This window comes from Aulonocara sp. 'chitande type north' Nkhata Bay, linkage group LG3, assembly GCF_057382095.1.
Source record: "Aulonocara sp. 'chitande type north' Nkhata Bay isolate Kocher_YH1m ecotype deep benthic linkage group LG3, A_spYH_male_GT1.1, whole genome shotgun sequence".
Classification (NCBI taxonomy): Eukaryota; Metazoa; Chordata; class Actinopteri; order Cichliformes; family Cichlidae; genus Aulonocara; species Aulonocara sp. 'chitande type north' Nkhata Bay.
This window is the reverse complement of record NC_141346.1, coordinates 3,097,252-3,169,340: the sequence shown is the minus strand read 5'-3', so window position 1 is coordinate 3,169,340 and position 72,089 is coordinate 3,097,252. Positions and strand designations below refer to the sequence as shown.

Sequence of the window (72,089 nt, the reverse complement as noted above, 5' to 3'; positions counted from 1 at the left end):
CCCTAACATCACATCAGGTGGGAGCAAATGAGCTTTTCGCTCTGTGTTATGATGCAAACTATTGTCACAACAAATAGCAAAAAAAGATGATGGGGGGTGGGCATGAACACATAAGGAACACATCTGAGACTTGTTCTTAATGCTCAAAATACTCAGGGTGCCACATTTGCACATCAGGTCATCTTTCATATCAAGCTCATAGCTCCTTTGCACCCCTTTGTGGTGTAACACAATGTGCACTGTTACAAGAATGTTTTTCTTTCTATTGTTTTCTATAATTTTAAGTTAACCAGGACAGAGTTCTTTTAAAGAAAGATTTACTTATATTCTCAAAAGTTAAGCATGACAGGCTTCTGTTTAAGAAAGAGACCTGTTTTACTGTGTTAATGTTGTCATGTTGAGCTAAAAATAAATGGCTAAATGATCATTTGTTTCCCATGTGTTCATATCACAAAGAATAGAATATGCATCTACTTAAATCAACTTCAAGTCAAATGGCTAAAAAAAACAATTTCACACACAAAAAAAGCTACAAAATTCACCACACTGGGAAGGGTGAACTGGGTTGCCCGGCCCTGGCCATGAGGTGTCCCTTATTTATTTTTCAGGGAGTTGGCAACCCTAAACTGAACTCTCAAACACACAAACAAACCCATTAAACACCTGTAACTCTATCAATGTCGTACTGTTAAAGAAGACTTTACTGTCTAAGGGATTAACAACTTCATTTTAAAAATCGTGCGGGCAGCTATTCAAATTAGTCACACCGTGGGATGTAAGGAGCTCTCTGATTCTCCAAAAGTTGATTCTGTTCATCTGGACGTAGCGTTTTTCTGGGAGAAACATTTCATCATCATCAGGTGACGTCTTCAGTCTCAGCTGACTGCAGGTTCCCCCAATCTTATAAACAGTAAATTTGCATAATGACTGAAACCAGCCCACTGCAGGAACAATGGGCTGGGAGGTCAGTTCCTTAATCATAATTATGCAAATTCTCATGACCATTGATCAACAACCACTGATCAAAGACCACTGATCAATGGCCATGAGTCCCATTCACAGAGAGTTGGGGAATGGCTGCAATCACAGCATTGTAAGATGGCGAAAGATGTACTCTTAGGTCCCCTCCTCGATTCAGAGATGGTCTAATTGTTATTTACTAACTAATCTTAAATGACTGTTCAGCACAGAAATGAAGCCCAACAATCATGTTTTACAGTCCCGCGGTCTCAGCCTCAGATACTCAGCTAATCAAAGTGATGTCATGACAAAAATGAATGACCAACAAAACATTTTTCTTCTTCATTTCTGTCACACAAAGCTGTATGTAACATTTCTCGCGGTTAGTATCATGGTTGCTAGGCAACCTGAACAGCGCGACGAAGGCTAGACCGTCCCATTTCACAAGCCTCCCACTTCCGCACTTATCCTACTTATAGTACGTGTACATAGTACACGTAGTGCGCGTACTTCAAGCGTGCAGACCCTGAATTGGGACACAGCCACAGTATCCAGGAGGCTCCTTCCAGCTCACCTGTCCCCTGACACCAAAAACAAGTACACACAGCCAGCTGTCAATAACTCTGCCAACTTCCTGTTTCCTCCTGCAGAGCCCGCCCATCAAGGAATCTACAGCTGTGTTTATCAAGTCCATGTTTCATCTCATAAGTTGTCCTCTGAGAGCCACCTGCTGTCTGTCTGAGGTAAGAAGAAGCAGTAGATGATGAGATCATGGGAATATTGAACAGTGTTGTAGAGCAACAACAACAACAACAACAACTAGCAACTCTTCTCTGCAGCCTGATATCACAACAAAGCATGCAAAATACACCCGAGTCCATCATGTCAATATCACGCTTTGCTTCTCCAAACTGTGAATTGACAAGCATGCAGAAGATGCACTAGACGATATATTCAATGCCAAGAAGTCAGCAGTGTCCAAAGAACGTATGAAGCACATTCCAATGTCCTTCTATGCCAGAAATTGTTAAGCTAGGCAGTTAATATATATTTACATGTAAATGTGTTCATGCCTTTCCAGCGATTATTTTCTCTGTTATAATTATTCTTTCTTTGAAATGAAATACCTCCATCTGCTGTTACTGCAACCTACTGCAGAGCATCAGCTTGCACCACACAACTTTTGAACCCTTTGGCTCCTGCTCGCAGAGCTGCTTCTTATGTGAAAATCAGTCGACACCTTTGTAGCTGAGAATGAAGCGTTCAGCCTGTTTGGACCTTCATAGAGAAGTGATGCAGTCAGTCTGATCTGTGCGCTGTCATGTCTCTGCAGCCTCACCACAGACGGGAAGACGCTCAGCTGGTGGAGTGTAACCTCGGCATTGGTGCAGTGAAGAGGGAGGAGTTTAGGGAGGAGATTACTCGATATTTAGAGTATTTGTCATGTTCCCCCTCCACTGTGTGGATTCCTGCCTGGCTTAAACTTCGACTGCTCTGCTCATTAAACTCTGTAACACTAAACCCACCTCTGACTACGAGTCTTCCTATAAACCAACAGACAGAGGAACAGGTCTGAGGTGAAACTAACACTGATTCACTGTCAGAACAAAGTTTGTTTAAGTTGAAGACATATTTCTCTTATTAAAGTTCTGGTTTGGTCTTTATTGAATGTTGATGTTCAGTTAACATGATATTTCCCTTTGTCCAAACACCTGCACTAAGATCAGTTTTCTCTGAGTCAATGGATGCATTCCAACACTCCATGTTTCAAACTACCTGCTAAGTTTTTACCTGTTGATTTACAAAAGCACTCTAAACATTATGAGACACTTGAACTGATGAGAGTGTGGTTAAAGTCCTCTGTAATCACTTGGTGAGGTTGCCGTGCTTCAGCCTTCAGGATTCTTATAAATTAATGTTTACTGGAGGCAAACTGGATAGATGGAGGGAATTTTACTGCAGTCACAGAAATCCTAAACAGGAAGGACAAAGTGGAGATTACTCCAAGATGTGACAGTTATGGAGTGTATGCACTTATAAACTCAATCGATATTTAGTACTTAAGTACTGAGTAGGTGTATTTTTTTATTTCTCATCTCTCTGTCCATAATCCCTTTGTAAAAGAGAGTCTGACTTAGAAAACAGACTGAGGCCTGAAGTTGTTCGATTGTTGAGGGTTTTTTTGCAGAATATCAGGTGAAAACTGTCTGACTTCATGCTCCTGTAGGCCTAAATCCAGCCAGACACTAGTGTTGTTGTTGCTTTAGATTGTAAGGTAAAGACCCTACAATAAGAATGAAACCCCCAAAAGTCACATGACACCCTGTTACCAAGCACTTTGACATCAGTGGGAAGGAAAACCCTTTTAAAAGGAAGGAACATTTGGTAGAACCAGGGGCGGCCATGGGGGGAAAAAACATGCTGTGGAAGAGATGAAAAGCAAGTATGATTCCATGCAGAGAGGTCTATTAACACATAGTGACTGAAGAAGAAACACCCAGTGCATCATGGGAATCCCCCAGCAGCCTACGTCTATTGCAGCATAAGTAAGGGAGGATTCAGGGTCACCTGGTCCAGCCCTAACTATATGCTTTAGCAAAAAGGAAAGTTTGAAGCCTAATCTTGAAAGTAGAGATAGTGATTTTTAGGAATTCAGCAACAGACTGTTGCAGGCTTTGACTGATTACTGTGTGGACTCTCCACATTAATGTCAACCGTCCGATGCACAATAAAAACAGTCAAATAACTAAAGCAGTTCAGCTTTCAGAATATTAAAATACATTTTACAGTAGTGCCATCTTTCTTTCCATTTACTTATATTTTCTTAAACACTCACTCATCCATGTGACGTCGTCACACTGAAGTTATATCTATATATACTCATTATATCTGAGTTCAGCTTTCCAGTAGATCCAGCTGCTCAGTGAGTCTTACTCCTTTACACACTCTGGGTTATGTTTTTTATTTTTAAATCCCTGTAGAACTGGAACCACGTAAGGTAGCGCAATAATTTTTTTTTTCCATATGAAACATAAGAAACCGGAGGAGTTGTACTTACATCTTATGCCATCAGCTTGTCCTAGGTCACAGTTTCCTTCCACATATAGCTTTGCAAAAATTGCATAAAAAGCGCTTGCAGCAACAAAAACAGAATATTCCATATCTATATACACGCACACACACATATGCATAAGTATATGCATGTTTGGTATACATATTTAGTAATGTGCATACAATCTTATATTTGTACATATTTTAATTCTTGCAGTTCTTATATTCCTGTTTCTTATGTTTCTTGTATTTTGCACACCTCTGTTGCTTGTGAAGCTTGCACACAAGAATTTCCCTCACATGTGCTGTACCATGTACCAGTGTGCCGTGACAATAATATTGATTGATTTGATTTTGATTTGAACACAAGACAAAGACACAAGGAGAACCTCATGAACAAGGAAGTAAACGATGAAATGACTGAGATCAAAAGAATGTCATGCAGATGTCACACAAACAACAACACTAGACACTCAGAAAGAAACAAATCACCTGACGTTATGAAACAGCTCAAAATGGACCAAAGTTAGACATCCAAAAATAGCTTTTTATCAACTGCAGAACACCACTATGTATTATACACATTCACGCCCCTAACAAACCAGCCTCTCTGAAACTGTTTTAAGACCTATGTTATTAATGGTTGACAGCATGTCAAAATGCTTCTAACTGCTGATATTTTTTGCCTTTTTGGTGGCTCCATAATGTGCTTATAATGTTCCTGCAAGTGGGTGATCATCCCCAGATTCACCTCAGATCCAGTTCATGCAAAAAATAAATCCCTGTGTCTTTTCAACAGTTTGAATCACACAATGAGGCAGTGATGTCATTTCAGAGAAACAAGGACTCGTTTATCTTTGGTGACGTGATATTCTGAAGAATGATATGGGCCTTAACACAGGCTTCGTTTGGACACGCCCCCTGTGCTCAACACAGGAGATAAATTTCATCATTTCATGAACTGAAGCTATTTCCATGTATACTGTGAAAGATGTAGTGTGTACCTGTAAAACCAGGTAGCTTTGGTATGCATGTGTTGGATGCACCTTTGCTGTGACTGGCTTGATGCGAACTGTAGAAACGCATCATGTTGACTTTAATGTTGACTGGTTCAACCTTTAGGTGGCGCTGTTTCTATTTGTTCCTGTGAAAGCTGTAACAGTGACAGACTTGGTTAAATGAAGGTGTATAAGTCATGTAGATTCTTGCATTTACACAGTGGTTTATTTGGGATAAGATAATAAGAATAAGATACTGTACACCATAGAAAAGAGTGAAATACAAAACAACAGAATAAAATATGGTATGACATCTTCAATGAATGTGGAGAAACAGAAGTTACCTTGGAATACATATAATGACTTGTGAAAGGGAAACAGTGAATATAGACTTACACAGAAGGTCGAGCCTTTATCTTACAGTGTGACTGAAGTGCATCTACATTTTATTGCCTCTCTCTCTCTCCCTCTCTCATTTTCTCACCTTTCCAGCTTGTTGTCGTTGTAGCAGCTGCTCTCTCACTCGTCTGCCTCCCTCCTGCTTCTTGGTGTGTCTGTGTGTACATGTTTACTTATGTCTGTGGGGACCAAAAATTGGAATTTTACTATATTTCTGGGGATCAACTCCAGGGTTCCTGTGTTGTTGACCCAGTGTTTTCAGTTTGTTCATGTTCTGTGTGCTTCCTTCTAATGACTATTTAGTGTGGACTCTCTGACATTACCACACATTGCACAGAAAAAATGAGAGAAGACTCCCTGGCTCCCAGACAAGCTGTTCACTCCAAAGCGCCGACTCCTAGAGCATTTTCATTCTCGCCCAGTTATAGGCTGACTCATGATCAGCCCATACCAGGAAAAAAACAAACACGCAGACAATTGTCTGCCCAGCCCAGGCAGTAAAACAAGTGGTACTGGCCCATTTTTTTAGAAGTGTTGCTGTAAACAAATTCAACATAGCAAACAGACTGGCCACTTGACCTGGTAAACGCTCTATATGTGAAGCATATTTAAGACTTAAAAGAATTTTCTAAAAGGATCCCAGCACAGCTAAATACCAAAGCAACATAGTCACCTGTAAGCTCATCCATCTGTTATGTTATTCTGTCATACCACATTAACAACATTATTAATCAATGGTTTAGTCACAGCTTTTATTTCCCCTAAGAAATGTCTGTGTGTGTGCGTATGTGGGTGTGTGTGTCAAATGGCTGTTCTTGAGTAGTATGTCACGCAAAGTTATTAAGGGCTAGGTTTATTGCAATGGGTGTTACTGACTGACGCGCAGAAGAAATAGTTCTTTATGGAAAAAAAACACAAAGAAAGAACAATACAGTATCCACATCTGAACCAAAGAGTAAAACAGTGAAATGTGGATTATTAAATATTAGGTCTCTCTCCTCCAAGTCTCTGTTAGTACATGACTTAATAATTGATCAACAAATCGATTTACTCTGCCTTACAGAAACCTGGTTGCAGCAGGATGATTATGTCAGTTTAAATGAATCAACACCCCCGAGTCATTCTAACTACCAGAAATCTCGAAGCACAGGCCGAGGGGGAGGTGTGGCAGCAATTTCTCACACCAGCCTATTAATTAATGAAAGACCAAGACAGACTTTTAATTCATTTGATAACATTTGCATTTACAATAATCGATTACAATAATACAATAATCGAGAGCAGACTTTATCACAGTAGACTCTGGATACTGTAGCTCCTGTGAAAACTAAGGTCTCTAATCAGAAGTACCTGACTCCGTATTATAATTCTCAAACTTCCAGGCCTAAAGCAGATGACTCGTAATTTGGAGAGGAAATGGCGTGTCACAAATCTAGAGGATCATCATTTAGCCTGGAGAAATAGTTTGCTGCTTTATAAGAAAGCCCTCCGCAAAGCCAGAACATCTTACTATTCATCACTGATTGAAGAAAATAAGAACAACCCCAGGTTTCTCTTCAGCACTGTAGCCAGGCTGACAAAAAGTCAGAGCTCTTTTGAGCCAACCATCCCTTTAACGTTAACTAGTAATGACTTCATGAACTTCTTCACAAATAAAATTTTTATCATTAGAGAAAAAATTACCAATAATCATCCCACAGATGTAATATTATCTACAGCTACTCTTAGTACCATTGATGTTAAGTTAGACTCTTTTTCTCCAATTGATCTTTCTGAGTTAACTTCAATAATTACTTCCTCCAAACCATCAACGTGTCTTTTAGACCCCATTCCTACAAACTCAGGTACCAGTGTGGTTAAGATGATTTCTCAACATTGATTTTGAATTAATAAAGAAATCTTATTGAAGTTCTAAGAGATGTGTCTAATGAACAAGTGACTGGTTTGGTTGGTTGTGGAGAAAACAACAAAACTTATTTTTATTGTTAAACATCAATTTAGAGTAAACTTTTGTTTTAGATAAATAAATGTTGAAATATCTTTTGAATTAGTGAAATGTCAGAATAAAGAGAGGGAGCTGTCTAGTTTAATCACTTTCATCAAATGTAGGAGTACATATACACTAAGTTTATTGTTAATTAATAAGAAACTGCAGACGATTCCATTCTGAGCTGAAGAAGCTTCTGATTGGTTAGTAGAGTCCATGTGAGTAAACTGGTGGCACAGCTGTGGATGCATATAAGGAAAAACACAGAACCTGTTTCTGTGACATCAAGAGATGTCAACCAAAACACCAGGAAAAGAACTGTGGAGCTCCATAAGTGTGGCTCAGTTTGAATACAAAATACAAAAGTTAACAAATATGTTTTTATATTTATCAATCTAAAAAAATAAACATTTAGTCTGATTTGATGTTACAATTATAAAAGTGTTTTTATCTGAAGAGTAAATATCTGGTTTCAACTGTATATTTGATGATTGTCAGCACAAAGAGGGAGAGAGAGGAGCAGAGAGGGAGAGAGAAGAGCAGAGAGGGAGAGAGAGGAAGAGAGAGGGAGAGAGAGGAGCAGAGAGGGAGGAGCAGAGAGGGAGAGAGAGGAGCAGAGAGGGAGGAGCAGAGAGGGAGAGAGAGGAGTAGAGAGGGAGAGAGAGGAGCAGAGAGGGAGAGAGAGAGAGGAGCAGAGAGGGAGAGAGAGGAAGAGAGAGGGAGAGAGAGGAGCAGAGAGGGAGGAGCAGAGAGGGAGAGAGAGGAGCAGAGAGGGAGGAGCAGAGAGGGAGAGAGAGGAACAGAGAGGGAGAGAGAAGAGCAGAGAGGGAGAGAGAGGAAGAGAGAGGGAGAGAGAGGAGCAGAGAGGGAGGAGCAGAGAGGGAGAGAGAGGAGCAGAGAGGGAGGAGCAGAGAGGGAGAGAGAGGAGTAGAGAGGGAGAGAGAGGAGCAGAGAGGGAGAGAGAGAGAGGAGCAGAGAGGGAGAGAGAGGAAGAGAGAGGGAGAGAGAGGAGCAGAGAGGGAGGAGCAGAGAGGGAGAGAGAGGAGCAGAGAGGGAGGAGCAGAGAGGGAGAGAGAGGAACAGAGAGGGAGAGAGAGGAAGAGAGAGAGAGGAGCAGAGAGGGAGAGAGAGAGAGGAGCAGAGAGGGAGAGAGAGGAAGAGAGAGGGAGAGAGAGGAGCAGAGAGGGAGAGAGAGGAACAGAGAGGGAGAGAGAGGAACAGAGAGGAACAGAGGGGGAGAGAGAGAGAGGAGCAGAGAGGGAGAGAGAGGAAGAGAGAGGGAGAGAGAGGAGCAGAGAGGGAGAGAGAGGAACACAGAGGGAGAGAGAGGAACACAGAGGGAGAGAGAGGAACAGAGAGGGAGAGAGAGGAGCAGAGAGGGAGAGAGAGGAACACAGAGGGAGAGAGAGGAACACAGAGGGAGAGAGAGGAACAGAGAGGAACACAGAGGGAGAGAGAGGAACAGAGAGGAACAGAGGGGGAGAGAGAGGAACAGAGAGGAACACAGAGGGAGAGAGAGGAACACAGAGGGAGAGAGAGGAACAGAGAGGGAGAGAGAGGAGCAGAGAGGGAGAGAGAGGAACACAGAGGGAGAGAGAGGAACACAGAGGGAGAGAGAGGAACAGAGAGGAACACAGAGGGAGAGAGAGGAACAGAGAGGAACACAGAGGGAGAGAGAGGAACAGAGAGGAACAGAGGGGGAGAGAGAGGAACAGAGAGGGAGAGAGAGGAACACAGAGGGAGAGAGAGGAACACAGAGGGAGAGAGAGGAACACAGAGGGAGAGAGAGGAACACAGAGGGAGAGAGAGGAGCAGAGAGGGAGAGAGAGGAGCAGAGAGGGAGAGAGAGGAGCAGAGAGGGAGAGAGAGGAACACAGAGGGAGAGAGAGGAGCAGAGAGGGAGAGAGAGGAACACAGAGGGAGAGAGAGGAACACAGAGGGAGAGAGAGGAACACAGAGGGAGAGAGAGGAGCAGAGAGGGAGAGAGAGGAACACAGAGGGAGAGAGAGGAACACAGAGGGAGAGAGAGGAACACAGAGGGAGAGAGAGGAGCAGAGAGGGAGAGAGAGGAACACAGAGGGAGAGAGAGGAGCAGAGAGGAACACAGAGGGAGAGAGAGGAACAGAGAGGAACACAGAGGGAGAGAGAGGAACAGAGAGGGAGAGAGAGAGGAACACAGAGGGAGAGAGAGGAACACAGAGGGAGAGAGAGGAACACAGAGGGAGAGAGAGGAACACAGAGGGAGAGAGAGGAGCAGAGAGGAACACAGAGGGAGAGAGAGGAACAGAGAGGAACACAGAGGGAGAGAGAGGAACAGAGAGGAACAGAGGGGGAGAGAGAGGAGCAGAGAGGGAGAAACAGCTTACATTCATGAACACGTGAAGATTTTCCAGCAAGTTTAAAGCAGAGAAACTTAACATACACCCGCCGTTAAATAATAAAGTTTATCCACTACTAATAAATAAACTCTCTGGGTTGCAGGACAACAACTTAACTTAAAAAAAAAGACACCTGTGTGACCAACCAGTGATAACACGACAAATTTAGTGGTTAGAAAAGTCAAATTGTGACGTGTTTTCTGCTGATTGATTAATACAAGTGATTACTGAATGAAAGAAAATTCCATTTTTGTGCTTTTAAACATGATCTTAAGAATTTTAACAGGTACCTGTGTTGTCCTGTCAGCTTAGTGGGTCATGAGTGGATTATATGGTGAGAAAAAACAAAAAAAGGGGGAGAGAAGGCTGATACAGGGCCTGGTCCCGTTGTTTCTCCCCTCTCTGAATAACGCAGCCAACACAACATCATTTTCCTGTTCGTCCGTTTTTGTTTTGTGTTTGTTTTGTTTTTTCTCTTTATGCTTGATTACAGGCTGCTTTGTCAGCCCAGGAAGCCGAGGCGGACCCTGGACTCCTGCTCTCCCCCCTACCATCTTTGCTCTCTCCTTTACCATCTTTGATGTGACCCTGACCAAATGCTAAAGCAGCTGGACCCACAACAACAACTTGAAAACATCAACAGTGCTGCAAGAAAACGATCTCATGCAGCGGAGACGGAGAGAGTTAAATCCAAGGCCCGTTTCACTACACGGGGGAGATTCCCAGACAGCTTCAGCTGACAGAGCTGTGATGAGACGCCCATTAAGCCCAGATGAAAAGTGAGGCCGAGCAAAACAATGCTGACCTTAACCACTCTGCATTAAAACTGTGCAGGACAGTGACGGACCAACAATGACCATCGGGCAGCAAAAAGGGCGTGCCAGAGACAGGAGGAGTAACTGAGGTCAGGAGGCACCTCAGAATGGACAAAACACCAGGAGAAAATAAGCTGAAGGCACAGGTGTCGGGGCTCGGCCAGGAGCTGACCTCTGAGAAGAGCCGAACAGCAGAGCTGCAGAAGGCCGTGGAGCAAAGCAAGGAAAACATCGATGGACTTCAATCTGACTTGTACGGAAAAGACTCTGAGGTTTCTGCCCTCAGTAAGAGCTCAAGGCATCAGAGCAGAAACTGAGCATGGCTCAAGAGGAGCTGGCTGATAATCGAACCCATCAGACTTGGAGTCCCAGACACAGGACTTGGAATCAGGCCGGAGCTTGCTGGAGCTAGAGGTCGCCAAACCTGACCAGAAGCTCCAACAGCAGGAGCAAACCCTGAAGGAGCTACAGAAGCAAAAGGGTCAAGTTAAGGAGGAGCGGAATAAGGAGAAGATGCAGGACACTGGAGAAAAGCACTGCCTCAATTGGGGCCAGAACCAGTATGGACAGAACTTTGAGCAGCAGCACCAACGGATGCAAACAGACTGAAATGGAGGAGGGCAGGACCCAGGGCACGCTTCAGGCTGTGGTTTACCCAGAACACCAGAACAGGAAAGTGATGAACACAAACACCCACACAAACACACTCATCTACATGCACTGACTCAGAGTGAAGAGAAACACACATATGAACATATGCATTCGTTGATTGAGTGAGAAATGACACACACCCACACAAATCGAAATGCTGATTCAATTCACTGAGAAGTGATACACACACACGCTGATGCAATGAAGAATGCTTTACTAACAAATGCTGCACACAAACATCCAAATATGGAGTCGGTTACAGCAACAAGAAGCCATTGATTGTTTATTGGCTAAATGCATTTCATGCCACACAGAGGGCATCTGTGTAGATTTAGGGGACAAGGTCTAAAGTAGTTTGGTTGTGAAAACAATGTCTGTGCGTGATGTCTGTTTATGGCTTAAGGCCTCCACTGAATTGTGTACTGTGCTTCACACAGCCTGATAAGGAGCAGTGGTACAGAGTGAAAATGATGAGTGAATGATGTGAGTTTTATTTCGGAGAGAATATGAAAAGCTTGTGTTGACTTAACTCAGTTGTTTAAGTTTCTGCCAAAGGAAAACCTTTGTGTGCAACCAGTGTCCACTATTGAATCAAGTAAATCCAACATGTCTTTGTCAGTGCAAAAGGAGTTACGGTGCCTGTATGCCCGCACAATATTGTCCCGGGAGGGAGAAAAACTTTCTGGTGAAGTTTTGGTTGATTTTTGGGTTTTGTTTGACACTAGGTGTATTTTATCAGTGAAGTTTGGATTGTTTTCTTTCTCTAAGAGAGAGAAAGATGGTTTTATGCTTGGACATGTTTGCAATGGGCCCCAGTATCTGTTATTATATGAGTGTTTTATTGTTTACGTTTGTTTGTGCTTTTGTTACAGTGCACTGAGATAAGAACATCAGAGAGGTGTGATCCACCAGTGGTGATATTTTGGTATTTTGTGAGCTCCTGATTTAACAAATCAGCTCTTTAATCCAGGCCTGAGAGGTTGAACTTTAAAGCGCTATAAAATATTCTTACTGAAAACAGTCGTAAAGTATTTTTCTCCATGATTATAATGGGCTTGGGAGAAAATTCACTTATATGGGACATTGATCACAGAGAAGTCCTGAGCCTAAAAGGATTGCAGCGAGTCAGTCCAGTCCAAAAACAAGGAGCTGTTTCCTTTAAAATGATGACATCATCTTGCTGGTGAGGGAGCCTCGAATAGGCTGCGCCTGAGACTCCATTATCAACAATATCTGGTATGAATGTGTGTGGATGTATGCATGTGACTGGACTGTGATGGACTGTGTTTTAATTAAAGTATCATATTATATGGTTGGGAATGTTAAATGCTAAAGTGAAGAAAAGGTTTGATTCCACTCAGGACTGAACATGTTATTATTAACCATAGTGGGTCACTGTAAAGAGTCAATTAATTGTATAAAGAAAAAACAAACAAAAAACCCTCCACCGAGGTCTATGAATAACAGGGGAATGATAGACAGCCACACTCAAAATGGAGATATGTAATGATAAACACTGGTCCCCGTCTTTTGGGCGCTTTCTTGAAGTAGTCAGCAATTTAAAAGTAAAATAGAACCGACAGCGGCATGTGCTGAGGGGTGGTGCTGCACAACAACCAGAGCGAAATAAAGAAAATTATTGTGTTTAGCTTTGAGAAATTCAAATTAAAATGTACCATTACACTCAGAGGATCAATATGAAGTTTGATATATGCTAATTTTGTATGAAGTACATGACTGGTGACTGTTCTGTCCTGAGCTTTTGTTTTTACAGCACCCGCTTGACCACACCAGCAGTTTCTCGCAACCGAAGAGGGGTACTTGCAAAGAATAAAGAACGGGGAGGAATATCATCAAAACTGGAAAAGGTAATCCCCAAAGGGGGTGATAACGCCATAACTTTCACTTATGGTCAAATTCTCAAAATTTGACCCCGAACTTGAAAAATTCTTCAAACATTTAGAGACAAAGTGGAGGTTTAGATAAACATAATGTCATAAACCACGTAAGGATGGAGCATTTGAATCGATAAGATGGTGAATTGACACAGCAAAATGTTGATCATATTAAGTATGTTTATTCCAGTGTGCAGAGCAAGGTTATTATTATTAAAGACAACAAATGAAATAACGAAAACTAGAAGTGGAAAAACATTTGCGTTAACGGAAATAAAATCAAAACAAAAAGGAAAACTAACTAAAACTGTACTGAATGTTCACAAAACTACCTAAAATTAACTGGATTTATAGCGAAATGTGTTTAGTTTCATTGATGTGTGCGTGCCCTGCAATAGAAGTCAACGCAGTAAGTTTGTCGAGTCGTCTGTGTTGCTGCTCCGTCCACGCACAGAATCATGTCAGGAAAAGTCGACCAGAAAGCGCCAGAGTCCAATTTGGGATCACTTTAAATATGACTGTTTTTTTTAGATATAGCAAGAGTCTTGTAGTGGAAAGAGACACAATGTCCTCCTGAGACCCAGGGAGGAAGGAAAAAGAAAAAGTATTTTCATTTTTTTTTCTTTTTCTTTTTTCTTTCAGATAAATCAAGTGTTGGGACGGTAAAATAAACACATTACAAAAACAAAATTGTTTTTAACTAATTTTATTTAAATTTTACAACATGTGCACTACAGTGCACAAGGGGAGTTCATTGATCACGAATGTGAAACTAACAACATTCAAGAGCTATTTAAGAAAATTAAATGTTCCACTGAAATTTTTGTAAACAGGATACTAAAACTTATTTATATAACAATATCATAAAGATGTAGATCATGGGTCAACTTAGAAGTCACTGACACTTCACTAGCTGTAAGCCATTGGTTCAGGAACAAGTGATTGCACTGGGCTTTCTATTTCACAAAAATTGGTGAAGCCGAGGAAGTACTGGAGCTTCTTGCCAGACTCCGGAACTGCTTTGACTTTCACTGGGTCCGTCTTCACCTGCTCTCCTGCCAATATATAACCCAGAAAAGAAACAGATGAAACGTGAAATTCACATTTTTCCGCCTTGACATATAGTCTATTCTCCAGCAAACGCTGTAACTCCTCACGTGAACCTGGTGTTCCTTGGGAGTCCTGGAAAAAATAAGAATGGCATCCAGGTATACGAAAACAAAGGGATTCAGAAAATCTCAAAGCACATCGTGACAGCGATCAATCAGGTGAAAAGATAAATACAATTCAGCCCACGCCAACGCTTCCCTGTAAACTACTGTGATGACCGCGACGCCATGCTGCCCCTTTGTCTATAGCGGAGACCTGCTGCTGGTGCTCAGCACGAGATCCCTGCGGTGATCAAAAGGAACTACCGTGGCTGCAGAGCTGGGAAAAAACAAAGACTTAAGAGGAAAAGACTACGTCCTGCTCTCCCGTCAGTAGTGACTGGTAATGTTAGATCGCTGGTTAATAAGATGGAGGAGATTGTGATGTGTGGGGAGCAGGGAAATTATTTTACTGCTATTGTTAAATAATCATCATCATTACTATTGCATTAATAATATAATCTACAGCATTGATATTGCATTCAGATGTTTAAACAGTGTGTGTGTCTTTCAGAAAGACTAAAGTCACAGGCGGACAGGAAACTGCAGGCTTGCAGAGAGTTTGCAGAAGTGAAGTTATTCTGAGGAGCAGGTTAGACGAGGCTATTTTAATTACTAGGTTATTCAAATTGTCTGGTATACTTTTATATTCTTTTATTAAGCTTTTAGTAGAGGTACTTGATTATAACATTTATTCAACGTAGTACATAGATCTTCTGGACCATGGTTGTTTGTACTCTCCTTCCTCAATATTTGAACCTTAACAGACGCTAACAAGGACAGAGAAAGTTTTCCGAGAATGCAGTGTTATGTGTTTCACGGAGACATGGCTGCATAAAAACATCCCGGATCAGGCGGTGGATCTAAATGGATTTACGTGTGTGAGAGCAGTCAGGGATCCAGGCAGCAGCGAGAAGAAGAGTGGAGGAGGACTCGCTCTTTATGTTAGCAACCGCTGGTGTTCCCCCAGTCACGTTAAGGGGAGGATGGCTGTATGTAACAAACACATTGAACTGTTAGCAGTCGGTCTTCGACCATATTATTTACCGCGAGAGTTTTCTCTCGCCATTATCATTATTGTTTACATTGCCCCTGACGCTAATGCGGCACAGGCTTATGACATCATCAGCTTGGCGACAGCGAATCTCCTGAATCGAAGCCCATCTGCGTTTGTGGCTGTAACGGGTGATTTCAACCACGTGAACCTCTCCACTGTTCTACCCACATTCAAGCAGTATGTGGACTGCAAAACAAGAGACAATAAAACATTGGACTTGTTTTATGCCAATGCTATTGAGGCATACACCTCCATCCCTCTCCCTCCTCTGGGCAGGGCAGCTCACAACCTGGTTTACCTCCAGCCCCTTTACAGACCTGCCGTTCAGAGACAACCTGCAGTCACAAAAACAGTTACAACATGGACAAGGGAGTCGGAAGAGACTCTGCAGGGATACTTTGAGGCAACGAACTTGGATGTTCTTTCTGAGTCTCATCAGGACAATATAGACAATCTCACAGGCTGTGTTACAGATTACATCAACTTCTGTGTGGACACTGTTATTCCCAAAAGAAACATTCTTTGCATCCCCAATAATAAACCATGGATAACCAAGAACAAAATAAGAGCTTTCAGAAACAGTGACAGAGGTCAGTTAAAAATGGTGCAGAAGGAGCTGAAAGCCATGATTGCAGAGGGAAAAGAGTCTTACAGGAGGAGGCTGGAAAGCAAACTGCAGGAAAACAACACAACAGGAGGTGTGGAATGGAATGCGGGCCATTACTGGCCTGAAACAAAAGAGAGGTGTTGGGATGGATGGGGACGTCGAAAGTGCTAACAACCTAAATCTACACTTCAATAGGTTTGACTGCCCTGCGTCTCCTGTCTCCACACCCAGCTCTTCTCATCTTCTCCATCGACTCCATTCTCCTCCCCTCTCTCCTGCCCCCTCAGCCTGTCTCACCCTATCCCTCTCAGAAGATAACACCAAAAGGGAATTGGGCAGACTCCACTCCAGTAAAGCTGCTGGCTCGGATGGTGTCAGTCCCAGGGCCCTCAGGTGCTGTGCTTCCCAGCTGCCTGGAGTTCTGCATCGGATCTTCAACATGAGTCTGAAACTGCAGAGGGTTCCATCGCTCTGGAAGACATCCTGCGTGGTTCCTGTCCCTAAAAAGACCCCCAGTGACTACAGGCCAGTGGCTCTGACTTCACATGTCTTGAAGACGCTGGAGAGACTCATCCTGAGACATCTGCATCAGCTGGTGGAGTTGGACCCCCTGCAGTTTGCTTATCAACCCCGTATCGGCGTGGAGGGTGCCATCATCTACCTGCTGGACCAGGCTTATTCTCACCTGGACATTGTTGGGAGCACTGTGAGGGTCATGTTCTTTGACTTCTCTAGTGCTTTTAACACAATCAGACCATCATTGCTGCTGAATAAGCTCATGGAAATGCAGGTGGACGCCCCACTGGTAGGTTGGATCATGGACTATTTAACAAGTCGACCACAGTATGTTTGACTGAAGGGCTGCAACTCGGACAGCATCATGAGCAGCACGGGGGCGCTGCAGGGGACGGTCCTATCACTCCTCCTCTTCACACTCTACACGTTTGACTTCAGGTACAAGTCACAGTCATGCTCTCTGCAGAAATCCTCTGATGACTCTGCCATTGTGGGCTGTATCAGAGATGGACAGGAGGAGGAGTACAGAAGTGTGGTGGACAGCTTTGTTGAGTGGTGTGAGCTTAACCATCTACAACTTAACATCACAAAGACAAAGGAACTGATCATGGACTTCAGGAAGCATGCTCCTCCTCCTACCCCTGTCACCATCAGAGGGGCTGATGTAGAGATCGGTAGAGGACTAAAACTGGACTGGACCCAAGAACACCAAAAAAAGGGCAGAATCGCCTTTTCCTTTTTTTTTTTTTGCCTGTCCCATTTGGTTCTTTAGCCGTCAGAATTGTTGTCTGAAGACCAACAAGGATACCCAATGGATTTACTTTGCCAAATGGATCATCGTGGCCTTGCCGTATTGGTCCATCTGATCGAGCTTTTTGTTATTATTTATTTTATTTTATTTTCAGTTGTTACAGACAGGACAGACATGACTGAGGGATAGGAAAGGGAGAAAGAAAGATGAAGGTAAAGAAAAACAGAAGGGAAGAGGGACAGTGAGAGAGGGCGCTTAAAAAGAGAAAAAAAATCTCCTGGATCACCTGTTGAGAGAAAAAGAAGAGAAAACAAGCAAAAAAAACAGAGCAACATACTAAACACAACACCATCACGTTAATCTAGCTAAGTGTAAACAGCAGTAGTTAGGGCTGGACCAGGTGACCCTGAATCCTCCCTTAGTTATGCTGCAATAGATGTAGGTTGCCGGGGATTCCCATGATGCATTGAGTTTTTCCTTTCCAGTCACCTTTCTCACTCACTATGTGTTAACAGACCTCTCTGCATTGAATCATATCTGTTATTAACCTCTGTCTCTCTTCCACAGCATGTCTTTATCCTGTCTTCCTTCTCTCATCCCAACCAATCACAGCAGATGGCCCCGCCCTCCCTGAGCCTGGTTCTGCCGGAGGTTTCTTCCTGTTAAAAGGGAGTTTTTCCTTCCCACTGTCGCCAAAGTGCTGCTCATAGGGGGTCATATGATTGTTGGGTTTTTCTCTGTATCTATGAAGCGCCTTGAGGCGACTTTTGTTGTGATTTGTGATAAATAAAATTGAATTGAATTGAGCAGTAAATACTTGTTAGATATTTTAGTATTATGGGAGCATGTACTGGGTATTCTTTTGGTGATATTATACAAAGGACCCTGTTTCTGCAATGCCCTTTGTTTGAACCTCATCTCCTCTTGCTGTGTCAACTGAAGATTTTATGGTGTGAAAGTAGATGCTAAGGTTGGAAGGAAAACACCAACAAAGCACTCTTTTTACTTATCACTCCCTTGCAGAGGATGTGTACGTAAAGACCATCCGGTTTGTGTCAGAACTCAGGATGTCGGAGACCTCTGTATAAGATTCATAGGCCTTGAGAGTGCACCTGTAGAACAAAGGATTCTAACTGTTTAGTGTTTAAACGGACCTGTCAAAGGTATGTTGAGAAACGATTGTAGAAGGCCCCTTTCAGAGGGAGGGGGGGAACTTCCTTATATGGTTTTAACTTGATATTTGTTGACACACGAACCTCTCTGTCTATAAATACCCAGCACAAAAGAATAAACCTTTGAGTTGATTTTGGGAAAGCAACCTGAACAGTCTCTGCATCACTTTGTTCTCCTAACTGCTCCCGACGTCGTAACTAACCCGCTGACGGTATATTGCTGAGTGTTACTTACAGTTTTTCTCAGTTGCTTTGGTGCATTTCTCACAACAGAATTAAACTTTGCACAACAGTTAGTTCAACCTCCACAACATGTAGTCGTTTTGGCACAACCTTGTGGCGGTTTCATGTTCATTGCGTCCAAAGGCAAATGCCTTTGGACATGAAGCAGTTGAGTAAGTACAAATATCTAAAGAATGGTCACTTTTGACTTGCTATTCATCACTATCTCCTTTCTTTTATCATGAATGTCACAATTATTTATACTTGTACCGGCTGAATAGTCATTGTCCTCACAACTAATAGTCTTCATTTCATTGCTTGTGTCAGTGCACTCAAAATTGTTGAACATCTTGTCAAACACTTTGTACACCCATTTTGAAAACCCTATTTTTAAGGAGTTTCCATGAAACCCCTGCACACGTTTGTATATCTTGACGAAGCGGGATTCAATCTTGCAAAAGGCGTGAACGAAATCACATTGGAGAAATAGCCACCATTGATGTCCCAGGCCAACGAGGAGGAAATATTACAGTTTTTCTCAGTCGCTTTGGTGCATTTCTCACAACAGAATTAAACATTGCACAACAGTTAGTTCAACCACCACAACATGTAGTCGTTTTGGCACAACCCTGTGGCGGTTTCACGTTCACTGCGTCCAAAGGCAAATGCCTTTGGACATGAAGCAGTTGAGTGAGTACAAATATCTAAAGAATGGTCACGTTTGACTTCCTATTCATCACTATCTCCTTTCTTTCATCATGAATGTCACAATTATTCATACTTGTACCGGCTGAATAGTCATTGTCCTTACAACTAATAGTCTTCATTGCATTGCTTGTGTCAGTGCACTCAAAATTGCTGAACAGCTTGTCAAACGATTCATACACCCATTTTGAAAACCCTATTTTGGAGGAGTTCCCATGAAAATCTCCATAAACTACATGTCTCAGGTGAACCTTATCTCACACTAATGAAAATTGGTGTGTGTCACTCCTACTTGCAACCAATGAAAAGCCTCTCCTACCCAGTCACAGGTGAACCGCGGCACAGCATCCCCCACTCCACAAGTACATATATACTGCAATGTAAACCAACAGACAGGATTGGCATGAGGTGCATACTGAATCTACAAAACAGCAGAACATGGAACGTCAGCCTCGTGGAAGAGGAGTGAGGATCGGTGGAGGACGAGGACAAAACCGGGTGAGAAGAGGCCAACCACATAGACACGTTCCTGACGAAATCAGGGCAACACTTGTGGATCATGTGATAAACCATGGCCTCACAATGGCCGAGGCTGGTCGAAGGGTGCAGCCAAATGTTGGGAGAACTACTGTAAGTTCTATCATCCAGACATTTCGTCGGGAAAACAGGTGAGCACACCGTAATCTAGTTACAGTATGCAGCACAAACTAATTTGCTCTGCACTTTCATAGTCATACAGGAGACTTGCATTAGGACATGACCTTACAGATCCTTACACATAGACGTACTGTAACTGAAGCGCAGACTTGGCCCAGGTGTGGCATAGTGTGCTGTGGTACAATACAGTAATGCTGTAAAGAAAGGAGTTTTGAATGATAGTCCTGTGACAATCACTGTAAGCATGTTTGCGCTTACATGTGTGTGTTTTCCCATCTGCATCTCAAAAAGGACTGCCAGACAACCTAGAGGAGGTGGAAGAGGTCGACTTATGACTCCGCAGCAAGAGGAAAGAATTTGTGCAATGGTGGCTGCAAACAACGCTTTGAGACTGAGAGAAATACAAGAAACTGTCGTAAACGATGACACCATCTTCGGAAATATTCAGTCAATATCAATTTCCACCATAGACAGAGTCCTCAGACGGAATGAAATGTCCATGAAGCAATTGTACAGAGTGCCATTTGAACGGAACAGTGATCGAGTGAAGGAGCTCCGTCACCAGTATGTACAGGTAACACATGTTCGCATATGTACCTCTGTTCACTGTAACAGTTTAGGCCATGTACTCAACCTACATTTATGCATGTTACTGTAATCCTATGTACAATTCCAACTGTACAATCTGTTCTGCCAAATGCACCATTACAGACCTGTCTGATTCTCATCCTTTGTAAAGCATATCCTGGAGTTGGAGGCCAGGGAACACCTGCACACGTTTGTATATCTTGACGAAGCGGGATTCAATCTCGCAAAAGGCAGACGGCGTGGACGGAATCACATTGGTGAAAGAGCCACCATTGATGTCCCAGGCCAACGAGGAGGGAATATTACAATGTGTGCCGCAATCTCAGAGAATGGTGTTCACACCCATATTCCTCGTATTGGTGCATACAATTCACAACACCTGTTGGCTTTTCTGGATGCTCTTCATAGGGACCTGATCCCACAAAATGAAAGGGATGATCCTGGTGACAATCGGACAATGTATGTAGTGGTTTGGGATAATGTAAGCTTCCATCACTCTGCTGTAGTCAGGCAGTGGTTTGCAGCACACGACAGGATGCTTATGGAGTTTCTTCCTCCTTACAGTCCATTCCTGAATCCAATTGAGGAGTTTTTCTCTTCCTGGAGGTGGAAGGTATATGACAGGCATCCACATACCCAAATGACCCTGCTAGCAGCTATGGATGCAGCTTGTGATGACATCACAGCAGAGTCCTGCAGAGGGTGGATTCGACACTCCAGAAGATACTTTCCCCGATGCATCGATAGAGCTGACATACGCTGTGATGTTGATGCAAATATGTGGGCAGACAGACGGGAGCGTCTAGATATCAATGATTGATATGCAGCAGTGTCTGTTTTTCAGTTTGTTTTTTTTGAGTCGTAACTACTGCAGTGAGGTTTACTGTCTAGGTGAGTTTGTTTGCTGTAAAATGTTTGATTTACTGTATTTCCCCAGTTTGCACAATGCTGTGAACAGTTTCAATTAAATATTATCAAGAGTGCATATGGAGTGTCTTGATTGTCCTTTACAATTTATGGTTTTCAACATGCCATGCATGCGGTCCGGACTTGACATGTCATTGGGAAGCACCTACAAAGACATCCGTCACAATGGGAACATGTTCAGACCATGTGATTTTGTGACCAAAGGTGCTGGTCTAATGACTTGTAATTGTGACAGCCCTGACACTTTGTTTGGTATCAGTACTTGCTTTTGATGAATGTATTGTCTGTTTTGCTCAAGGGATTTGTTGTTGATGCATTGACAACTTATTTTGGACACCTGACTTTTCTTTTTGATGGAGTGACTCACTTTTGCAAGTTATCCACCATGTTTGCAGTTTGCACTAATTGTTTTGAGAAGTGCCTTAGTAGTGGTGGAGAGTTCAATTCTGTTGTGAGAAATGCACCAAAGCGACTGAGAAAAACTGTAAGAACAATTTTGAATCTTATAGGGTAAAGACAAAGCTAAGCCCAAGCCTCGGAGAAACCCGGTCCACGGACCAGACCCGGGACGGAGTTTCTTTCAATACTAAATATTGAATGTTGTTGTGTAGCAAGCAGGACCGACAGCACACATTGTGCTTGGAAATCGCAGCCAATAGAGGTGTAGTTTATGTCTATGAACAGTGAACACCCGTGTGCACACCTGTGTGGATCAGCGCGCTTGTATTCAAATGGTTTCCCCATGTAATGGTCTGCTAGAGGATGTAGAGAGCCGTAGCCCCGTCCCCCAGGGCATGAAGCAGACATGGAGGAGATCCAGGCCCCAGACATCCAGAGGCCCTAGAGTGCGAGAGCCCAAGGAGGACCCCCAGAGGGGCATCTATGCCACCCTCCTGGGAAGAGCTGAGGAGAGCCCCAGAAGAGGGGTCACCCAGTAGCCACGGAGCAGAGGCCAGAGGGGGCTGCAGAGGTCGGAGGCCCGAGGGGCCCCTTTGCCCCGGAAGAGGCCTGACCGAGCAACAGAGTCGGCTTTTCCTACTGAGGCAGCTCAGATCCTTTAATGTTTGTAGGAAAATGCTGACAATGTTCTATCACTCTGTGGTAGAGAGTGTTGTGTTCTTTGCAGCTGTGTGCTGGGGCAGTGGGGTGAAGACTCCCAATGCCAACAGGCTGAACAAACTGATTAAAAAGGCTGGTTCTGTCCTGGGTGTCAGACTGGAGAACCTGGAGGAGGTGTCTGAGACGAGAATGCTAAAAAAGCGTCTTTGTATCATGGACAACCCCTCCCACCCCATGCAAGCACCGAGCAGACATAGCAAAAGACTCATTGCCCCGAAACGTAGAACTGACCGCCACAGAAAATCATTTGTGCCGGTGGCAATAAAACTGTACAACTCTTCCTCACTCTGTAGGTGATTTTCTGAGGATTAATAACAAAGCTATTCTGTTCACATTCAGACCGTGCAATATCACCCAACAGTTTCTCGTTGAATCTTTGTTTCATCTCCCCATCATATGCTGCTGTTATCCTTTTATCCATTTGCACAATACTATGTCACTTTTAGAATCACATGCACTGATAGCTAAGCTAAGCTATTTATTTTTTTTAGGATATAGTTATATTCTGTTATATAGTTATATTCAATATTATATTTTGCACTAACCTACTGTATATTACTGTATACTTGTATTATATTGTAAATATTGTATATCTTATTAATCTGCTCCTCTGTCTCTCTTGCTACACTGAGCATGTGTATGACAAAAGAATTTTCCTCGGGATAAATAAAGTTATTCTTATCTTATCTGAAAGAGTGCAGTGGTCAGTGTCTTCAACTTGGTCTTGGTACATGTGACAAAAACGGCACTTACATCACAATTTGATGACATTACAACTAAATAAATATGAACTGTGGCTTTTTGAGCAACTTTCTGGTTTGAGTCAATCATTCTAGAGCAGGGGTGGCCAACTCAAGGCCTTGAGAGCCGGTGTACAGCAGACTAAGAAAACATGTAGGGAGGAAACACAGATGACATGACCCTGAACACAGGAAGACTGAGGACTTAAATACACACGGGGTGTTGAGGGGAAGTGGAGACACATGAGGACACAGCTGACTAGAATGAAGATAATAACGCCACAGTAAACAAATAACATAGAAACAAGACTTTGGAAATAACCATTAAACATGATAAGACACAAAAATGACAACATAAAGTGCAACAGAGACCAAAACACAGGAGTGAAGACAAAAGACACAGTTTTAATGTGAACTGGCACAGCAAGCAAAGATAGTTCTTCCCTTGTTCTTGTTAGTTTTATTCATGACTGACAGATAGATAGATAGATAGATAGATAGATAGATAGATAGATAGATAGATAGATAGATAGATAGATAGATAGATAGATAGATAGATAGGATAAAAATAATATTCACACTCTTGGATGTGAATGAAAAATCATATCTGTTTCCAAAGGAGATCTAAAGGATTAGATTTAATTCATTCTATTATCTAAACCCTGTTAACACACGGTTTCATTTGGAAATCTAGCAAATTATTGTCTGTGAAGGTTCTCAGTCATCTAGGTCATGGTAATCTGTGGAGCTGGGAAAGAAAAGCCATTGGACTTCTTTAAGTTTCTTGAAGACTCCCATTCAAGAAGCAAACTTACCATAGCTTCCTCCCACAGGCACAGTGAAAGCAACCTTGGGTTCATTTATGATTCCAAATTGGCTGTAGGTGTGAGTACAAACATGTCTGTTTCACTGTTTTAGCTTTGCAAAATATTTGCCACCTGCGCTCTGTGGGCACCAGTGTTGGGTAAGTTACTTGAAATTAGTAACTTAGTTACATTACTAGTTACTTCTATCAAAAGTAACTCAGTTACTTCAAGTTACTCGTTACTTTCAGAGTAACTAGTTACTAGGGAAAGTAACTTTGGTTTTACTCAGAATTCTCTTGTTAATGTGTTGCTTCCATAACTTTGCCAGTCTTCTAGCTTGCTTACTTGCCACAAGTGCACTGTGCCACCTACCAATAGAAAGGAAAAAAATAATGTGCACACTTCCATGAGAGAAATCCCACGCCTGGACCATCGTTGACCGCCGCATGATTCTAGCCTGCTTTTTACATCCAACACAAAAACTGCAGTCGTGGTGCTTTCGATTGTACTCAGACTCGGAAATTCTGCCTTCTGAATAGGAAGATGTAGCTAACACCAGACTGCAGATGAGCTGCTTACAGGGCTGGACTGGGACAAAAAAAAAAAAAAATCGTCCCGGGGAATTTGACTAGAGACCGGCCCATCATTATAGGAAAAATCATAAAGCCTTTGAATGAAAACAAACGCTGTTGTGACAGTGATGTTCACTGTTCTGATGGTATATATGCATCAATCTATCAATCGTTTGTTGTAAGATTCAGATAATTATTTTTTAAAAGCGAGACATTTTAAATGAGAATAAGAAAGAAAAGTATTTCTTTGTGCCCCCCTCTCCCTGTTAATGCCCTACCTGCCCCCCTGGCAACACTTTGCTAGACCCGCCCCTGCACAGTTACCAGCTGTCAGCTGCTTAGAAAAGGATCCTGGTGTTATTTGTCTCTCAGAAACAGTTCATAACTTCAACTCATCCATGTCACCTAAAAGGTAAACCTGTTTCTCCATCACAGCTCTGATGATCCAGTAAGGACATCTCCTGGTTTCATCTTCATGTTTCCCTCTCACCACATATCCAAACCGACATCATGACCAGCAGCTTTACAGCTGTGGCTCCAGCAAACATCAGCTGATACTAGAAATTAATATTAAATAAATTCTAACAACAGCTGATCAAGCTTAAACGTGCTGCTGTTGTTTAGCGCGACATCCGCTGGTTTCCTCTTTCTGGCGAAAAGTGAGCGATAAACAAACAAGAGAGTCGATCAGCTGATCATTGATCAGTTTCATGACTGAAGTAGAAACAGGAGAGGGAGGGGAGAGGATGAGAGAAGAAGAGGCAGCTGTGCAGCAAAGACACAGAATAACTCCAGCTTTGTGCCTTTTTCATTGTAGCTGAAGTCTGAGACAAACTGTTCCTTTTCACCTCAATACAAAACCCGTAATATTTTCTCTGAATACGAGATGATTCTGTTTTTTACGGGACGGTTGGCAACTCTAATAATTAACCGTATGAACAAAATAAAGTTCAACATCAGTAACATAGCACCCACCCAGCTTTATAGAAACTCCGTCATGCTAGCTAGCACGCAGTACGAAAAAGTCAGCATAACGAAAATTAACTCCACCTAAACTTGATTTATATCTGACCCAGGTGGACTGCAGGTCATAACGTCTTACCTGAAGTTCAGTTCACCTGACACTCTCGGACCAGCGGCCGCTTCGGGTCTCTCCTCTTGCCTCCCTTTTCCTTCATCCACCTGCTGGCCTCCACCACTTGCTAATGTTATTGAATCTGTGGAAGCTCCGCGATAGCCACCACACGAAGTAACGAATAACGAGCCTATTTAAATCCCAGTAACGAGTAACGCGTTCCTGGTTTTGGCATAATAACTAGTTACCGTGCTCGTTACCACAATAATAACGTAGTTACTGTAACGCGTTACTTAATAAAGCGTTAGTCCCAACACTGGTGGGCACTTACTTCACAGTGCATATTTTCATGATGCCGCCATGGGTCCTTTAACATATCATGTACTTCCTTTGGTAGAACTTTTAACCACACAAACTCTGTGACATTTCTAGGCCATTGCATTTCAGAGGGTTGTTGTTCCTAAGCAAACTAATTGAATCAGTGACTCAGGTTTTACACATTCAGACACAGAACACTAAACATACTACAGGAGATTAAAGCATACAGTGATTTTGCACAGTGACTCAAATGTGATACACAAGGATAACCACTGCAGGCAGAAGTGAAGAAGTGAAATACAGTTATTCTGTACATCTTAAATACAACTCAGAATTGTGCAAATTCAAATAAAAGTGAGCCTTCAGAGATGCAATTTCATGCAGTCTTTCAAAAAAGCTAATCATAGCCAAAAATAAAAAAGCAAGCATGAAAGGAAAGACTGACTAACACTCAGTTTCAGTGAACTGTAAACTAATTGCTTTTGTGGTTTGTGTTCGTGTAATAGGATAAGATGACCTACCACAGCCTACAAGCTGGAAGACTCCTTCTCATTGCGTCCTGCCCCACATATTTTTAAAAAAAATGCCAGTACACACCTTTATGGTGCGACCTTCCCAAGGTAAAGTATTACCAGCTCTGGATACAGTAAAACTGAGATCCTAGTAGCTTCATATTATAGTGTTGTGGTCCAGTCAAGAAATACATTTAAGTCAGTTGTTTTTTTAGGACTAGACTTGCTTACAAAATAAAAATTCCAAATATGTGTTCTGCAGAGAAAGCAACCAAATGCTAAGTGTTGTCATATAGTTTTTTGATTGGTTTACATTATTCATTTTATTGAAAAAGGGATAGAATGTTTTTGTTTGTTTTGTTTTTTCCTGTTTGTTTGTTTGTTTGTTTGTTTGTTTGTTTGTTTGTTTGTTTGTTTGTTTGGGAGGGAGGGGGCTTTCATGTGCTGCCATTAGAAAATGTTATTTTTACCATTTCTAAGTAAACATGATGACAGTATTATGGAAAAAAAGGAATGAGTAAATCTTTTATTATAACTCTGGTTTTGCTTGGCGTTTAAAAACAAGTTTTTTTTAAAAAACAGGTGAATAGTCCACACTTTCCACCCAACTCTGTCGACTCCAGAATCAAGAAAAAGTAAAAAATGACCCCTTTCTTGAGTAACTGCAAAGAGATCAAGGTTGTCATTAAGATTTGGAAATTTGCCAACCAGAACACTAGGTGTGGAAACGCACAAATAAAGCTCATGACACCTGGTGCTCCACCTCGTAATGCTTCCCAGTCAATCTGAGGGTTGTGCTGGCTAAGCGAAGAATAGCTGTACTCACACTCAGCTCCAGTCAACCCAACAGTCAGCGTCATGGACTGGTTTGCACTGTATTTCTCACTCCTGACAGCTCTGATGCCTCTTTACAGTGGTGAGTAACATAATTAATTTTTCATTTTAAATGTGCCACGATTCATGTTTAAATTACACACACAGAAAATAAAACATACACATGGTGAATACAGGAAAAATCCACTGATTAAATAGTAACTGAGGTAGAATACTGCATTAATTGTTTGCTTTTTTTAATACAGAAAAACAGAAACTAGACAAAATTAATTGATTAAGTGTATATCTTAATATATATCTTATATAAATTTATTATTCAATTTGTTATGCATTCAGTTTAATGTGTGTCCCCTGAATGTCTGTCTTAGTTTAATGTGCTGTTGAACAAGCACTTTGTGTTGAAGCTCAAAACGTTCTCACTCCCAAAGCATAACATTTTATCCCAATTGACAAATTGTAAGTATGTTATGCTTCCAGTCACGCAACACGTCCCTAGATTACGAGATTGGAAAAATTGGGAAACATGAGAACTGTTTGGAATCAATCTACACATGGACATTCGTTATCATTGTTTTAGAAAGTCTGCGTTTTTTCCTGTGTCCACACTGCGACGGGACAGCTGCGTTTTGAAATGTATGCTTTTTCGAGAGCATTTTCAAAACGCTGCGTTTTTACTTGAGGAAAGCACCGTCTCAGTGTGGACGGGAGGTCAAAATGGAGAGAAAACGTTGCGTTTTCAAACAAAAATGCATTAGTGTGGACGTAGCCTCAATCTGATAACTATCACAGCACTTGTGTCACATGTTGTTAGGAACAGGACCCTAAACACAGGACTTTCTTGGTGAATGACAATGAATTTAATTTACAGTGTAAGAATAAACAATGTGACGCAAACAGTGTTCCAAACTACAATTTTTTTCCGTGGCAAAATTCCCAACTCCCATGGGTGCTCTCCTCCTGATCCATGGTGTTAGAGTAATACAAACAGCACTGCTCACTCTCTTGGATCCTCATTCCATGGTAACCTAACAAACACTTCAGTTTCTACGAGCTGGGATTGTACTAACAGATACATTCAATGATCCAGCATTGATCGAATGACAATCAGCCACACCTGATTGTCAATCAGGTGTGGCCTCAAACCAAGCGTATAACATTGAAGACAAAGCAGATTCACTGGTGCAGACTGATAACCCCTCTCCTCAATGGAAGCCTCCCAGCAACCAACCAAACTTGTCATGGTGCCATCTCTGAAATTCTTGAAATATGTTTTTATTGTGAATGGCTAACTGTGGCACCAAAGAAGGCTCTTCCCGACCATACCCTTCCTAATCCACCACATATTTGAAGCCATTACCACAGCATAATCCGTTTTATGGAATAAGCCGGTGCACCATCGATGACCGAAGGAGCGGTGGGGTCTTTGTTTTCAGGATTAGACTAATGTGTGAAATAAATCAGATTATTCTGAAAGAATTCAAGTTTTTATTCATTATTTCAGTCACTGAGGATTTTCTAATGACACTAGTTAAGTCCTCTGCTAAGTTCTGTCTCTGCAGAATAAGCCAGCCAGATTATAAAAAAGCTTTATTGTGAAAATTATAATTACACGGAAAAAAAATTCTAACATGCCTACAGTCTAAATGTGTAATGAATCAACAAAGAAGTCAAATGTATAACTTAAGTCAATGTGATTCACTGTAGATACAATTTGTCACTGAAATATATTTGGTACTGATGAGTATTATTTTTCCCTCATAGTCATAACTGAAGGTTTGCACCTCAGTTTCTGTTGTAGTGAGCCAAGGCTAGTTTGTTGACAATTTCTAAAGTAGTGTTAAGATATATATATATATATATATATATATATATATATATATATATATATATATATATATATATATTTTTTTTTTTTTTTTTTTTTTTTTTTTTTTTTTCCTTAATGCTTATTTGCTGATTAGATTGTTTTATGAGACGCCCAGACTTGAGTGTAAAATAGGTGTTTTTGCAGAATATGAGGAGCAGACAGAGAGTGAAACTAAGTTCATACAAAGGGTGACAGGTTGCCCTGGCAACAGACCTCAGAAAGGGGAAGTTATTGCAAGCTGCAGAAGAAGTAAGACACAAAGAAAAGAGAAACTGAGTAGAAGGAGTTGTTTGTATTGAAACTGTGTGTGACATCTGAAGTACTAAAATAACACCTATATGAGACTCATCTTGAGCTTCGAATGTTAGAGATTCTGCAGCTGACTTTGGGCTGTGCAGATGATTGAATAAAAATATAGAAATGTTTTGACCACTCTAAGTCGGGTTTTCTCTGTTCTATCATGGGAATCAAAGAATCGGGTTTAATAGTAGTCTGGAGGAAAAGCTCCCTAGCCTTTCAATTTTTTTCATTGTATGGTGGCTCTTTTTCACTTATTTTCCTGAGGAATACTTTCCTGGAGAATAATGAAGAAATGACAAAAAAAATTACAAGAATGCCTGCCTACACTACACATGCGCTTCTAGAGTTAAAAGAATGAATAACTTTCAATCTCAATAATGCAAACATTTTTGCCTCGTAGACTTTGAGTAACATGTTAATGATGACATTTACCAACTAGCAAGAAATCATTTCTACACAATAATATGCACAAGCTCACATAAGTCTAAGTCTTTCATATGACAATACAATACATGTTTTATATGGAATATTTGTATTCAAGGTGCTCAAAGCTGTTTGGGCCCACCAGTTCTGTGTTGCACTGGTGTAGACAACAGCTGTCGTAGAGGATGTTACTGTGATGAAGCGTGTGAGAAAGCTGGCGACTGCTGTCCTGACTACTTTTCAACCTGTAGACAGTGTAAGTAAAGACAAACACTAGAACTACACACAATTTTAAACATTTATATTATGACTACATATGTTCCCACTGCAATTCCAGGCACAGAAAGCACAAAAAGCCACAGCATTTCATCTACAATGTATACATACAAAAATATATATATATCCAAATATTATAACAGCTTCTTTGTCCACGGTTGCCCCGGCCTCCACCGTTGCCTCCACCGCTTCATCCACCGCTGTCCCGGCATCCACCGTTGCCTCCACCGTTTCATCCACCGCTGTCCCGACATCCAAAGCTGAATCCACAGCTGAATCCACCGCTGAATCCACAGCTGTCCCGGCATCCACCGCTGCCTCCACCGCTGTCCCAGCATCCACCATTGCCTCCACTGCTGCATCCACCGCTGCATCCACCGCTGTATCAGCATCCACCACTGCATCCACCGCTGCATCCACCGCTGTCCCGGCATCCACCATTGCCTCCACTGCTGCATCCACTGCTGTACCGGCATCCACCACTGCATCCACCACTGAATCCACCGCTGCCTCCAACACTGTTCCGGCATCCACCGCCGAATCCACCGCTGTCCCGGCATCCACCGCTGCCTCCACTGCTGTCCCGGCATCCACCATTGCACCCACTGCTGGATCCACTGCTGCATCCACCGTTTCATCCACCGCTGTCCCCGCATCAACCGCTGCATCCACCACTGAATCCACCACTGCATCCAACACTGTCCCGGCATCCACCGCTGAATCCACCGCTGTTCCGGCATCCACCATTGCATCCACTGCTGCATCCACCATTTCATCCACCACTGTCCTGGCATCCACCGCTGCCTCCACCGCTGCATCCATCACTGCATCGACATCCACCGCTGTCCCGGAATCCACCGCTGCCTCCACTGCTGTCCCGGCATCCACCATTGCACCCACTGCTGGATCCACTGCTGCATCCACCGTTTCATCCACCGCTGTCCCCGCATCAACCGCTGCATCCACCACTGAATCCACCACTGCATCCAACACTGTCCCGGCATCCACCGCTGAATCCACCGCTGTTCCGGCATCCACCATTGCATCCACTGCTGCATCCACCATTTCATCCACCACTGTCCTGGCATCCACCGCTGCCTCCACCGCTGCATCCATCACTGCATCGACATCCACCGCTGTCCCGGAATCCACCGCCGAATCCACCACTGCATCCACCGCTGTCCCGTCATCCACCGCTGCATCCACCGCTGATTCAACCACTGAATCCACTGCTGAATCCACCACTGCATCCACCGCTGTCCCGACATCCACCGCTGAATCCACCGCTGAATCCACACCTGATTCCACTGCTGAATCCACTGCTGCATCCACCGCTGCATCCACCACTGTCCCGGCATCCACCGCTGATTCCACTGCTGAATCCACTGCTGCATCCACCGCTACATCCACCGCTGTATCCACCGCTGTCCCGGCATCCACCGCTGAATCCACCGCTGAATCCACACCTGATTCAACCACTGAATCCACTGCTGAATCCACCACTGCATCCACCGCTGTCCCGGCATCCACCGCTGCATCCACCGCTGTCCCAGAATCCACCGTTTCATCCACCACTGTCCCTACATCGACCGCTGCATCGACCGCTGCATCGATCACTGAATCCATCGCTGTCCCACCATCCACCGCTGCATCCACCGCTGTCCCGGCAACAACCATTGCATCCACCGCTGCATCCACCGCTGTCCCGACATCCACCGCTGAATCCACAGCTGTCCCGGCATCCACCGCTGATTCCACTGCTGAATCCACTGCTGCATCCACCGCTACATCCACCGCTGTATCCACCGCTGTCCCGACATCCACCGCTGAATCCACCGCTGAATCCACACCTGATTCAACCACTGAATCCACTGCTGAATCCACCACTGCATCCACCGCTGTCCCGGCATCCACCGCTGCATCCACCGCTGTCCCAGAATCCACCGTTTCATCCACCACTGTCCCTACATCGACCGCTGCATCGACCGCTGCATCGACCACTGAATCCATCGCTGTCCCACCATCCACCGCTGCATCCACCGCTGTCCCGGCAACAACCATTGCATCCACCGCTGCATCCACCGCTGTCCCGACATCCACCGCTGAATCCACAGCTGTCCCGGCATCCACCGCTGCATCCACCGCTGCATCCACCGCTGATTCCACCGCTGAATCCACTGCTGAACCCACTGCTGCATCCACTGCTGCATCGACCGCTGTCCCGGCATCCACCGCTGCATCCACCGCTGATTTCACCGCTGAATCCACTGCTGAATCCACCACTGCATCCACCGCTGTCCCGGCATCCACCGCTGCATCCACCGCTGTCCCAGAATCCACCGTTTCATCCACCACTGTCCCCGCATCGACCACTGCATCGACCACTGAATCCATCGCTGTCCCGCCATCCACCGCTGCATCCACCGCTGTCCCGACATCCACCGCTGAATCCACAGCTGTCCCGGCATCCACCGCTGCATCCACCGCTGCATCCACCGCTGCATCCACCGCTGATTCCACCGCTGAATCCACTGCTGAACCCACTGCTGCATCCACTGCTGCATCGACCGCTGTCCCGGCATCCACCGCTGCATCCACCGCTGTCCCAGAATCCACCGTTTCATCCACCACTGTCCCCGCATCGACCACTGCATCGACCACTGAATCCATCGCTGTCCCGCCATCCACCGCTGCATCCACCGCTGTCCCGGCAACCACCATTGCATCCACCGCTGCATCCACCGCTGTCCCGAAATCCACCGCTGCATCCACCGCTGCATCCACCGCTGCATCCACCGCTGCATCCACCGCTTTCCCGGCATCCACCGCTGCATCCACCGCTGATTCCACCGCTGAATCCACCGCTGTCCCGCCATCCACCGCTGCATCCACCGCTGTCCCGGCAACCACCATTGCATCCACCGCTGCATCCACCGCTGTCCCGAAATCCACCGCTGAATCCACCGCTGAATCCACCGCTGTCCCGGCATCCACCGCTGAATCCACCGCTGCATCCACCGCTGCATCCACCGCTGTCCCGGCATCCACCGCTGCATCCACCGCTGATTCCACCGCTGAATCCACCGCTGCATCCACCGCTGTCCCGCCATCCACCGCTGCATCCACTGCTGATTCCACCGCTGAATCCACTGCTGAATCCACTGCTGCATCCACCGCTGTCCCGACATCCACCGCTGATTCAACCGCTGAATCCACCACTGCATCCACCGCTGTCCCGGCATCCACCGCTGCATCCACCGTTGTCCCAGAATCCACCGTTTCATCCACCACTGTCCCCGCATCGACCGCTGCATCGACCACTGAATCCACCGCCAAATCCACCACTGCATCCACCGCTGTCCCGTCATCCACCGCTGCATCCACCGCGGCATCCACCGCTGCATCAACCGGTGTCCCGGCATCCACCATTGCCTCCACTGCTGCATCCACCTCGGCATCTACAACTGTCCCGGCATCCACCATTGCATCCACTGCTGCATCCACCGTTTCATCCACCACTGTCCCGGCATCCACCATTGCATCCACTGCTGATTCCACTGCTGCATCCACCGTTGCATCCACCACTGCATCCACTGCTGTCCCAGCATCCACCGTTTCATCCACCGCTGTCCCCACATCGACCACTGCATCGACCGCTGATTCCACCGCTGTCCTGGCATCCACCGCTGCATCCACCGCTGAAACCACCGCTGTATCCAACACTGTCCCAGCATCGACCGCTGAATCCACCGCTGTCCCGGCATCCACCGCTGCCTCCACCCCTGTCCCAGCATCCACCATTGCCTCCACCGCTGCATCAACCGCTGCCTCCACCCCTGTCCCAGCATCAACCATTGCCTCCACCACTGCATCCACCGTTTTCTCAGCATCCAACGAAAAGCAACATGCATTATTCAAGCTTCTTTCAATAACCAGTCTCATCTCTTTCATAGTTTCAGGGACTTTTCCAGCATAGCTATAAGAGCTTGTTCTTGTTTGTTTTATTCATTATCAATAGCCACAATAAAAGGCTTGCTTTTTGTTTAAACTACACATTCTCTCTCAGCATCTTCTTTTGGGTGTTTCTAAAATAGACCAGTGTACCCCGCTGTGACAGTATCTTTAATATATATTTAGATAGGTTTTAAGGGTTTTTAATACATTTTCAAGAAATTTCACCTCTCATTTTATGTAAAAAAATCTATAAAAATTAAGATTTTTTTGGGGGGGGAGGGTTGTTTTTTGCATACTAATGTAGCATTTAGAAATGCAATTCCACAGTGCTGTTAGAATTTTCCACATGATAATTACTTTAGCCTACATTATGTAATATAGCATAGATTTGAGCTTTAATACTACTGATAAGAAAAATCCATGTAAATGGTGTTACTGACTTTATTTCTGCCATGATTAATGCATTCTTGCATAAACAAATAAACAAATGTAGCAACTGAACAAACAGAAATCCTTTTTATTTCATATGTGTTTTCATTTTCCAAAATGTATATTCTGCTGTGTTAAACTGAGTTGTGCTAGTTTAGGGGCGACCGTGGCTCAGGGGGTTGGGAATCGCATCTGTAACCGGAAGGTCGCCGGTTCGATCCCTGGGCTCTCTGTCCTGGTCGTTGTGTCCTTGGGCAAGACCCTTTACCCTACTTGCCTACTGGTGTTGGCCAGAGGGGCCGATGGCGCGATATGGCAGCCTCGCTTCTGTCAGTCTGCCCCAGGGCAGCTGTGGCTACAACTGTAGCTGCCTCCACCAGTGAGTGAATGTGAGAGTGAATGAATAGTGGTATTGTAAAGCGCTTTGGGTGTCTTGAAAAGCGCTATATAAATCCAATCCATTATTATTATTAGTTTTTACTGTGTGTTGTACTAAATAACTAAGAAATTATTGTTCCTTCAGTTGATGATATTAGCATGCATTTATATATCATGACATCTTCATGTGTATTCAGCAGAGGCAAATAACTGATCCGCATCACTTTTTCATGCATCCAAAGCAGTGTTTCCCAAATGGTGTGGGAAGGCACACAGATGTGTCTTAAGCCAGACACATCGGGATTTTGTCAGTAAAACCTTATGTTATGCCTGCACAACAAGTCATATTGAAAAAGCTCTAACTGGCAGGGATGAGAATGACATTTGTGAGGTGGTAAAACTGATAACCGTCTTGGGGAAAAAATACATTTATGTGAGAGTTGTCAAGACTGGGGATCTTTGTAGTGAGAACTGAAGCTCACATGGTGCAGAGCAAGGTAAAGACACAGTTGATAAACAAACATGTCTTCTGAGAGAAACTTTGCACGGGATCATAAACATTGCACCATTCATGTTTATTTCGTCAGGGCATGCTCAGAAGCACCTTCATCTAACAATGCATCACAGTACAAGCTTTGAGTTCAAAGTTCCCCTGAGAAAACACCCTGGTGCATTTTGCTGTAGCTAATCTGAAAGTGTATCATCATTTAGACTTAATTTAAAAGATATTTTAGGCATCTGAATATGGGTTTACTTTAGCATACAACTGGGACCATTTCATGCTATTTGTTCAAGGGCAATGTTCGGTTCCCCATATATATTAAAGGGTAGCTCACTGAGCGAGAACTTGGCAATCATTGGAAAATGGGGACTGGGTAGGGTTTTTGTGCACTATGACCAGTTTAGACATACGGTATATACACATATACATATGTACATAGATAGACAGATAGATCATTAATATTGTTTTGGTCTTTTTTGGCCTGCAACGGGGGATTTTCCCTGCTAGGCCCGTCTTGTGAAGAATTGTCCTAACACACAGAATATAACATATTCTGTAAGAACATGTCAATCATGTTATTGAGAACAGCATCCTGGACAGCACACAATGTTTAGGACCAAAAAACAGTAAAATCACTCTCCCTTATACCCAACAGATTAAAAACTGCATGCTGTTGCTGTACCACCAACCAAAGCGGCTGAGTTTTTAGCAAGTAAAAGCGTTTGTGCAGCCAACAATAAAGGCTTGGTTTTTCACCTTGTATCTGCAACTGGATCCTCTCACTTCTAATTCCACATGGTTTGCCTCACAAACCATGACATCAATCAATTTAGAAATGGACAGTTTGAAATATTTTTTCCTTTTCAGTTTTTCAGTTGAAATAATTGCAGTTTGAGTTGGGTTTTTGTTTCTTTTACCTCTGGTTTGCTGCACCTGTCATTGAACAGCATGCAAATGTGAGGGAGTAAAATTTTAGGACAGTGATGGAAGAAATATCCTTCACATTGAACTATAGGAACGGGAGAAATCCTATTTTCCAAAAACTTAAAGTTTAAAGAATCAAAAAATTTTACACTTAATGATTGTTTTGCATATTAACCATACTTCTTCTAACTGGTATGTTCTGAGTCATTTTCCTTTATTCCAGTGGCATCCAACATGACCACACCACCTCCCTATATGCCGAAGGAGGGTATTTACTAGTCCAGCAACACTGATGCATTGTATCAAGCTCACAGAGCAAAGCCTGTATCGGTGCGTGCGTCGCTTTAAGAAAAAGTCACGTGATCGATACAGCTGCTGTATCGCTCATTGCCGACGCGCCAAACTGTGTTTAAAAGGTACCGCATCCGCATCCGCCAACGGAATGAGGTCTCCAAAAAAAACCTCAAAATTACTCTCGCAAAGATAAAAAAAACAAAAAAACAAAAAACAAAAACACATCTCTCCATAACAAAATGGAGCTAGAACAAAACCCAGAAATGTTTCTTCTGTGTGGGATCATTTTGATCTTTTAACTGCAAATAGTTTGTCTGTCTTTGTTTTAGTGTAATCTGTCACAATAGAAAAAAAACAGCAATTTGACTTGCAGTGTAAATTATTTATTTCATTTTATGCAGGTTACAGAGCCAAACATGAAAATGAGGAGACAAAACACACCAAGAATGAACACAGGTAGACCTATATAGACACTGAACAGCTTTTTTTTTTCCCATATTGTTTTTTTATTAATATGCATTTTATTGTTTTGAAATCAAGCATCTAGGAAAACTGTTCTGGACCAGGGAGTAATGAATTTTATTATAAAGGACTGCCAACCCCTTAGTATTGTGGAGAGTGTCGGAGAGAAAGACATCTTATCAAAACCTTCTCCACCTGGCTTTACAGTTTTTGTGTTCCCCAGCTTCATCTATGCCTCTGCGTTATCCAAAGCTGGGGAAATGATGTAAAAAAAAAAACTAAAAAAAAACGCAATAGACTGAATGCAAAAACATTGGATGAACTTATTTTTCTGAATAGAAATTTATAATAAACTCTGAGTCAATTACATTTAAATGGGTAATATTATATTCACAATACTTTCATTTTAATTTTCACTTAATGTCATTCACAATTGTCAGTTTTGGCCGGCGGTCATAGGTTCTGTCCAATAATATGATGCGAGACTGGAGTAAAAGACAGTCATGGATTGGCACTTTATTAAAGAAGGAGCATGATAACAGCAAAACACTAACTACAACCAAACAAAATGGCTTCCTTTTATACTCTACCTTTTCCAGGTGAGCATCTGGAATAGCCCAAGTATGGGGGGTTAACTAATCAAAATGAACAAATAACCCTCCACACAAACAAACATACAATAACATTAAAGCACATCACAAACATATACATATTTCCAACACATACTATAAACAAACCAATAACATAAGCTTCACCCATTTCTATCTAAATTAAAACCCTCTTTATCCATACTCCCTAACCTGGCACACTGGTCTGCCCCAAGAGCTCTTAAACAGGAGATTGAGCTGCTTTTACTCTTTTGCTCCACATCCTGCAAGAAGCAACTAGGACAGGTGAGTGAAAGAAATCTCTCCTTCCGGGTCATCCGTGGATCGAGTTTCCTTCGAGACGTGGGCAGCGATAAGCAGAGTTTTGTATAAGATTAATTATTCAAAGTAACACACAGGTATGCCGTTCAGCGGGTTAGTTACAGCGCCGGGAGTAGCCTGGGAGAACAAAATGATACAGAGACTGCTTCAGGTTGCTTTCCCAAAATCAACTCAAAGTTTATTCTTCTGTGCAGGGTTTTTATAGGCAGAAGGGTTCGTGTGTCAACAAGTTTCAAGTTACAAGTTACAACCATATAAGGAAGTTCCCCCTAGCTCTAAAAGGGGCCTTCTATAATCTCAACATACTTTTGACAGGTCCATTAAACACTAGACATTTAGAATCCTTTAGTGATATAAGTTTGCACATGGTAGAATACTACATGTAGTTATTTGCATTAGTAAATGTTTAACCATATATACCTAAAGGCACATAATCAATGGTGTGTGATCTTTAGCAGGCTGCAAACTTGATGTGCACTCGAGGAATGCACTGTCCTATTGTACCACGGCAGGATCAACGCAGCTATGCCTGTTCCAGTTTAAGTGCCTTCTTTACATATAGATGAACTGTTGGATTTTCCAGACCAGCAGGCCAAAGGAAGTTGCCCATGGGGTCACAGCAAGAGGAGATGAAGTTTAAACAAAGGGCATTGCAGAAACAGGGTTCTTTGTATAATATCATCAAAAAAGGTATTCAGTACATGCTCCCAAAATACTAAAATATCTAACAGTGAGTACCTTTACAAGTTCTCATTTCACATATGTTTAGGTTATTGATAAATGATTAACTGCAAGCATCTCTAACTTTGGCTCTTCTCCAACACAGGTAGGATGGCCAGTCCCACTGTCTCTTTTCTGTTACAAGCTGTCAATTTAATCGTATGTCAAATAACCTAATAAAAGACTCCATAAGAAATAATGTGTTCTTTATTACCCCATTTTAAATTCCCAATCCAACAATTTATTATTAACAATACCAACCAGGTAATGGAACCCCTGGTCTCCATTACAACAATATATTTTAAAGATTTCTACAATATTTGAAATGTAAAAGATAAAATGATTCCATGAAAAGTACAATACCTTACAGTGTATACAAGTATGACTAGGTCACTGAATCAGTGTCTGTTGTGAGTCTCAAGTAAGTTGCCTGTAATGATATTTAAGGTCCAGCAGGTGTCAGTATGGAGCAAAACAGCAACACTGTGTCGACACAGTGTCGATACATGTGATATATATTTTTCCCTATATGAAGTCATTCTTTTTTGAACAAAACTCAAAGCAGAGCCAATTAATCTTTCAGTCATTTCTACCCCCCCCCCCAAAAAAAAAAAAAAAATCCCACACGCATACTACCCTTTAGGGCTAAGCCCCAGGTGTTTCAGATGTCTGGCTCCGCCTCTGGTCGACACAGTATCGATACAGTTTGGGGAATGAGCTGAAACGCTTAATGAGGCCTCATCTACCCATCACTAGTATTTACACAATACAAATTCATTCTGTGGAGGAAAAGACTCTTGGATGTCTGTCACCGTCTGGCGGAGGCAGACTTTATGGATTGACAAAAAGGACCCAAAACGCAGGCTCCATGGAACAGGGACCAAAACTTGAATGTTAACAAAAAGCGAGCTGTTTAATGAGGCTGGTAAAAAAAAAAAGTACAAGCAAAGGGCAAGGCAAACCGAAGCAAAACTAACATTAACCTAAACTGGGTGAACTAAAAATAAAAACAAAAAAACCCTCAACATGACACTTGGCCTGGATGCAACAATACCTGACACTTGGAAACACAACATGAACAACAGACGACCTGACAACAAATGAACAGAAACACACAGACTAAATACAGACAAAGGTGATTAGGGGAAGTGGAAACACATGGGGAAACAGCTGACACTAACGAGACAAGGGAAGCAAAGCTTACTACACTGACGTAGGAGATGGACCTTCAAAATAAAAAGGAAACATGAGTTGCAGACATTACAATACAAACTTGACAACATAAGACATGCAGCATGAAACACATAAAGGGCAAAGGGAGACTAAAATTAAACTAAGGGGTAGAAGAGACAAGGGGAATCTAATAAACAAATGAAGTTAGATAACCTAATGAAGTTAAACATAAACCATAAAAATGAAAATAAACTACAACTCAAAACAGTGGTTCAAAAGACCCAGGATCGTGACAATGTCCTGCCTCAAATGTGGTCAGAAATCTGTATAATGGTAAGATTATTGTTACTAGTGACTGCTGGACACTGGATGAAACTAACTCAGGTACCAGTGTGGTTAACATGATTTCTCAACACTGATTTTGAATTAATAAAGAAATCTTATTGAAGTTCTAAGAGATGTGTCTAATGAACAGTAACTTTAAACAGTGACAAAGGAGCTTGCAAAGAAAAGCGTCTGGACTTCTTTAAACAGTGACAGAGTCACAGGAGGGACCCGAGGCTTTCAGCTCTATTATGGATTTATGGATTTACACCTTGAAAGGTGTAAAAGGGCAAAATTGTTGGATTGATTTTTATCTGCAAGGCTAATACCTCATTAATAGTGTCACATATGTATTTTTTTTTTATTGCACGCAGTTTATTGTAGAGAACTTTTGGAAGCAGACTGTTACCAACAGATAGTGATGTGACGTTCTGTATCGAGGCTTCAAAGCTTGTGTCGGGTAATGGAGGGGGCGTTTCCGCGATGCACGTATCGAGGCTTGCTTCATTTATGGGAGGAGCTGAAAATGATGATGACGTCCGAAGCCTCGCTGCCCGGCTGTACCACGTGACTGGTTCATGAAGTGGTTCGAACTTTGCCACGAGATATGACAGCGATATAAACCCCTCAGACTTCATTCAAAATGTGGGTGTTTGATGGAGAGCTGCGGTTAGTGAGTTTGGAGACAGTTTGGAGGTTTATGAGAGTGAGGAGAGAAAGTCAGGAGAGAATGGAGCCAGCTAAGAAGAGGAGGATGTCCTCCCCTGTGTGGGAACATTTTGATTTTATTCCTCCCAACAAGGTATGTAAATTTCTACAGAAGATGTATTTTCATAATACTGATGGTGCAACACAATTTATGTTAAGCTGTCTTTACTTTTGTACAAGGTGAAGTGTTTTCTATGTGCCAGGGAGCTGGGATATAACAACAACACCTCATCCATGCTTAGGCACTACAGAGCTTTGCATGAGAATAAGAGGAACACCGATTGTGGAGCAAGACCAGGTGAGCCATCAAATGCAATGATAATATAGCATGCTGTAATGTTACTAAATGATATAACAATATTATACAACTGTTATAAGTTACGTATGTGATATTTATATTTGTGCTTTGTCTTTATTGTTTTTCCTCAGGAGAACAATCTCAAATAGATGAAGACCTGGTTACCATGGTGATTGAGGACTCCCAGCCATTTAGCATTGTGGAGGACAAAGGATTCAAAAGATTTGTTAAAGCATTAAATCCTAGCTATGTTCTCCCCACTAAAGGTTATAAAAGCAGTGAAAATTTAGTTTTTACAGAATAGAATGTGGGCAGGACTGAGGCCTCAGTGCGTAGCTGTCCATACCTCAACGTTACAAAAGCACAACCACTGTGTTAGTCCCCATAGGGAAATTGCTCCTCTGCATTTAACTCATTCACTCAGCCACCAATGCAGCGCCCGGGGAGCAGTGTGTAGGGACGGTACCTTGCTCAGGGGTACCTCAGGGTAACCGTTCAGTGGAGTCGAACCCCCGACCTTCTGATCATGGAGCCACCACTCTACCTACTGAGCTATCCCTGCCCCCCCCCCCCCCCTTTTTTTTTTTTTTTTTGTAAAAAAATAATTTCATCAATAAAAACTTCACTATGTACTTTTAAAGAAGCTAACAAATTTCTTCCATTATTCATTTTAACTTTGCTGCTTTTTTAATGCTTTGTTCAGATAATAATGTACGGACAAAATGGTGAAGTCCAGATTTCTGGGTGGATATGATATCAATGAAACCAGGCATGAATATCTTATTAAGAAGGCTGGGGTTTATCTAACAAACCTGAATGTGTTACAGGTTACAGGTTAAGCAAAGATAAATCACAGGATATCAGTTTGTATACAACAATGAATATCACCAGACATATTCACACAGTGACTTACTTTATTCAAACAACAACAGAACGCTTAACACTGAAGTGTTTGAAACATTCAGTGATTTGTAAAACAAGCAGAAAAAGTCTTTAATGCGGAAATACATTTGGTACGACCCGACTCATAAGCCTCTACATAAATATAGAGACTAACAGCAGGATTTCACAAAGTAGAGCTTTTATTTTTAAGTTCCATAATAAGTTAGTGGTACCAACTACTTTAGCTCAGACAAAGACTGCTGTGCTTCCCCCAAAGCGTCCATCAGGTGTGCTCAATTAGCAACAGCTGAACACTTTTTCACTGCAGAGAGAATAGGAGCTGCAGAGGGTGCAACAACAATTAATAAAGCTAGACTTGATTGAATAATTATGCTTTACATGTTCAAATGTAACATTTTTGGGTTGTAATCAGCTAAAAAAATGTATCCATCAAGCTTTGCATCATGGTAGAAATCTCAAATATTTTTGGAAACATAAGACAGAAAATATTTAGGCAGTTATTTCCAATGAATACAATAATGGTATTACAAAAACAAAAATAGCACTCGGGGACTGGTTTTAACAGGAAATATTCAAAGAAAATGCAAATTGAATTAATCTAAAATCTATACAAACAATATAAACTTGTCATGCAAAACCTGATTATTTTTAATAAACTGTATTTAAAATAAAAACATTACGTTGAAAAGCATTAAAATATTGAAACATGGAATAACCTGAGGGTGAAGAGATCAATAAAACAGCATGTAATTTTTTTAAAATCAAATTAATACTTTTAAACAAAGTAAACTGAGGAATGGTCGTTGGACCTGTGAAAATATCCTTGTTTACCATGTTCATGTTTGCGGCCCTAATACGGGCAGACACACGATAGACCCTCGACTGCAAACATATATACATATGCTAAGAATTGCGCTGGGAGACACTTAAAAGAAGTGGAGGATCTATCGGTTTTGTGAGGAAAGAAAAGATGAGAGGTAAATGTGTTAGCCTAAAAATCCATCATTAGTGTTATGTGAATATTGATAAAACACACCTAGCATGTTTTGAGTTCCTGCAACTGGTCCGTCGGGTTATTGTCTCCCCAGAAACACTTCCCTTGTGCTTTTGGAAATTAGTTTTTTCCTATTTCGTTTTGTGTGCTTTTGCAGCGTTTTTTTTTATAGCACAATGAAAGCGGCAGGACCAGATGGCATCACCGGCCGTCTGCTGTGCTGACCAACTAGCAGGTGTGCTCACTTCGATTGTTACAGTTGTTACAGTTCAGTCACAATAGTGCCCAGCAGACTGTTCACAAAGTTGAGGGATGTAGGACTCAACAGCTGTCTGGGTGTTGGACTTCCTCACTGGCAGAACTCAGGTGGTGAGGGTGGGTAGATGCATCTCCGACAGCATCACCATCAAGACGGGAGCGCCACAGGGGGGTGTACTCTCGCCACTGTAATACTCCCTCCACACTTCAGACTGTGTGGCCACTCATTGCTCCAATACCATTGTGAAGTTTGCTGACGACACAGTGGCGTTGTGTGCCATCTCCAACAACGATGAGGTGGCCTACATGGATGAAGTGAAGAATCTGGCATCGTGGTGTCGATAATATCGACAAGGCCAAGGAGCTGGTGGTGGACTTCAGAAGGAGTCAACATAGAGACTACAAGGCCATTATCATCCACCGAGCTCCAGTGGAGAGGGTGCAGTTCTTCAAGTACCTCAGTGTCCACATCTTCTCAGACTTGACATGGTCTGCCCACATTCTGCGCCTGTACCACCTACGACAACTGAGGAAGTTCAGGTTCTCTCCAGGGATCCTCAGGACTTTCTATACAGGCGCTGTGGAGAGCATCCTCACACAGAACAGCACATCTTGGTATGGAAACTGCTTTGTCAAGGACAAAAAAGCTCTTCAGAGAGTGACCGTATGGCAGAACGCTGCTGCGGGGCTGCTCTCCCCTTCCTACAGGACATTTACACTAAGAGATGCTGGGCCAGAGCAGCTCAGATACTGAGCTTTGCTCCACCCCAGCAACAAATTGTTCCAGATTCTGCAATCAGGCAAAAGGTGCCGCACCATCCGGACAAGAACAAAGAGGCTCAAGAGGAGCTTCCACCCTCAGGCCAACCCCCAACCAACCATAATGAACTGAGACAGGACTCACATATTCCCATTTCACGCCTGATCCTTCTGACTTCATTGCATCACAAGCCACTTTAACACCCCACTCACACAATATACATTCCCAAATTTTGAACTATAAATGTCCAGATTGTTTTATTCTATTTAACTGAATGTATGCAATTCACTCACTTATTGCACGTAATGTCCTCTTTGTATATATGTACTTACTTACTGTTGTTAGGTTTTGTATTGTTGATTGTCATTTATGCTTAGAAATATTTACTTATATATGCTTAGAGTTTTGTAATTAGTTGTAGATTGGTAGAGGTTTTGATCCTTGATAGTCTGCAAACTTTGTGTGTATTAGAGAGCACTTTGGGAGCATGAGAGAGGTCGTACCTTCTCTTGTTGTTTTATGGTAGGATTAACGTAGCTACGTTTGTTTTAGTTTAAGTGCTTTTTGTTTAGATGAACTGCAGGACTTCCTCACCGTGTTATTTAGGTTGAACCATTTAGGGTGAGGGGGAGGCTACCCTCTTCCTGACCAAGGATGTTTGCTTGTGTGCTTTTATGTTATATGACCCTTTGATCAGCAGCGCGCACACACACACACACACACACGCACACACACACACACACACACGCAAGGTACTCTTTGTTTGTATGTAGACGTCATATGTTAATGAACCTATGCATATTCATGTAACCTCAATAAAAGAACAGTGGTACGGGAGAACGAAGAGAGCAACTGGGGTCAAGCGAAGGAACGGCGTCTGTCCGGTTCTCTCCCGTGCACGAGAAACATGAAGAACTTTGCCTACTCGTGTCTTGCTTTGCTGTGTAATTATATTGTCTTCAACGTTCCAGCGAATAGGTTCAAGCTACAAACCTATCATTAATTGGTCCTTCAATGCCGGAGCCCTGGAGTCGACATTCACCGAGGGGAGGAGAGGCACGTTGAAAGACTGACGTCAGCCAGGAAGTTCCTGTGGATTAACTGTCTGTCTTTTCTCCTCGATGAATGACGATCGGCGGGATTCGAGGCTGATATTACACGCTAAGATAAGAGATAAGATAAGATAACCTTTATTAGTCCCACACGTGGGAAATTTGTTTTGTCACAGCAGGAAGTGGACAGTGCAAAAGTTATGAGGCAAAAAACAACACCGAGCAACACCGAGTAAGTTTAGAGTCCAACTCTAACTGTATATCTTCGCCGCTCAGTGGGGAGTTGTCCGTGGCCGCTCAGTGGGGATAAAATTCATTGTTTGTACGTCTTCGCCGCTCAGTGGGGCGTTGTCCGTGGCCGCTCAGTGGGGATAAAATTCGCCGTCTAAGTGGGGTGATGTACAAAGCCGCTCAGTGGGGTTTTTTTGTACAGAAGCATTAAGTCGCAGAGTTGCGCAGTTCGAACTTTTTTGGTTCGCCGTCTTAGTGGGGCGAAATACAGACCGCTTTGTGGGGTACTGTAGTGTGTTCTCCACCGCTCAGTGGGGTGTTGAGAAGTTCCGCGGGGTCCAGATTGTGCTGGACAATAGGCCTATTTTGTGTTGTTGTCGTTGCTGTCGTCGTTGTTGTTGTTGTTGTTGTTGTGTGAGTGTGTGCGGAGCAGAACACGTGGTCTTTGACACCGGCTGTTGTTGTTATCATGGGTTTCTAAGCAACCAAGAGTGAGTCGGAGGGAGACAGACGTTTATGCTGGACTTTGCTCCTGGCAGCACAAAGCATTTAAATAAAAATGAAAGAGAGCGACGGCTCCTTACCTGCGCGGGGTTCACGCGAGCACGGTCGCGCGGGGTTCACGCGGACCTGAGCCGTGCGGTTAATCGCAGGCTTATAAATGGAAGAGATTCAAATGTTAGAAGTTTTCAGAAAACACACCAGCCTTGAAGAGCATGTGGAGAAGGCCAGCCCACATCAGCAGCACTTGAGATGTGCTGTGGGGAATGGCTTTCCCCCACCCCCTTGCTGACACAAAATGTTTATTCTTTAGCTTGCCCTGATCGACAACAGCCTGTGCTCCAGACCATAGATTTAGTTGAGGTGGATAATTGCTAAAAGTAATCTGCATTAAGCTTAGGGGTTACTCAAGTTCAGTACAATGACATATGAGGTGAAGTGATATAGGCAAATATTTAAACTAATGAAGTGCATAGAGGCAGTTGACTTGTGTGAAAGACTGTCTTCTTATTATGAGCCATTGTTGAGATATAGAGCACACCTGTGAAAACAACTAATATGCTGAACCCTGTATGACACATCTAAAAGTACATGATGGAGAAGCTGAATTGAATATGAAAGTGCAAGACTTTGCCACTGCGGGGTTTTTTTTTTTCTGAGCTGATGAGCAAGCTACACATTATCAGATTGAGAGCTGTCTGAGAACTCCTCAAAGAGAGGGAAACAGAACTATGATAACTGTGATAACTGGAGTGTGCAGCGTTTCCGTGAGCAGTTTTCCTCCATCTTGACTCATGTGTGTAGAGTGTTTATAGCATCAGCATCATGTTTTTGTTTATTTGTTTTGTTGGGTTAAAAATAATTAAATAAACTTGTGATCATACACATGGATCACCATGGCACATATCATCAGCCACATGATTTATTTATGCAGATGACAAAGTGAGTGTGAATGTGTCTGACGTCACAGTGTTTTTGTGCGCTGTGTAAAAGTAATTGCCTCTGATTGTGAGAGCGGTGATTCTGCAGGTCACCAGCTATTGTAAAGAAAAAAAAAAAGAGTGAAAACAGAAAGAATTTATATTGTAGATGAAAGAAATCATAGGAAAAAGGTTTTGTGTTGATTAGCCAAAAACAACTACAATCTAATTTTCTGCTTTTAAGAAAGGACTGTTCACAAAAACAGAGAGAGAGAGAGAGAGATGTGTGTTGATTAAGCAGTGATGATAATGAACATGTCAACATGTTTAATGTTTTGTATTTTCTTCTATTTAATCTCAAAAAGCTCCTAAAACAGTCAGTGATCACTGTTGACCTCCCTCGGCTTTTATTACTGCTAATCATTTATTTAAGCTCAGTTTTTAAAACCTTAGGATGTAACTACAGCAGCCCATGCAGCAGTATATGAATGACTAACCTCGTATTGTGGATGGATTGTCTCAGTTGTTCTCCTGGCTGAAGTTTGGTCCTTTTACAGCATCCTGCCATGCGATTACATTTGTTCCTGACCACCGAGAACACTCACGTTAACTTTTATCGCGTGGAAAAAAGTTAGCTTGTTTATATTATGCTAACATAGCTGTGTCACTAGCGGTCACGTAGCACATCATTATATACCAGCTAGCCCAACTTCAGTAACCCTACAAACGTCACTGCTGTTTAGTTTTCTGTCTTCATTTATGCTGGAAGTGATAGCAGAGCTGTACGTTTTAATTTGTTTCCAAAACCCCGCAGTCAGGACATGCTATATTGTATTTAGATAGAAGCTAGCGAGCAAACTCCCTGCTAACTTCTAACTCCGTTAAATGTCATAAATTCCGTTTTCTTGGATGCCTGGATGTTAAACTCAATTGTTACACCTGGTAGAGCAGAACGCTGATCATTTTATTAAAGATGAAAGAATTTAGACAGTTTTTCAACTCTCAGTAATGCCATAGTGATCGTTTGATATATGGACCTGCAGCGGAGTTTAGGTCCAGACACGGCTAGTGACGTCAGACTTTACGACCGGATAAGGGTCTGATCTGTGTGTGATCCCAGTACACCTCTACTGACGAAGGAAAAAAGAGTGCACGCTGTTAAAAAACTGCAGCGAATACGCTCACAAGCCGCTAGCAATCAGGCTAACTTAGCATGCTAGCATTTCAGCTGTGTTCTCGGCTAAAACTCATTAAAAACGTATATTAGCGAACTCCGCCCTCCACAAAACTTATCCCGAATGAGTCTCTTAATGACAAACAAAAACACGGCGGTTCGGCTGTATTCACATTGCAACTTGGGGTCTGAACAAACTTTAATTAGCAGATAGCAACGTAGCAGTGACTTACCTCTGGCCATGCTGAAAGGAACACACACACGAACGCACACAGACTCAGATCACACAGGTAGGAGATTGAGATGCAAAACGAAATATTTAATTAAAAAAGGGGTGTTTTGGGTGAAATTCACAAGTATTTAACACATATGTTACATATACTTGCAGTGGAAATTAGCAAAGCATCAACTGATGAGACAGGAAGCGCTGCAGAACACACAGGAGAAGAGACTACCACACTAAAACAGGTAGTAAGAGAAACACACACACTAAGACAGACAAAACCAACAGAACAAATGGGGCGAGACACACAGAGATGTGACCAGGGAAGCACAGCTGAACATTGATTGGTTGACTGTTGTGAAGGGGTGTCTCTTCACCATGGAAATGATTGTGTGATCATCCACCGCTGTTGTCTTCCATTGAAGTCCAGATCTTTTTAAAGGAATAACGGATCTGCCCACACCTGCCCATGAAATAGTGTCAAATTACTCTTTAAAAAGAGGATGGCACATGTTACGGAGCTGAAACTCCTTCATCCAATTTGAATGTGAAAGCTGATCGTGTCAGTTGTATAACTAGAACTGGAATATGTCTCAGTAAGCAGTAAAGAAAACAAAACTTCCGTTAGTGTCCAAACTTGTATGGACCTAACAGTATCCTCCTATCCAGATGATATCTTTTTCAAGGAGGGATGAAGCCTCACGGAAGCTTTTAACCATCCAGTTGGTTAAATAAAGGTTAATTTCTTGAGGCTTCATGTGCACACAAACTGCCCTGCTGGTAAATACATCTCTTTTTTGGTTATACTGCAGGTAATGGTAATGGAGCTCTATCAATGTGGAAAAAAGTCATTAGTCTGATTTCAGTGAGGCATGTCATAGTGTTTTCAAATGATGATTTCAAATTATGCTACTGGGTGGACTTTATTCATCTTAATGAAGAAATAATATTTTTACACTGTGCTTGGACTTAGTCGGTAATTTGATAATAACCTCTCTGTGTTTGGAGAAAACCCTTTCACATGGCACTGAGGAAGCAGGAGGATTCCAGTGTGCCACAACATACCTGTGTAGATGATACTCACAAGGTGCTGTTGCATCCCATTTGCTTGGCACACAACAAACCATTGTTAGGTGCTACAATGACAAGAGGTCTTGTGAATATTATAGCAGCAACATGTTTCATTATTTACAGTATTACTTTACTGGGAGAGACCATCACTGACGTCACTCGCCTGTAAAAAGGGAGTCTCGACACACGCTACATTAAAGACTTCCTGGATTAAATAAAACACACACTGAAGCTGCGATAAAGTACGTCCCATCACTATTTTCAGGGACGACATTTCAGCAAGACAATGCTAAACAGCAAACTGAATCTGAACAGACTTAATAACAGAAGAGTTCGGGTGCTGGTTGGTTCTTATGGCTCATGGTCAACAACCTTTGATCCATGGCCTTTGATCAATGGTTGTTGATCAGTGTTTGTTGGTTCACTTTCCAGCTATTTATCTCGCCTGTTAGTCACAAATACCCACCTGTGTTGGAGAAATGACTGTCATTACTGAGAATGATTTATGACCTGCCAGACTGCTTCATGTTGTAACCTTTTAAACTCCTAGAGTCCTGCAAGATAAAGGAACTGAAACCACGACTGCACCTGCCAGTTCCAGTCATCTCACAAGAAAGACATGTTCTGCAAAGACTGAATATGCTGATAGTTAGAGGAAGTCACATGACCATTGCTTCTATGTGTCCTAATACGGTTGTCATTGTGCACCATAAATCTTTTAGCCAACTAGAAGATTTATTTTCAGCTTTGCTCATTTCCACTGCAAGTATAGTGCTTTCTACTCGGTCTTGGTACATGTAACAAAAATGGTATCTGTCACGACTAGCAGGGCAAGCCGTGTGGAAATTATTAAAGTACCCAAGATGCAGGCAGCTTCTGAAGTGAGTGAGCTTTATTAAGGAGGATGATATAAAACAAAAAGGCGAGGGTAGTGTTAAGGTTCAAAATATCGGGGGTGGAGACAAGAGAAAAACCACAATAACAACACTGGTCCGGTCGGGTTACGTCAAACGATGATTTTAATGATCACACACGTGGGAGATGGACACTGATGCAGACAGTCTCTGATCTCAAAATGGTGGAGCATTGCTCAAACTCTTATAGCCTCTGGTGCCTCCACCTTATCATAAAAGCCTAAACATTCACATGCTTTCTCTCACACAGCGCCTAAGCTACGACCTTGGCTCCCTGTTTATCTGCTCCTGCTGAGATGGGGCAGAAAATTCCAGTATATTCTGTTCTCTTCTAATCAGACAAATAAGGCGATGACTTTTCTGCGAACAGTATTTCTTATAACTCAGCAGTATAATGCATCATAAAACAATATCATTCATTCACAATAAATCAACAGTCTACTTTAATGCAAATCAGTTTAACTGATGCAATAGTTATCAGCTTCTTCTAATTCAGGAGAATAATGCAAACTAAAACTACATAATAATTCACAATCTTTAATTAGGGGTATAACATGGCATAAAATAATATTATAATCTAACAATTCCCCCTGATGAGGTCATTAGAATAATGACCTCACAAACACCCTTCAGTTCAGTGTGGCCGGGTTCATCTCTTCTCACTCCTGAGGTCCTTTGTCCCCCTGAGGGGCGAACCATATGTGGGATGACCTCTATGTTTGCGCAGTTCAGATGCAAGAAAAACTATTATTCCAACAATAGCGGGTACATATGACACTCCCCAGTTCTCCCACAGCTTTATTTTGGTGCTACCTTATACCCTTCAGACGTACTCGGACTAGAACCTCTGTCCAAAGAGCTTTTAGCCTTTATTTTATTGCTGCAGCTACCAATGTCGTCCAGTTGGGTGATCCTCTGCTCTTCATTCTTCAACCTTAGGGGTTAGACAACCCTTCAGTCGTGGCACAGATCAGGGGATTATTCTGCCCCGATTTCAAACAACGATCTGTGTATCCTCCAGAAAAAGGAACAGGAAGGTGTCCCCCTTTTTGCCCAAGAGCCTCTCGAACTTCATTGGTCTGGTGTTCCCGGATTTCCGCCAACCCCTTCATGGTTATTGCTGTGTTTATGGGATCCATCCTTTTGTGGTGACTAGCTGGAGCCCAAACGCCATGACCCTTGGACTCAGTTGGTGTCTCGGCAGTCACTGTGTCTGTCTCTGCTGCGGAGGATCCTCGCATCTCTGTGACCTCGTCTGGTGTCTGTTCCTTTCTCTGTAAGAGACAGAAAACCAAAACACCTCTCTTCCTAACCCTAATAATCTAATGTTGTTATCTACTGACCTTCTAATGATTCAGAATTGGTTTAAAAACATTCAGAATGTCCCAGGGACTTATTCTAATCATATCCTCTGTGTGTGTAAGCGTGTTTGCATTTAGCCCTCTGCACTCAAAGTCAATACCTGCAATATATCAGTCCGGACAATCACGCCGAACGAAGCTTATGACCTTCAAAAGACCAAGTGCCAACTCATTATAAGCACATTTGCAAGGTGTGTCTGAGAATTATTGAAACCCCTCTTTTTAACAAAAGACAAAGAAATTAACAAATCTTCTAAACGCTATTCACTTCATTTCAATGATTAATGCTTAAACATGGACGTGATGATCTATGCTTCTCACTGATTCTCTAAAAAAGTCCAGAAACTTCTCGGACCGCTATTAGCTTAAGCTTTACCATACCTAAGGTATTAAAGACACAAATGAAGTTATAAAATGTTCAAATAATCCTTGTTTGATGTTAAAGCTCAACCTTCCCCCCCTTTTTTGACACATTCCAATGTGTCAAATCAACGGAGCTAGAACATTCAAAAAAAGTTAGGCAGCTACAAAGTTTCCCAGACTCTTAAGGTGATCCGCGTGTAACGTTCTGACTCAGGTATTTAATATTTTAATAAATCTCGTTTAATTAACTGCCACTATTTAAACTAACCTTAAAGACATAATTGAAGAAAAGATCACAAAGAATAACATGATATCAATGTTATGTAAGCGCGTGCAGCCCTCTATGCTCGAAGCCTTTCCCCTCAATAGATCAGTCAGACATTCGCGCTGACTGTAGCTTTTAACCCTTATTAACTTGAGCACAACTCTACAATGAGCAACAAGTTGCAATATGTATAAAAATGATCATGGTTACACCTGCAATGAAAAATTATATCATTATCCTAACACCTGTAAATAGAAGATTCATCAGAGGTTATAACAATCACAGGAACACAGATGTTAGTATAAGGTCAAAAGCTTCAATAAATGATCATCGATGCAATGCTTGTTGCTTGATTCTCATACAATAATAATGCTGATATTAAAAATAACAGTATAACACCCCTTTTATCCCGTTTCACTCGACACAAACGTTTATAAATGCCTCTTTTACTCTTAATTTTATTTCCCCCTGTTCTCCCCTTACTGACCACAGCAGGGGGATCTTAGTTTTGAATCAGCCATGAATCCAGCTCACCTGATTCATCAGTGAGCTCCACCATCACTGGCGTCTGACAGGGTGGCGCTGCATACTCTTCCTTTAATGTCACTATTTTCAACCTGTTAATTAGAGTGTTTAAACCTGAAGTCGACTACGTCCACAACAAATCAATACAGCTGTAAATGTGGCCAATTATCAATCTATTACCAATCAACAACAACAGATAACTTCTATTTTATGCATGCTTTTAATCAACCACTCACCCAGAGGATCTCCAATCCCAGGAAATGCCTTCTCCTCCTTTAATGAGTCTGTCCTCCTTCCATGCCCTGGTAACTGGTCCATCCAGAGCCATATGATCTCAAATATACATACAACAAGCCAAACCACACCTTGGTCACACCAACCCTCCTCCGCCCCGAAGATGTCCAATGCCATCCTCGTATGGACTGTCAAAAGTGGCTTTAACGCTGACTGTCCTGACAATCCATCTTATACCGTTCCTGGTCAGATTTGCCAATCTCTGCACCAGGGTTTTAAACGTTTCGCCATTTTCATTAGGTTTTATTTTTATTTAGTTTCGACTCCAGAATTTCAATTTTTTCCAGTTGTAATTAGTTTCTACCAATTCTTTGCTAGTTTAGTCTAGTTTTTATTTTCTGAAAATCCTTAGTTTCAATTTAGTTTTATTTGTGTTTTACAAAAATTAAGTGTAACAAAATCTCAGTTCCATCATATCAATCATGCTCTTCTGGTTATCCTTGGGTGTTGAAACTAATCACTATTAACTCTTGCCGCACCGTGTGGTCCTAATTTTGGTTGAAGTGAATTGATAACCTTTTTGAAGGCGATTGTTTCACACATTTATTTAGATGTCCCAGTCCTGTTATCTCGGGATACATCACGCTGCCTTATCTGGGGTTAGCTATTTTCGGGGGATGCGGGTTGAGTGGGTGAGCTCTTCAAGGAGGGGGAGAGTGCTCCCCCTGATGAGCCCTTCAAGGTAAGCTAGGTTAACCTTCTTGTGTGAGCTTTTCAAGTGCACTTCGAGGTTTGTGGGATTTTTAGTTTTATAAATGTCCCTCATAACCCCCTGATGACCCAGTATTTCATTTTTGCGCACTGTAGTACACATTTAGTTTCTGCTTGTAGCTCTCATACTCTACTTGCCACTCCTCTAAGTCCTGATGTTTCTTAGCGAGGACAACAGTACCTTTAAAATTATATCACATGTGTGGGAGTGTGACCTTGCCAATTGTTTTTCCCACCTTTTCAAAATGGCTGGCGTGCCCACAAGCACATTTTATAGAGGAAAGAAAGGTAGGCTTGATATTTACATTTAAAATGTTTTGTTAAACTCAGATTTTTATTTTATTCAAAAAACAAACATCTAGTAAATAATTTGAGGGGTCTTTAAGAATTAGGCTTATTTAGTTTCACAGAGAACATGACTAATTTATTAATGTGTGCTCTACACATTGGGACTTTGTACTTATACTTATTTCACTTTTTCCTAATAGACAACTCTTTGACAAAGGCAGAGAGAATTCATAGCAGAATAATTGAGGGAGATTCAAACATAGATTTTTTCAAAAGATAAGAGTCATGTGAGCCAGATAGGAGAGTGTGAGAACCCAGTAGGAGCCACACAAAGATTATCAAGATGCAGTGGCAGATGTAATAGAGGAAAACACAGGGCCACCTGAAATCTGTCATCCTATCTGGTGCAAAACCAACATGTAGGAGAATCTGGAATTTTTGATTTTGAATTAAAAAATAAAATATGGGTAAAATGCAGAAATGTTTTCCAGTAAAGTAAAAATAAGAGTCGCAATTATAGCTGAATCCATGACACCTAATTGTTTCTACAAGATCACGTCGTTGCTAAAAGTTATCAGTGATCTCAATGTGCGAAAAGAACTCCCAGTATCTGGGGTTCAAGCTCCTCTTGGCTGAGAACCCTGGGACAAACATGTGAACAAGACCTGAATAATACCAGTAATGAAAAGTTCTTTCCAAAAATCAAGAAAAGGAAGCCCCAATCAGATGAGAGTCTAGCAAAATATGGTTCACTCCACTTGCCTGAAGTGGTTAACAGTCCAAGGCATTTCAGTTGTAGATTGGGTGCAACAATAAAACATATGTGAGATGTGGGAAGTGCCAAATGTTCCTTTGTGTCTCCAAATAAAAATAAAAAATCACAGTACTTCCTCAGATATCATAAATGAACTGACTTTTGTGGAATAGAAAGCCCAGTGCAATCACTTGTTCCTGAACCAATGGCTTACAGCTAGTGAAGTGTCAGTGACTTCTAAGTTGGTCCCTGATCTACATTTTTATGATATTGACATATAAATAAGTTTTAATATCCTGCTTACAAAAATTTCAGTGGAACATGTAATCTTCTTAACTAGCTCTTGAATGTTGTTAGTTTCACATTCGTGATCAATGAACTCCCCTTTTGCACTGTAGTGCACATGTTGTAAAATTTAAATAAAATTAGTTAAAAACAATTTTGTTTTTGTAATGGGTTTTTTTTTACCGTCCCAACACTTGATTTATCTTAAAAAGAAAAAAAAGAAAAAAGAAAAAGAAAAAATGAAAATACTTATCAATGCAACTAAACACATTCTGCTATAAATCTAGTTAATTTTAGGTAGTTTTGTGAACATTCAGTACAGTTTTAGTTAGTTTTCCTTTTTGTTTTAATTTTATTTCCGTTAACGCAAATGTTTTTCCACTTCTAGTTTTCGTTATTTCATTTGTTTTCTTTAATAATAATAATAATAACCTTGCTCTGCACACTGGAATAAACATAATCAACATGATCAACATTTTGCTGCGTATCAATTCACCATCTTATCGATTCAAATGCTCCATCCTTATGTGGTTTATGACATTATGTTTATCTAAACCTCCACTCTGTCTCTAAATGTTTGAAGAATTTTTCAAGTTCGGGGTCAAATTTTGAGAATTTGACCATAAGTGAAAGTTATGGCGTTATCACCCCCTTTGGGGATTACCTTTTTCCAGTTTTGATGATATTCCTCCCCATTCTCTATTTTTTGCAAGTACCCCTCTTCGGTGGCGAGAAACTGTTGGTGTGATCAAGCGGGTGCTGTAAAAACAAAAGCTCAGGACAGAACAGTCACCAGTCATGTACTTCATTCAAAATTAACATATATCAAACTTCATATTGATCCTCTGAGTGTAATGGTACATTTTAATTTGCACTTCTCAAAACTAAAAACAATGTTTTCTTTATTTTACTCTTGTTCTTGTGCAGCACCACCCCTCAGCACATGCCCCTGTTATTTTATCTTACTTTTAAATTGTTGACTACTTCAAGAAAGCGCCCAAAAGACGGGGACCAGTGTTTATCATTACATATCTCCATTTTGAGTGTGGCTGTCTATCATTCCCCTCTTATTCATAGACCTCGGTGGAGGGGTTTTTTTTTTTTGTTTTTTTTTTGGTTTTTTTTACCTCTATAAAATTAATTGACTTTTTACAGTGACCCACTATGGTTAATAATAACATGTTCAGTCCTGAGTGGAATCAAACCTTTTCTTCACTTTAGCATTTAACATTCCCAACCATATAATATGATACATTAATTAAAACACAGCTACTAAAACACGATTTTCTTAATGCAAACATCAGTAACTCAAAATTAGCAACCAAAGGGTTAAGTCTGCAGTTCACACTCATGTGAAGCTACAGCTCTTTAGTCTCTGTCATTCTTCTGTTCTTGCAAAAACAAAACAAAGCAAGACAAAACCTCCACCCTTCTTTTACAGGCTGGGTGAATTGTCTGTGGACATTCAATAATCCTAAAGTCGGCACCGTTTTTGTCTCAGTATCAAGTCAGTTAAAACTTTTAGTCGTCAGTCCATCACAGTCCAGTCACATGCATCCATCCACACACATTCATACCAAAAGTTGCTGATAATGGAGTCTCACGCGCAACCTATTCGAGGCTCCATCACCAGCAAGATGACGTCAACATTTTAAAGGAAAACAGCTCCTTGTTTTTGGACTGGACTGACTCGCTGCAATCCTTTTAGGCTCAGGACTTCTCTGTGATCAATGTCCCATATAAGTGAATTTTCTCCCAAGCCCATTATAATCATGGAGAAAAGTACTTTGCGACTGTTTTCAGTAAGAATATTTTATAGCGCTTTAAAGTTCAACCTCTCAGGCCTGGATTAAAGAGCTGATTTGTTAAATCAGGAACTCACAAAATACCAAAATATCACCACCGGTGGATCACACCTCTCAGATGTTCTTATCTCAGTGCACTGTAACAAAAGCACAAACAAACGTAAACAATAAAACACTCATATAATAACAGATACTGGGGCCCATTGCAAACATGTCCAAGCATAAAACCATCTTTCTCTCTCTTAGAGAAAGAGAACAATCCAAACCTCACTGATAAAATACACCTAGTGTCAAACAAAACCCAAAAATCAACCAAAACTTCACACACACTATATTGTGTAGGCATACAGGCACCGTAACTCCTTTTTTTTTTTTTCACTGACAAAGACATATTGGATTGACTTGATTCAATAGTGGTCACTGGTTGCACACAAATGTTTTGCTTTGGCAGAAACTTAAACAACTGAGTCAAATCAACACAACCTTTTCATATTCTCTCCGAAATAAAACTCACATCATTCACTCATCATTTTCACTCTGTACCACTGCTCCTTATCAGGCTGTGTGAAGCACAGTACACAATTCAGTGGAGGCCTTAAGCCATAAACAGACATCACGCACAGACATTATTTTCACAACCAAACTACTTTAGACCTTGTCCCCTAAATCTACACAGATGCCCTCTGTGTGGCATGAAATGCATTTAACCAAATAACAATCAATGAGTTCTTATTGTTTTAACCGACTCCATATTTGGATGTTTATGTGCAGCATTTGTTAGTAAAGCATTCTTCATTGCATCAGCGTGTGTGTGTGTATCACTCTTCATTGCACAAGCTTGTAGATGTGTGTGTGTGTGGATCACTTCTCAGTGAATTGAATTAGCATTTCGATTTTTTTTTTTTTTCCTTTTGCACGTGTGTGTGTCATTTCTCACTCAATCAACGAGTGCATATGTGCATATGTTTGTTTCTCTTCATTCTGAGTGTTACAGGAAAAATGTTTCTATGTTTCTTTACCTTCTTTTAAATGTGCAAGCATGCCCTTTTGTCTATGGTTAGATTAGTTTAGAATTATCTTTTTAGACTTTCTCAGCAAAGACATACTGTTTTGGGACATATTGTTTTAGATTGTTTTATCTCTCACAGCCTTCTCCCAGCTCTCTGCTGACGAGACTAGCGCCACATATGGAGTTGTTTATTTTATTTGTTTTGTATTTTCTTATCCTGTTCTCACTGTCTTTCCTATAAAAATTACCAAGCCACTGTGCATGGTGTGAGTTGTCCTTAGCAGCTCACCCGTGTACACGTTTGATAAAGAAAGTAACTTTGTCTCATTGTGTCTTTATTTCTCCTGGGTCTTTTACAGAGTTTTCCCCCAACATTTCTTGGTCCTTCGGAGCCGGAGCGCCTCCATCGTGTCCCATCTCCGTGACCAGTCCACGTTGCTCGTCTGTCGACAGCCCACATACTAGGTGTGTGGTCAAAGACCAAGGGCGTTAAATTCGAGTCTTGGCCAACGTTCTTAGAAAGCGACCCACGGTGGTGGGGCCCGATCGAGGTGGACCAGACCCGGCGACACTGACCAGGTAGATACAGACACACTGACACAATCTTGCGTAAAATCGTATTTTAAATTCAGGGAATTTAAAATAGCGAAAGTAGCTCGTCGAGACTGGAAGCTCCCCACTTCTGTGGGTTTAAAGTAGCTCGTCGGCTGGTAGCTTGGAGCTCGTCGACTGGAAGCTCCCCACTCTTGTGGGTTAGGTTTGGAGCTCTGAGTAGCTCCCCCAGCTGGGTCAAGGGAATAAGTAGCTCGTCTACAGAAAGACTGGCAGCTCCCCTTATTACAAGGGTTCCGATCGCGCGAATAAGTGTGAATGTGAATGTATGTGTGTATTGTTGTAACTAACGGAGCAAGCTGACTTTTCACGGTCCAATAAGAGACTGAGCCGCTCCTACTGTGTTTTTCTTTCACTGCTGTTCGCTGAAGTGCTGGTGGTTTGGGAGAACGGTCGAGTTCCGCCTCGTAAAGTTCACACCGCTTTTGGAAATAGTCCGAAAGTAGAAGGGCGTGTGAGCAACCACTCTCATTCCTCATATCAGCGAAGGTGGATAGCAGCTGTATTGCCAGTGTATAAATAAATCAATAAAAATAAATAACTAAATAAATACATAAGTAAGATACACTAAATAATAAAAATTGAAAAATGGGGAATAAAACCTCTAAACCTGTTGCCAATAATGGGCAGTATACACAAAAGTTCATTAATGACGAACAGTGGATAGAAAATAAATATCCAGGTGCAGGGAAAATCAGCGCAAGGAGATGGCGTAATCCTAAAAAGACGTCATGTCCTGGGTGGGAGGGTACGTGCAGCCCCGCAGCTTTAACACAGCTCAAAGATAGCTTATTAAAGGAAATAAGTGCAACCACAAATCTTAGAAAGAAAGGAAAACGCACAAATGAATTAACTTTCCTAGATGCATGGAAAAAAGAGCAACAGAGACGTGCTGAGAATAGAGAAAAGAGACAGAATAAAAAACAAAAGCAAAGCTGTGAGGTGCCTGAAGCAGCGGCTGCAGCCCCTCCCCCCTATGTTACTGCCTCTGCATCAACTCCCAAGCAAACAGACAAAGATGCAGCTGTGAATAACCCTTACGGTTCAGTGCAGGCAGATTTAGCTAAAATGTCATTAACACATGCACCTGAAGCAGATATAGGGGAAGATCATGTAGGCAGGGAAATATGGCCTGACCCCCCAAGCCCCCCAGGAGTATTCCCATTAATAAGTTCACCTAACCCCAGATATGGTCAGCCGATTGGACCTATGGGGCATCAAGACGCACACCCCACAATTCTTGTGTTTAGACCATGGTCACATGAGGATCGCAAAAATGTTCTTAAAGATGTCCCGCCCCTGCATGACGGTTTTGACATATGGAAGAGAGCAGTTGAAGCAATTAGGACTCAGTGGTATTTAAACGGTCATGAAATGTACCAGGTACTTCAAGATCTTTTAGGTTTGAAGTTTGGCTCAGTGAAAGGCTCTTTCACTGGGGGGGCAATTAATAATCCTTTAGATTCTTTAGTGGTCGGCAACGGACCACAACCCCTGCGTGCAGGTGACCCTGAATTAGAAGGCCAACTACATAATTTCTATGAACGTGTGAAACTACAGCTGGCCCCCAAGCCAAACTACAATAAAATAGGAGAGGTAAAACAGAAAGAAAATGAAACTGCATCAGACTTTTTAGACCGCCTGCGCCCAGTTTTTAGGCAGCATTCAGGTTTAGATTATGCCGATGGCGATGCAACGCCATTCCAGCAGCAATTAAAAAATGCGTTTCTAAATGGCCTGCTCCCACCAATCAGAGCACATGTAGAGAAACATTGGGTCACAATGAACACTGGCAACCTGCCAGATGCCCTGTTACATGCTGAACACGCCACAAAAGTGCACAAACAGAAAAATAAGGCTGACGTCTTCACCATAGATTCAGAGACAGGTTTCCTTGCATTTTCGGGAGGCTATCAGAGACAGAAAGGGAAGCAAGGTAATCGACAGCAAGGCCGCAGACACAGAAACAGAGACAGCAGATATGAAAGAGACAATGCCTGTTTCAACTGTGGAAAACGAGGTCACTTTGAACGAGAGTGCAGAAGTAAGCCACAGACACATAATAGTAGGAGGAACAATGACAGGCAAAACAGTGGCGAATCTATGGAGAACAGCGACATGTGACTAGAAAACACACAAGACATGAACATTGATGAGGGAGGGGAAGTTTTTAACATAGAACAATTGCTATTAGGGTCAGAATACAAACCAATGCTGCTAATTCACGTGAACGGGCAACCAATCCAAATGTTGTGTGACACCGGAGCATGTAAAACGGTCCTAAGGCAGCCGTCTAAAAACTTACAGTACTCAAGAGATGCATTACTTGTGAAGTCAGCCACAGGCCACACCACTGTACAACTACTAACTGCCCCGTTAGAATTAATGCATACCGAAAGTGGCCGCAGGTGCTTCATTAAATGCATATATGACCCGTCATGCCCAGTAAACCTACTAGGAAGAGACGCTTTGACAGAACTCAAGATAGGCGTGATACCGGAAGAGAATGGCATGATTGCTGAATGCATGCTAAATGACAACACACCAGAGCCAGATAGCATTAACACGGCACACAGCAGCAACGTGTGTCTCTCTCAAGGCTACGGTGTCCCACATTATTACTGGACCCTTGAGTTGCCCGAGCTCACAAAACTACACAATGTGGCCCGCAAATATACACCCCCCACATCCTATTTCCAGAAACCCACTGACTATCACAACACGTTGAGATTTAAACAAACTCCAGGTCCAGACCCACTTTACGATCAGCAAGTGTGGAAGTTAGGACAACAGAGTTTGACTTTACAACACCTGTATGTCACAAAGTCGGGAAATGCAGTGTGCTCAGTAATCCAATCAGCAGCCGTGAAGGCTTTGAACCGCATGCCCAAGCCACACGTGTCTGTAGCGCATAACTATCACTCAGACTGGAAGGATTTAGGAAAAGTGTTAGCCAGGGTTGAAGCAGACACTTATGAAAAAACGGAAGACACTCATGAAGGGTGGCTGCAAGGCCGCCGGACAGGGTGTTTCCGATACACACTGGGTTGGGTGGTCACAGTCAGGCCCGCTGTACACCTAGCCGATGCCGCTGAATCACATGCACAATTAACTGAATGACATCAGGCAGCACTAGCTCAGCTGCCTGAAACTCTCTGGTCTACAGGCCCTGCTGATGTAGGCCTTATAAAAAATGCAGATGAAGTAAGAGTAAAACCTCTCTCAAAACACAGACCACTGATATCTCAGTACCCACTCACTACTGAGGCTAGACATGGCATTCGCCCAGTGATAGCAGACATGGAAAAGGCAGGAATTTTAATAAAAACAAAGACAGCCACCTGTAACACTCCTATCTTTCCTGTTAAAAAAGCTATCACGGGTGCATACCGTCTAGTACATGACCTGAGAGCTATAAACGAAGTGACTGAACAAATCCCACCTGTGGTTGCTAATCCACACACTATTTTAAATCAGGTCACACCGAACGAACAGTGGTTCTCAGTAATCGACCTTTCAAACGCTTTTTTCTCAGTTCCACTACATCCAGACTCACAGCCATTGTTTGGCTTCACCTTTGAGGGTCAGAGGTACACATACACTCGTTTGCCCCAGGGTTTCCAGAATAGCCCAACCCTCTATGCAGAAGCACTGAAGAAGTCAATGTCTAGCTGTAAGCTCCCACAGCTAGGTCAATACTTGCTGTATGTAGATGACATTTTAATAACCGGTCATACACAGCAGGCGTGCAAAGACAACACACTTGCTGTGCTACAGCATTTGGCTGAACAGGGCCACAAAGTCTCAAAACACAAACTGCAGCTGTGGAGTGATAACGTTACATATCTCGGACACACACTCACAGGCCAGGGCAAAACACTGCTGGGAACCAGAAAGCTGGCAGTGCAAAACACACCCAAACCTAAAACAAAACAACAGATGATGAGTTTTTTAGGTTTGTGTAATTTCTGTAGAGCTTGGATTCCAGAGTATGCACTAACAGTTCAGCCACTCCAAGACATGATTTATGGCAAAAACCTTGCTTTGCGTGACACAATAACGTGGACGGTAGAGGCAGACACAGCATTTACTAACCTAAAGGTGGCTTTACAAACAAATGTAGTCCTGGCCCTGCCTGATTATGACAAGCCTTTCGTGCTGCATGTTGATGGGGGGGCCGGCTACATGAAGGCAGTCCTGACACAGGCTTTTGGTGACAAACAGCGCCCTTTGGCATTCTACTCGTGTAAATTAGACGCTGTAGTTTCGGGCCTGCCGACTTGCGTCCAAAGCTGTGCAGCGGCCACAGAGGCAGTAAAGAAGTCAGCAGACATTGTCTTAGGCCACAAACTAGTTGTCAAGGTCCCGCATGCTGTCACATCTATACTGCTGCAAGCCAATCTCTCTTACCTGACTCATGCCAGACAGCTATCGTATGTAGGCATTTTACTATCACAGTCTCACATCACACTGGAAAAATGTGGCACACTGAATCCAGGGACTCTAGTGAGCACACCAGCTGATGGAGATGTGCACAACTGCCATGCAGAATTAGACAAAGACACCAAACCCCGCCCTGACATCCATGCTGAGCCACAAGCTGGTTTTACTGATGTCTTTGTGGACGGATCGGCCTCTAAAGACAACACAGGCCGTAATTGTGTAGGTTACGCAGTAACCACAGACAGTAGAATAATAGAAGCAAAACCACTTTCTTCTTCATATTCTGCACAGAGCGCTGAGCTGATAGCTGTTATTCGTGCATGTGAAATCCACAAAGATAAACCAATAAACATTTATACAGACAGCCAGTATGTTTTCTCTGCTGTGCATCATTTCGCAAAGCTCTGGCAAAACAGAGGAATGATTACATCAACCGGTAAACCAGTCCAGCATGCAAGCCTCTTACAACACCTGCTGACTGTAATACATTTACCACAACAACTCGCATTGTGTAAATGTGCAGCACACAAAACTGATGGCTCTTTTATTACTACAGGCAACAATTTTGCTGACAGAGCCGCAAAACAGGCGGCACAAAAAACACACATGACATTGATGGCAGTAAACACACATCAGATTCCACTGGATGTGTTGCAAAGTGAACAAAAAGCAGCAAGCACAGCAGAGCAGGCAAAATGGCTAAAACACGGTGCAGTTCTGACAAACGATTTAATGATGTGTTATGGCAAGCCAGTGTTGCCAAAATCGCTCCACAAAATGGCGGCATTAGTGACTCATGGCTGTACGCATTTGTCATCGGGGGGAATGACCTGTATTGTCAACACTCATTTCTACACTGTAAATTTTGAAACTTCAGCAAAACAATTTGTCAGAACGTGCATGACGTGTCAAAAATATAATGCTCAAGGTAACCTGCGACCAAGAAGAGGCCGTTTTCCAACTCCGCCTCATCCTTTTCACACAATTCATATGGATTTTATTGAACTAAGCGAATGTCAAGGGTCAAAATACGCCCTAGTGGTTATAGACGTGTTCTCAAAGTGGCCGGAAATCTATCCAGTGAAAAAGGCAGATGCAATTTCAGTAGCAAAGTGCCTGTGCAATCACTTCATACCCACATATGGCATCCCAGCTTTGATACGGTCAGACAACGGCACTCATTTTGTAAATGATGTCATCACTAAGGTCTCTGAAGCACTCGGTTTCAGCATAAAACACCACTGTGCTTATCACCCTCAGAGTGCAGGCCTTGTAGAGAGAACTAACGGCACTATAAAACAAAGGCTCAGGAAATGCATGGCAGAAACAGGAAGGCCGTGGCCTGAATGTTTGGGTTTAGTGAAAATGTGGATGCGCTTAACACAAGGCTCCCATAAACTAACTCCATTTGAAATCATTCATGGCAGGCCGTTTCCACTGCCTATTACCAGTCAACCAATAGACAAAGCAATCAGAGAAAACACATTAGCAGAGTGGATGTCTAAGCTGTTAGAAAACAAAGAGATCGTTGTACATAATCAACAACCTGATGATGTTTCTCCAGTGTCTTGCAGACTAAAGCCCGGTGATTGGGTTCTGATCAAGGTGCTCCAAAGGAAAAACTGGAGCACACCCAGGTGGGAGGGGCCATACCAAGTCCTCCTCACTACACCGACCGCTTGCAAAATTGCGGAACGACCATCCTGGGTCCATCAGAGTCACTGCAGGCGAGTCAGTGAAGCCATCTAAACACAGCTGACGGCAGGCTTGCCTACTTGTTGTGATCTCGCCCGGTGGAGGGGTCAGCTTTCCTGGCCGGGGGGTCTACTCGCGACAGGAGGGCGTGTTCCGTCGTCATGAGGTGGTGGCTCTTATCAACTGCAGCGGCCCTGACCATGGCCGGGCTCCTCACCTTTGCTTCCGTGAGGGACAACAAGTCACGCTACATGGAGAAAAGGCAGACACTGTATGACAAAGGAAAGTACACCAAGTTTCCCCATGGATACGCCACCAACTTCTGGTGGCAGTTTATGAACACTACAGCTCACTTGAATAACAAAACTGACTGCTATGCATGTACCCATATGCCCCTATCCTCGCAGACGTCTGGCCTGTGGCCGTACAGCATACCTGAAGATCGCAGTTGGTGTCTGTTGGGCCTGGCAACACATCCAGGCTACGGTACTCTTTGGTCCAAAGCCAACTACAGCATCCCAGCAAAAGCGACCTGGAGGTCATCATCACTCACAAATGTGAACTGTTCCGGACAGACCTACCTACTGACCTGGCCCCAAGTCTCAGACCCACTGCCTGATGTAATTCTACTGAACAAACTGAACGCATCACAACTGCCAGTATGTGTGATGAACAATGGCTCGCGGGCAGTGGGGGAGCTGCCTACTCACCTATGTAAGTCCATATACACTTTCTGCCCACCAAGGAACGAGAGGAAGTGTATGGCCTGTTCAATCAACGCCACCTGTGCCAGTGACACGACGCTGATGGGCCTAAACTGTCGCTCCGACTACAGCTACCGAATGCCACTACAAACAAAGACTCAGTACCAGACAGGATGTGCACGGACGGCACCCAGCAGCAGAGGAACCAGAGTTTTGGCTGACTGGTACTTCCTATGTGGCAACAAGGCTTATCTGTCACTCCCTGAAGGTTGGGGAGGTCTGTGCGCCCTGGTGGAATTATCAGATCACGTTTTCTTCATGCAAAGTGTTGCACATCACCCAAGCAGCCGGCAGAGACGTGAAGTGGACATCGCCTCCCCCAATTCTTTCGGCATTACCGTGGACACTGGAGTGCCGGGAGAGTTTCGCATCTGGGGAGGAGGAGTGAAATTCTTACAGAGCTTGATCCCCGGCATTGGAGTTGCCGAGGTGCGGGATCACGTGGAGATCAACCGATATGCTCTGCTACGACACATCAACTTGACTAAGACCCTGGGAACTGCCTTAGCAGGGGAACAGCAGGCCATCAGAACGATGGTGCTGCAGAACAGACTGACACTAGACCTGCTAACAGCATCACAAGGAGGAGTTTGCAAGCTGATCGGGGAAACATGTTGCACTTTTATCCCTGATGGATACGAAACTGGAGGAGACATTTATGAAGCTTTGCAGAATTTGACCGCTCTGCAAAAATATGTCACTGAACACACACCTGGAGCAGCTACAGCACAAGGCTGGTTTGACTGGCTGTTCAGCGGTTCATGGCTGGCTGCTGTAGCAAAGCCATTTTTTCTTCTAGGTCTCATCATGATAGCACTGCTCATATTAGTGTTGTGTGTGTTGCCATGCCTAAGAGTAATGATTTCAAAGATGATAACAACTACAATGACTGCTTATGTTGCCGTGCCTCAAGAAGAACAACATCCCGTTGCAATTCTGTTAGAGGAGAACTTGTACTAGCTGCTAATAAATGACGTGGTGATTAAAAAATGACTTGTCAAGTGATCATGCACTGATTAAAACATTAGTAGGTTATGCAAGTTTTCATGCTTTTATTTTTTTTTGAAGTCTTGACTTTTAAACATAAAGTTTTTCATTTTGAATATAAAGTTTTCATGCTTTTATTTTATTTTTTTGTAGTCTTCAGTTTTAAACATAAAGTTTCCATTTTAAATATGAAGTTTTCATTAGTTTACACATAAAGTTTTCAATTTAAGGTTTGCATCATTTTAAGTATAAGGTTTTCATGCTTGTACTTTTTGAAGTTTTAAGTTTTCATTTCATAATATAAGGTTTTCATCCTTGTATTTTTTGAAGTTTCCATTTTATAATATAAGGTTTTCATCCTTGTATTTTTTAAAGTTTTCATTTTACTTTTCATTCTTTTATTTTTTGTAAGTTTTCGTTTTAAAATATAAGGTTTTTATCCTTTATTTTTTTGTAGGTTTAGTTTTATTATTTTCTCCACTTGTTATTTCATTTCCTATGTTTTTCTTTTTATTATTTTCTTTTGTTTTATTCTTTAGACCAAATGACTGCCATTTCTGCTATGCTGACATTTTGAAAAATTAAAAATTGTTTAAGATACTTAATAAATAACCTTCACAGACAATTGTTGTATACATTTAAAATAAGTTAAACAGGAGGGAATGTTACAGGAAAAATGTTTCTATGTTTCTTTACCTTCTTTTAAATGTGCAAGCATGCCCTTTTGTCTATGGTTAGATTAGTTTAGAATTATCTTTTTAGACTTTCTCAGCAAAGACATACTGTTTTGGGACATATTGTTTTAGATTGTTTTATCTCTCACAGCCTTCTCCCAGCTCTCTGCTGACGAGACTAGCGCCACATATGGAGTTGTTTATTTTATTTGTTTTGTATTTTCTTATCCTGTTCTCACTGTCTTTCCTATAAAAATTACCAAGCCACTGTGCATGGTGTGAGTTGTCCTTAGCAGCTCACCCGTGTACACGTTTGATAAAGAAAGTAACTTTGTCTCATTGTGTCTTTATTTCTCCTGGGTCTTTTACAGAGTTTTCCCCCAACACTGAGTCAGTGCATGTAGATGTGTGTGTTTGTGTTCATCACTTTCCTGTTCTGGGTAAACCACGGCCTGAAGCGTGCCCTGGGGTCCTGCCCTCCTCCATTTCAGTCTGTTTGCATCCGTTGGTGCTGCTGCTCAAAGTTCTGTCCATACTGGTTCTGGCCCCAATTGAGGCAGTGCTTTTCTCCAGTATCCTGCATCTTCTCCTTATTCCACTCCTCCTTAGCTTGACCCTTTTGCTTCTGTAGCTCCTTCAGGGTTTTGATACGCAGCTCAATCGTCTGGATGTCTTATGTCAAGCTCCAGTCTACGCTGCTGCTCCAGCTCTTCCTCTGTTTCTCCCAGCCAAGTCAAGATTTTGTTCAGGTCAAAGTTCAGCTGCTGTCACTGCTGCTCGTTCTGCTTTGTTCTCATCTCCTTGCTGAGGTCCTGAGCCTGATTTCAAGTCCTGTGTCTGGGACTCCAAGCCTGATGGGTTCGATAATCAGCTAGCTCCTCCTGAGCCATGCTCAGTTTTCTGCTCTGATGCCTTGAGCTCTTACTGAGGGGCAGAAACCTCACAATCTTTTCCGTCCACTTCAGATTGAAGTCCATCGATGTTTTCCTTGCTTTGCTCCACGGCCTTTTGCGGCTCTGCTTTTCGGCTCTTCTCAGAGGTCAGCTCCTGGCCGAGCCCCGACACCTGTGCCTTCAGCTTATTTTCTCCTGGTGTTTTGTCCATTCTGAGGTGCCTCCTGACCTCAGTTACTCCTTTTGTCTCTGGCACGCCCTTTTTGCTGCCCGATGGTCATTGTTGGTCCGTCACTGTCCTGCACAGTTTTAATGCAGAGTGGTTAAGGTCAGCATTGTTTTGCTCGGCCTCACTTTTCATCTGGGCTTAATGGGCGTCTCATCACAGCTCTGTCAGCTGAAGCTGTCTTTTTCCATATGGCAAGAATGTGAAGAGTGTGTGAGAGGGGTGTGTCCGATCAGGCACAATGCTGGTGGCTTTGCGAGTGCCTCGTTTTCCAAATCCAGATGTTTATTTCTCACGTACACAGCAACAGAGAGAACAGTCTGTTGTTGGGATGGCTGAGGTCCTTCACGATCTTCCTGGTCTTGGTCCAGCACCGCCTGCTGTAGATTGAGTGCAGGTCAGGGAGCTCGGAGCGGATGGTGCGCTCAGCTGATCGCACAACCCTCTGTAGAGCTTGTCTGTCCGGCATGGTGCTGTTCCCGAACCAGACAGTGATACAGCTGCTCAGGATGCTCTCGATAGTTCCTCTATAGAAGGTGGTCAGAATCAGTGGTGGGAGCCGGGCCTTTCTCAGTCTTCTCAGAAAGAAGAGACGCTGACGGAAATCTCCCCGTGTAGTGAAACGGGCCTTGGATTTAACGCTCTCCGTCTCTGCTGCATGAGATCATTTTCCTGCAGCACTGTTGATGTTTTCAAGTTGTTGTTGTGGGTCCAGCTGCTGTAGCATTTGGTCAGGGTCACATCAAAGATGGTAAAGGAGAGAGCAAAGATGGTAGGGGGAGAGCAGGAGTCCAGGGTCAGCCTCGGCTTTTCCGGGTGACAAAGCAGCCTGTAATCAAGCATAAAGAGAAAAAACAAAACAAACACAAAACAAAAACAGATGAACAGGAAAATGATGTTATTTTGGCTGCGTTATTCAGAGGGGGAGAAACACCGGGGCCAGGCCCTGTGTCAGCCTTCTCTCCCCCTTTTTTTGTTTTTTCTCACCATATAATCCACTCATGACCCACTAAGCTGACAGGACAACACAGGTACATGTTAAAATTCTTAAGATCGTGTTTAAAAGCACAAAAATTGGAATTTTCTTTCATCTGGTAATCACTTGTATTAATCAATCAGCAGAAAACACGTCACAATTTGACTTTTATTAACCACTAAATTTGTCGTGTTATCACTGCTTGGTCAGACCAGTGCCTCTTTTTTTTTGAAGTTAAGTTGTTGTCCTGCAACCCAGAGAGTTTATTTGTTAGTAGTGGATAAACTTTATTATTTAACGGCGGGTGTATGTTAAGTTTCACTGCTTTAAACTTGCTGGAAAATCTTCACGTGTTCATGAGTGTAAGCTGTTTCTTCATTGCGTGTATGTGCATTTGTAAATGGGCTAATTTAACGTTTTTTCTCAAACGAGGCATTTCTCTAACATGTGCCTCTCTCTCACATTTCTCTGCTTGTGTGTTTTGTTTCACCTTTTTGTTGTGATGCTCCGGACGCCTTCCCAACCTCCACAAGTCTGTTGGCCCCAATTTTATGTGTTAAAACTTCTCTTAATTTCTCCTTTAATTCTCTGCTTGCTGCTGTCTTTTCCACAGCTGCTGATTCTTGCTGAGTTTGGTTTCCATTACTATAATTTGCTTCGGCCGCTGTGCTTGTGGGGGCAGTTGGTCCAGGCCCGTAGCCACCTGTATCAACACACTGAGAGATTTATTTAATATCATTTTCATCACAATCTTACTCTGCCGGCTGACGTGCCGGTCTAAATCATACACAATTTGTCTCTTTTATATCAAAACCCAGCCGAACATCAAACATTCAGCGTAGTCATTCAAAACCTTATCTGTAGTATTATAATCAGCAAAATCAGCGTTTTAATTACAGGCATGTATCATTATTTGCAAATCATAATTATAAAACTCAAAAACACGCTAAACAGCAACAAAAGTCCTCTGTGCGCGTCACAGCTCATTTGCATGTTCACACACAATCTAAAAATAGCTCGCAGCGCTGCAGCGCGCTGTCGTCACACACAGGGTCACACAAAGCTCAGACAAAACTCTTTTATTTTATATTACAAAGACGTCTTATATTTACAATCACTGCAAGGCCAGACAGATTCAGCACCTAACAAATTTCGACAAATTTAACCATAACGGGTCCAACCGAAGAAAGGTCACTTTTTTGTAATCAATCAACCAGTATCAGACTCTAACTGTATCTGGCCTAATCCCTAAGGTCCCTAACTCAATTGTACAGTATTCAAAAAAGCACATAACACCGTATCTGACGGTGAAGTGGTGAAACCACTTAGTTGTTCTGGAGTGCCCCAGGCTCCACAGTAAACCAACTGACTATCCCTCAAAGAGGACGGGCATTGAGCGTCCCCAACCCCGGCAAGCGTTACCTCTGAGCAATGCGCTTCTTAGCAGACTCTAACCGACGTTCTATAATAATTTTCGCCTACACAATTTCGACAAATTTAACCATAACGGGTCCAACCGAAGAAAGGTCACTTTTTTGTAATCAATCAACCAGTATCAGACTCTAACTGTATCTGGCCTAATTTCTAAAATATACCTAGCCAATTCCCTACCAAACTACTTGAGCCTTTCTTTCATTTCCTTGGGACTCGAACCCAGCATTTCTTTCATACTTTTTCAACTTCATTAAAGACTCTTAGCCGACTTTAACTGCATAACACACACACGGGGATCCTCATCAAAATCAAAACAGGCCCTCTACCAGTAATTTCAGTGAGTAGACTTTAATTTAGTCATATCCAATTTGGCACACTTTGGAAATAATTCAACAGGTAGTGCCTTACCTTTACATAAGCCGGCTTATGCCCACTCACATCAGACCACTGGCTTGTGCCTGTCCGTTCGACAACCTCGGACCGTCCAAACCTTTAAATTCCACCCCAATACCACAGGACGAGCCCCCAAAATGTTAAGGTTCAAAATATTGGGGGTGGAGACAAGAGAAAAACCACAATAACAACACTGGTCCGGTCGGGTTACGTCAAACGATGATTTTAATGATCACACACGTGGGAGATGGACACTGATGCAGACAGTCTCTGATCTCAAAATGGTGGAGCATTGCTCAAACTCTTATAGCCTCTGGTGCCTCCACCTTATCATAAAAGCCTAAACATTCACATGCTTTCTCTCACACGGCGCCTAAGCTACGACCTTGGCTCCCTGTTTATCTGCTCCTGCTGAGATGGGGCAGAAAACTCCAGCATGTTCTCTTCTAATCAGACAAATAAGGCGATGACTTTTCTGCGAACAGTATTTCTTATAACTCAGCAGTATAATGCATCATAAAACAATATCATTCATTCACAATAAATCAGCAGTCTAATGTAATGCAAATCAGTTTAACTGATGCAATAGTTATCAGCTTCTTCTAATTCAGGAGAATAATGCAAACTACAACTACATAATAATTCACAATCTTTAATTAGGGGTATAACATGGCATAAAATAATATTACAATCTAACAGTAGCAAGAGCAGAACTGACAAAACCTAAACTGGGAAAACTAAGAATAAAACAAACCTGAAACCTTGAGACATAAACGGAGATGCAGGGAGACGTAGACAGATGCAGAGGAACCACACACACAAACGAACAACGCAAGTAGTAATACGATGGCACTAGTCCAATATGGCTGCCAACCAATCCGGTTTGACAACCGTTCATGTGTGGAAACAC

At 42.6% G+C, this 72,089-nt stretch overlaps 1 protein-coding gene and 1 pseudogene across 3 annotated transcripts; both read left to right on the top strand.

Annotated features, from left to right (window-relative positions):
* The first annotated feature begins 12,994 nt into the window (after positions 1–12,994).
* On the top strand, positions 12,995–66,930 carry LOC147333511 (uncharacterized). 3 transcript variants are annotated; one of them, XM_086286377.1, is made up of 3 exons: positions 12,995–13,107; positions 58,442–58,661; positions 64,702–66,930. In XM_086286377.1, the coding sequence occupies exon 3, from the start codon at positions 64,994–64,996 to the stop codon at positions 66,554–66,556; it is 1,563 nt and encodes a 520-aa protein (XP_086142503.1). In that variant the 5' UTR covers positions 12,995–13,107; positions 58,442–58,661; positions 64,702–64,993; the 3' UTR covers positions 66,557–66,930. The 3 variants fall into 3 exon arrangements, with proteins under 3 accessions (XP_086142503.1, XP_086142505.1, XP_086142504.1); XM_086286379.1 differs by lacking the exon at positions 58,442–58,661 and having other exon boundaries at positions 13,028–13,107; XM_086286378.1 differs by lacking the exon at positions 12,995–13,107 and having other exon boundaries at positions 57,947–58,661.
* LOC147333512 (uncharacterized) lies at positions 16,386–21,540 on the top strand (annotated as a pseudogene).
* Positions 66,931–72,089: the final 5,159 nt, after the last annotated feature.

What these genes read in the sequence shown, in the direction of transcription:
- LOC147333511 (XM_086286377.1), top strand. Translation starts at nt 64,994, where the DNA reads ATGAGGTGGTGGCTCTTATCAACTGCAGCGGCCCTGACCATGGCCGGG.